The 72,089-nt window shown below is 36.6% G+C and overlaps 1 pseudogene; it reads left to right on the top strand.

Annotated features, from left to right (window-relative positions):
• Positions 1-42,846: 42,846 nt before the first annotated feature.
• On the top strand, positions 42,847-61,999 carry LOC141686030 (uncharacterized; annotated as a pseudogene).
• Positions 62,000-72,089: the final 10,090 nt, after the last annotated feature.

The raw sequence follows: 72,089 nt of genomic DNA, 5'->3' as shown, positions 1-72,089 counted from the left end.
TCCTTTAAAAGGGGATTTAAATACTCGCTCAAAACCTGGGGGATCCAGCTCTGTGGTGCATTTTACATTCGCAACGTGGTTGCTGTTTTGAGAAAACAAATGAATTGATTATTTACCCAACGTTCGGGAAGTAAGCCCATCTAATTAAGTCGGCATAAGCGACAGGCCGGGGTACGGTCTATCAAAGTGTAAGTGGCTGGGTGGCAGTCCATCAACGCGTAAGAGGCCGGGTGGCGGTCCAGCACAAGGTCCTTATGTGGCCAGGGTGATGACCGGTGGGGGATTCATCCATCTACTAGTAGAAAAGGTTACTTATTGGTATCTTTGCCTGATCAGCAAGATATCTGGTTTATGCCAAAATTCTTTTCCTTTCCAAAATTCATTGGATGTTTCAAACTCTGTTCATACTTTACATAACAGAGGTTCCAAGAAATGTTTAAGAGATATATATGTGGATATATATCAGGACTAAATAAAGTATCTCGTAACTTTATTTCATTCAATAATATTTTAAAGATTGAATTTATTCAAGTCTTAACTTGTGGTCTCATCTATGGGATGACTTTTTTTAAAACCTATAATACTTTGAACAGTGGTAGTTCAAGTAGCCTTATAAATGATATAAGTATAGTGAAGTATTTGGTAACTTCATCTTCCTTTAAGCTTATATCCAGTAAGTAATTATCTTACTTTTGATAAAGGTTTTCAGTAAGTTATCTATTAGATACTTGCATTATTGATTACACTATATATTATCTTGCGAGCTGTAAGGCTCACTCTTGCTTTATTTTTTCATCACACAACAACAGTTAGGAAGGATGGCCAGACTCCAGCAGACCCAGCGCAAGCACGTGGGAAGCGTCCCGCGTCTTCCCGTTGATGTCATAGCTGCTATAGCTGCAGAGGTAGACCTATCTGTAGATAAGACCATCTACTTTTGAGAATCAATTATGTATAATTATAACTTGTGGCAGATAATGGCAATTAATTGTAAACTTATTAAGTAATCATTTTGGGTTGTAATAACTTTTAAATTGTGGATTCAAAGACTTGTACTTATTTCAATTTCATCTCTGAGACTATAACGGGTTGTGGTGTGTGTTAGTGTGGGGTCACAGCATGAGGTTAATTATTATTAATTAAGTAAAGTGATATTGTGGAAAGAAAGACCGTGACGACCCGGATCCCTGACCCCGGATCTGGGGGTGTTACAGAAATGGTATCAGAGCTAAGCGTTATAAACCTCAGAGATGATGCGACGATATAATAACAAACTCACAAAGATAATAAGAACTCTTGCCAAGTTCATGGTCGGACTAATTAAAGTAGTACTGACAGTTAAAACCCTTACGGGAACCCTTATAAGTATCATGATAGTAACTTAGCTCGTTTAATGTGTAGGCGCCTGAGATAGAGGACCCTGAGATGTTCGAGCGTGAGCATGATGAGGCACTGCTAGATGTTGAGGATCAGGAGGAGCCTGAGATGGAGGAGGATGAGGAGGACCCCTCAGAGGAATCAGAGACGGAGGTCATTGCAATTTCAGATGAGGAGGACCCCTCAGAGGAGTCAGACACAGAGGTCATTGCTATTCCAGATGAGGAGGACCCGGATGAGGTCCCAGTAGCTGAGGAGCGTGTCGGACCTATGGTAGTGTATGCTGGTACCCCTTTACCCACACTTCCGGTGGTCAGAGCTCCTACCCCTCCACCACTATCTTGGATCCCGTATGATGACAACTCAGAGACCCATACTTCCGAGCCTAGGCAGACCGAGGAGGCACCCCCAGCGGCTCCGGATTCACCACCTCTTGACCCTGCCCACAGGCAGTCTTCGTTAGCCCATGGCTATGTGCAGGATGTACTGAGGACCCGATTGGCTGTTGCTGAGGCCCGACTGGATGAGGCCAGGAGGGAGTTGGATGCGGAGAGGGCGGGTAGGCGTACCCGAGCTTATGAGACTAGGGCTTCTATACCCCGATCCTTGCGGAGGGAGCTTACGGGGATAGAGCTCACGTCCCGAGCGAGACTCAGATCTCTCCAGGGGGACAGGCATGGTAGGATCTCCAGGCGGCAGGCCGACTATATCTTCCGTCGTGCGATGGAAAGGGTATGGGAGCTGACCCGCTCCGGTGTGTGATTCAGGACTGACGATGGAATAGTCTAGTTGTCTAGTTAGCCGAGGCCTTAGTAAGAGCCAATTTTCCGGGATAGTTGACTTGTGTATAGCATCCCTTTTTCTGACTAGACAGATAGACTCTTGTGTATCACTTTTGGGACAGATGGCTGTAGCATTTTTGTACTTTTGACCAGATCAAACTATGTATTTCTCGCATTATGTATATATTTGTTTCCTTCGGTTCAGTTCCTTAGTGACGAGATCACTGTTCTTATCATTATTATTACTGCACTTCTTATTAGAACTTTCATAAAATAATAGAATTACGATATACGTTCTCCCCATTATAAGAGCTGTGCAAGGCACAATGTTGTATATGATTGTGACCTAACGTTGGATTTCCTAATAATTTTTTTTTATTATCAGAATCATGCCGCCAAGAAAGATTGGAACTAGGGTGAACCCTGGATCTGAGGACCAGGGAAGCCATAACCAGGATGATAGGAACCAGAAACACAGTGAAGAGGAAGATGAGGATTATGTGGAACAGGATGACTCCCTGTATGAAGAGGAAGAGGAAACATATGATGTTGAGGGATTTGAGATAGAGGCTGAAGAAGGAGAAACTGAGGTTGAGCAACCAGTACCAAACCCAGGCATGGATCCTATGGGCCAGTTCATGCAACTCCTAAGGCAGAATTTGGAACGTCAACCCAACCCACCCCCTCAAGGAAATAACAATGCTGTGGCAAACTCTTTCAGGGCTTTTAAGTCCCTTAAGCCCCCTGAGTTCCACGGATCAGCCGACCCAGTTGAGGCAAGGGCATGGTTAAAGGAAATGGAGAAATCCTTTGAGATTCTGAGTACCGATGAGGCATAGAAGACTGTATTTGCTACCTACCTTATGAAAGGAGAAGCTAACTACTGGTGGGAGGCCAAGAAAAACATGGAGACAGATGCTATTATAACCTGGGAGAGATTTAGTCAGTTGTTTCTGGGAAAGTATTTCCCGAGGTTTATGGAAAACCAGATGGAGCTCAAGAACTTAGAGTTAAAGCAGAATAACTTGTCTGTAGCAGAGTACGAAGCGAAATTTACTGAGTTATCAAGGTTTGTGCCGGAGTTTGTGAGCACCGAGGAAAAGAAAGCTAGGAGGTTTCAGCAGGGACTGAAACCGTGGATTCAGAATAGGGTGGCAATCCTTGAGCTTACGGATTATGCCACTCTGGTGCAAAAGGCAACAATTGTAGAAGCTGGAAGTGAACAGATGCAGAAGGAAAGAGAAAAGAAGGGAATAAAGAGGAAAAGTATGAGCATGGGTGGAGGTTCCGCAGGAAGGAGCTTCCCAACTAGATTTAATCGAGGAGCAGTGTCCCTACCGGGAAGGAACACTGGGTTTAAGCGGCCCATGAGCGTGAATGTGAGCCAGAGTGGCCAGAAGTCAAGAATGTCCTATTCCAACCAGTCTCGACCCCCATTTCCAGCCTGTAACATTTGTGGAAGGATGCATTCTAGGGAATGTAAAGGAAAGCCGGTAATCTGCTTCAAGTGTGGTCGAGAGGGTCACTATTCGGACAAGTGCACTTCGCCAACCCCCATTACCCGCCCAACCACCACTTGTCATCAGTGTGGACGCCCGGGTCATTGGAAGAGGGAATGCCCAATGAACAAACCAGTAGCTTCGGGAGCAAGCAGGGCTGCTTCCAATAAGCCACCTACTGCAAGGACTTTCAACATGACAGTCCAGGATGTTATGAAAGATTCAGATGTGATAGCAGGTACCCTTTCTCTAAATTCAGTCAGTGCAAACATTTTATTTGATTCAGGAGCAACTAAATCTTTTATATCAAGGGACTTCGCGCGTAAATTAAGACTTAAAGCTGAACCCTTGATAGAACCCTTACAAGTAGAAATAGCCAATCATGAAATTATTCCTGTTAACCAGATTCACCCCGCCTGTGAGATAGGCATAGGGGAGCAATCTTTTAGTGTTGATCTGATTCCTTTTAAATTAGGGGAGTTTGATGTAATTTTGGGAATGGACTGGCTATCTAGTAATGATGCTCAGATAGACTGTAAAGGGAAGAAAGTTAAGTTAAATATCCCAGGGAAGAAAGAAGTTATATTTAGAGGAAAGAGGCAGACGCAGAAATTTTTGACTATGGCCCAGGCCAGAAGGATGCTACGAAAAGGAAATGAGGCCTACCTAGCCTATGTGGTGGACACACAGAAGGAGGTGCCCAACTTACAAGATATTCCAGTAGTCAACGAATTTGAAGATGTATTCCCACAAGACCTTCCGGGATTACCACCCGATAGAGTGATTGAATTTGCTATTGAATTGGCCCCCGGGATGACGCCAGTTTCAAAAGCACCTTACCGGTTAGCCCCATTAGAAATGAAGGAATTAGCTATCCAATTGCAGGAACTCTTGGATAAGGGTATGATAAGACCTAGTGTGTCTCCGTGGGGAGCACCAGTTTTATTTGTTAAGAAGAAAGATGGGAGCATGAGGTTGTGCATCGACTATCGAGAGTTGAACAAGCTAACCATAAAGAACAGGTACCCATTACCTAGAATAGACGATCTGTTCGACCAGCTAAAGGATGCTGTTTATTTTTCCAAGATCGACCTGAGAACTGGATATCACCAACTAAAGATTAAACCCAAAGATATTTCCAAGACAGCGTTCCGTACCAGGTATGGGCATTATGAGTTCTTGGTAATGTCCTTTGGATTAACCAACGCCCTAGCGGCTTTCATGGACTTAATGAATAGAGTATTTAAGAAGTACTTGGACAAGTGTGTGATAGTTTTTATCGATGATATTTTGATCTACTCAAGGACTGAGGCAGAACATGCAGATTATTTGAGAATAGCTCTAGGAATACTCAGAGAGGAACAGTTGTATGCCAAATTCTTGAAGTGTGAATTCTGGCGGAATGAAGTACAATTTTTAGGACATGTGATCAATAAAGAAGGAGTATTGGTCGACCCCTCCAAGATAGAGGCGGTCTCGAATTGGGAAAGGCCAACCACACCCACAGAGGTAAGGAGTTTCATAGGATTGGCCGGCTACTATCGTAGATTTGTACAGGACTTTGCGAAGATCGCAGCCCCTTTGACACGACTTACTCGTAAGACTGAGAAGTTTGAATGGACGGAGAAATGCAAGAACAGTTTTCAAGAATTAAAGAAAAGGTTGGTAACGGCCCCGGTGTTGGCATTGCCGGACGGAAAAGGAGATTTTGTGATATATAGTGACGCGTCGCACAAAGGTTTAGGGTGTGTGCTTATGCAGCACGGTAAAGTGATTGCGTATGCATCGAGACAACTGAAGGAATACGAGATTAGATATCCTACTCATGACCTTGAGCTCGCGGTAATAGTATTTGCCTTAAAAATTTGGAGGCACTACTTGTATGGAGAGAAGTGCGAGATTTTCACAGACCATAAGAGCCTCAAGTACATATTTACGTAGAAAGAGCTCAACATGCGCCAGAGGAGATGGTTAGAACTAATCAAGGACTATGATTGTGAGATTCTCTATCATCCAGGGAAAGCCAATGTGGTGGCTGATGCCCTTAGTAGAAAGGAAAGACTCAGAATGATAATGACTTCAGAAGAATTGATAAGGGATTTTGAGAGAATGGAAATAGAAGTAAAGGTAACCGGAACCGGACCTGAAAAGCTTTTTGAGATCTCAATGCATCCAGAGTTATTGGAAAAGATCAGATTGTGCCAAGAGAAAGTAATGAATGAAGGCAGAGAGTCAATGACTGGAGAGGAGATCCATACTGAGAAAGATGATAGAGGGATAATGAGGTACTCCTACCGGATTTGGGTTCCGAATATTTAAGAGCTTAAAGATGAGATTTTGGATGAAAGCCATAGTTCAAGGTATTCCATTCACCCGGGAAGTACCAAGATGTATAGGGATTTGAAGGAATATTACTGATGGCCCAACATGAAGAGGGACGTAGCAGAATGGGTAAACAAATGTTTGACTTGCCAAAGGGTAAAGGCAGAGCACCAGAGACCCAGTGGACTTTTACGACCCCTGGAGATTCCCGAGTGGAAATGGGAACAGATAGCGATGGATTTATTGTAGGCTTGCCAAGGATGAAAGCCAATCATGACGCCATATGGGTAATTATAGACCGACTGACAAAGTCAGCTCATTTCATTCCTATCAATGAGAGATACACAGTCGATAGACTGGTGGACATTTACCTTAAGGAAATAGTGACGCGACATGGAGTCCCAGCGTCCATTGTCTCAGACCGAGACCCCAGGTTCAACTCCAGATTTTGGAGGAGCTTTCAGGAATGTGCGGGGACCAAGTTAAATATGAGTACCGCGTACCATCCCCAGACGGATGGGCAGAGTGAAAGGACCATCCAGACACTAGAGGATATGTTGAGAGTCTGTGCAATAGACCTTAAAGGAAGTTGGGATGATCACTTGCCGTTGATCGAGTTTTCTTATAACAATAGCTTCCATGCTAGCATCGGAATGCCGCCTTATGAGGCCCTGTACGGAAGAAGGTGTCGATCTCCCTTATACTGGGATGAAGTGGGGGAGCGGAAGATGCTCGGACCCAAAGTGGCCCAAAGGACCAAAGATATAGTGGATCTTATCAGAGGGTGACTTGTAGCAGCCCAAGACAGACATAAGAAATATGCAGACCTAGCCCAAAAAGACAAGGAATATGAAGTTGGGGACTTAGTACTGCTGAAAGTATCCCCTTGGAAGGGATTAATGAGGTTCGGAAAGAAAGGAAAACTAAGCCCAAGATACATTGGACCTTTTGAGATATTAAGACGGATTGGAAAGTTAGCTTACGAGCTAGCCTTACCCCCTAACTTGCAACAAGTTCATAATGTGTTCCATGTGTCAATGCTAAGGAAGTATCATCGGGATGCCAGACACGTAGTGGAGTACGAGCACGTGGATATGCAACCAGATCTGACTTACGTGGAGAAGCCAGTAAGGATTATAGATAAGAAGGAGCAGGTGCTTCGGAACAAAGTGATCAAGCTAGTCAGAGTACTATGGCAGAATCATAATGTGGAAGAATCAACTTGGGAACTAGAGAGCGCAATGCTAGAAAAGTACCCCCATTTATTTTCTATTTGATTCCGGGACGGAATCCTTTTAAGGAGGGGAGACTGTAATAACCCCCAAAATTTTGAACTTTTTGTAACCCTTGTGAATAGTATTTTAGCTGAATGAGAAAACTTTTCATGCCACACTATGTAGGGGTTCTGTTATGGATATTCTGAGATTTTATTAGTACTCTATATGGTATATAAGTGTATGTAAAGATCGCCAGAACCCAATTCCGAACACTTTGATTTTTTCCGGAAATCCACTAGATACGGAAAGATTTGAGTATAAGGTAACAGGATAAAAAGGATTTAAATTAAAGGATTATAAGAGAGGATCATAAAAGGAATATGATATATTGAGAAAGGTTAAGGGAACCTAAGTAATAAGATCCCGGGTATGATCCCTCAAACGATAAACGAAAATGAAAGTTAAGCGAAACGTATAACAGATCAGCGGTCATTAGGCAAACAATTAGGAAGTTAATCAAAGAGATTAGTGGGAATGATGTCACCCAACCAATGAGAAGAGGACAAGGAGGGAAAGATGACATCATAGCATGACACAAGCATGACATGTGAAGGAAGGAGGTGTGGTTGAATGAGAACCACACAAAGTCCAAGGTTAAATAGGTAATTAACTAAAACAAAAACAAAACCAACCAACCAAGCCAAATAATTCATTCTTCATCAAAACAAAAAGGAACCAAGGCATTATTTCTTCATTTGCTCTCGGCTTTTTCCCTTTTTAAAGGCAAGAATTTTTGAAAATCCAAGATCCAAGCTTCCTAAATTGGTGAGTTAATTCCCTAATCATCCTTATGCATAGTTATGGCTATATCATGAGTTTAAGCCTTCAATTCTTTCTCAATCTTCTTCAATAAATCAATGAAGAAGACAATGAATAGTGTTTTCAAGGTTTTAACTTGAATTTTTTCTTGTTTTCCTTTAAGATCCAAGCATCCATAAGACTTCTCAAAGCTTCTTAAGGCTTCCTAGCTACTCCCACCACTTCAAGGAAGGTATATCATCTCCAAACCCTAGATTCCTATGTATAATAAGATGATTTTGATTATTATGGTGATATAGTAGCTTAATGCTTGTGGTTTAGAGTGTGGGTTGGAATGGTAGTGAAATGGAATGGTGAATCTTGTTGTTTTGGTTAAAAGAACTTAAGTATAGTTAAATTCAAGCTTAGGCATAAGTATAAATGTTAATAGTGAATTGATTGGGGCTGTTATGATGTGATAAGGATGGACTTTGGTTGTATGAATGGGTTGAGGTTGAATTGTGATGGTTTTTGAATGGTTTAAATTTGGGAAATCGCGTAAACATAGCCGTCGTAATGTCCGATTTACTTTAGACTGCTTTTGTTCATAACATTAGGACCCGAGAACCCCTGCTAGATTTTGACCATTGCCATGTTTAGATAGCTCATGTTACGAGCTTTGTTTTGATATGTAGTTCGTTCGATTCCGATGCACAGTTTAGGAGAAACGACCGTTTCAAGTAACGGCGTTTCGCGAACGAAACTTTTCCCCTCGCCTTACTTTGAAACATAGGTTAAAGACCAAAAAGGGTTAATTAATGTATGAAACAATTATGGTAAGTGTGTTAGGCAGTTGATAAGCAACTCGCGAAAGAATCGCCTTAAAACTCGTAATGGTTAATTTATTAAAAATGGTGGAGCCGAGGGTACTCGAGTGACTTAAGAGAATCAGTAAGCGCAAAACAAGCGTTGGAGTCTAAGTTAGTTAAAGTATAGATTTACAAGTGACTTTGGTTTAATTCCAATTTACTTGTTGTTTATAGGTTACCAGACTCGTCCCGAGCCTTTTATCACCCCCAGTCGCTCAGGCAAGTTTTCTATCCGTTATACTGTTGTTGTGATGTATATATGTATATGCATTATCTTGCGATAGATGCATGTTAGTTAATTAGCAAATGTTGCGATATATTGAAGCATGCTGATATGGTATATATATGCATGCCTGTTTCGTATTCTTGCCATATATATCTGTTGGTTCAGTTGATAATACCTATGCTAGAGAATAGCAGTAATTTGCATATACCCTTAGTATAGGGACCCAAAGGTGAAAATATTTTCTAAAACCGGGAGTCGAGGATCCCGAGTAGATTTTATATATTTATATATTTATATATATATGGTTATAGTTTTCACAACTAGTAATCGAATAAAGTTTATTCGATAACTTTATATTATTTAATGAATATTACTTGAATATTCATCCGAGGACTTATGACTCCTTTTATTTTATTAATTGAAGATTATTTCGAATATTCATTCGAGGGCTTATGACTCAGTTATATTATTTAATGAATATTATTTGAATATTCATTTGAGGATCTATGACTCCGATTATTTGCTGAGAAATATTCTTTATGTTATTAAAGAATAATGTTTCGATAATCAAACTTATTTTTGATTATTCAAATAAAGATAGTACTTTTGTATAAGTATATCTTTGATTATTTAATTTTCATTCAAGTAAGAGTTTTAAAACTTCTACTTCAATTATTTTTATAAAGATTATTCTTTATGGAAATATTATTTAAATAATAATATTAAGATATTTTCTAATATATCGGGACTGATTTATTTTAATAAATCAGCAATACTCCAAACATTCTTAAAAAGGTTTTCGAGTCTTCAAAATGATTTTTAAAGATAGAGTGGACCCCAAAACTCATTTTTTATATTTAAGATCTTCCTTTAAAAGGGGATTTAAATACTCGCTCAAAACCTGGGGGATTCAGCTCTGTGGTGCAATTTACATTCGCAACATGGTTGCTGTTTTGAGAAAACAAATGAATTGATTACTTACCCAACGTTCGGGAAGTAAGCCCATCTAATTGAGTCGGCATAAGCGACAGGCCGGGGTACGGTCTATCAAAGTGTAAGTGGCTGGGTGGCAGTCCATCAACGCGTAAGAGGCCGGGTGGCGGTCCAGCACAAGGTCCTTATGTGGCCAGGGTGATGACCGGTGGGGGATTCATCCATCTACTAGTAGAAAAGGTTACTTATTGGTATCTTTGCCTGATCAGCAAGATATCTGGTTTATGCCAAAATTCTTTTCCTTTCCAAAATTCATTGGATGTTTCAAACTCTGTTCATACTTTACATAACAGAGGTTCCAGGAAATGTTTAAGAGATATATATGTGGATATATATCGGGACTAAATAAAGTATCTCGTAACTTTATTTCATTCAATAATATTTCAAAGATTGAATCTATTCAAGTCTTAACTTGTGGTCTCATCTATGGGATGACTTTTTTTAAAACCTATAATACTTTGAACAGTGGTAGTTCAAGTAGCCTTATAAATGATATAAGTATAGTGAAGTATTTGGTAACTTCATCTTCCTTTAAGCTTATATCCAGTAAGTAATTATCTTACTTTTGATAAAGGTTTTCAGTAAGTTATCTATTAGATACTTGCATTATTGATTACACTATATATTATCTTGCGAGCTGTAAGGCTCACTCTTGCTTTATTTCTTCATCACACAACAACAGTTAGGAAGGATGGCCAGACTCCAGCAGACCCAGCGCAAGCGCGTGGGAAGCGTCCCGCGTCTTCCCGTTGATGTCATAGCTGCTATAGCTGTAGAGGTAGACCTATCTGTAGATCAGACCATCTACTTTTGAGAATCAATTATGTATAATTATAACTTGTGGCAGATAATGGCAATTAATTGTAAACTTATTAAGTAATCATTTTGGGTTGTAATAACTTTTAAATTGTGGATTCAAAGACTTGTACTTATTTCAATTTCATCTCTGAGACTATAACGGGTTGTGGTGTGTGTTAGTGTGGGGTCACAGCATGAGGTTAATTATTATTAATTAAGTGAAGTGATATTGTGGAAAGAAAGACCGTGACGACCCGGATCCCTGACCGCGGATCTGGGGGTGTTACAATTACACTCAGCTTTAAATAAATGTGCAAGGTTTGTAGTAATTACCTGATTGCTTGAGGAACTTGTTTCTGTCTCATCAGACTTGGCCATTAGGGCTAGATTGACATAGCTGACATCTTCATCTTCATTCAGACCATCTGCTGCCCAGTCATTTTCTTGTGTAATAAAAGCCCTTTCCTTTTGCTTGAGTAGATCAAAGTATTTTTGCTTATAATCCACATACTCAAACTTTTTCTTACTGGAATCTGACTTCCTACACTCACTGGAAAAATGCCCTGCCAAGCCACATTTGAAACATTTGAATTTTGATTTATCCACCATGTTTCTATTTGGCTTGGCTGCTCCAAAGTTCTTCTTGAACTTGAGCTTGGAAAATATCCTGGAAAGAAAAGCTAGGTGCTCATCAATGTCCTCCATGTCATCTTGGCTCAATGAATCTTCACTTTCTACTGCAAGCCCATTTCCCTTGTTCTCACAGACCCTTGAAGTTGATTGAACAGCTTCCATCTTCACTTCCTTCTCCTTTTCCAACTCAGCAACTAGTGCAATGGATCCTCCTTTCTTCTTTCCTCTCTCCATCCTTTCATCCTGCTCTATTTCAAGCTCATAGGTTTTCAGGATGCCATACAGTATCTCCAAAGTAAACTCCTTATAATCCTGTGAGTTTCTTAATGAGACTGTCATTGGTTTCCATTCCTTTGGAAGAGATCTAAGGAATTTCATATTGGAGTTTTTTGTCTGATAGAATCTTCCATGCAACTTTAGAGCATTTAGTAGTTCTGAAACCTACTAAAGATGTCAGTGAGAGACTCACTTTCTTCATTATGAAAATGCTCATATTGCTGAATCAGGAGCTGCATCTTGTTTTTTCTAACTTGCTCAGTGCCATCACAGATGATCTGTATTGTATCCCAAACTTCCTTGGCAGTTTTGCAGTTGATAATGTTGTCAAACATATTTCCATCAACTCCATTAAACAGGATATTCATGGCCTTTTTATCCTTCCTGACTTGTTCAATGTCAGGATCAGACCATTCATGCCTTGGCTTGGGGACTGATGGCTCGTTTCCTGTTACAGCTCTCATTGGAACATGAGGGCCTCTTTCTATGCAGTCCTCATAGGCCTCATCTTGAGAAAGCATGTGAAGATGTATCTTTACCTTCTAATGATGGTAATTATCTTTATCCAGAAAAGGGATCTTGACTCCAACATCCTTCTTATTCATCTTGCTGTATTGTTTTAATCTTTAAACTCTTTGTAAGTTAAGAGCTTGCTCTGATACCAATTGTTAGTCCCTTAACAATATGACAAGAATTACAGAAGGGGGTTGAATGGAATTCTTGAAACTTTTTCTTGAAATAAAATGTTCTAACTCAAATATAAATATAAGTGTATTGATTAGCACAATGCGGAATAAAAACTTAAGTGAATCAAAACACAAGTAATTAAAAACAAGAGTCTTTAAAAACTTTCTGGTGGATTTGAATGATTCCACCAGATATATATATATATATATATATATATATATTATATATCGAGAGAACCCTGTGTGCAAATATGCTCACAGCTGCTTACAAATATTGAACTACTGAGAATACAGAGAAATGCTAATAATTCTGCTTACAAATGTATCTCTTGTTATGTTCCCAGATATATGTTTATCTATTTGCTACTTCTTGGTTTATATATTACCAAGATTACAAAGTCAAAATACAGGATCATCATAAAAACCATCGAGTCTAATACTTTGCTACTTTGTTCTCTATTACCCAGTTAATAGGCTTCCTCATTCTATTTGCATACACTTCGACGCATGTGACTATGTTGTCACTATCAACGGATATTTGAATTCTTTATCCATTGAGTACATGATCATCCATCGAGTTTATGATCATCCGTTGATGCCTTTGTTGATCATCTGTCGACTGCTATATTGATCATCCGTTGATAGCCATTTGAGAATCCGACGTTGGCTTTGTTAATCATCCGTCGGTAGCTATTTTGGCACTTGACATCATTTCATTTATGCAGAATTACAAGACATCATCTATGCACAATTAATCAACCTATTCTGTATATCTAGTTAAAGTCAACATGACTTATATGCTACTGCAGAATCTATACAAAGGTGTATGCAGAAATGTGCTACAGACTCATTATTACATAAGCTACTCACTCGATGGATAATAGGTCATCATCCGTCGGGACTATAATGAGTTATCCGTCGGGACTATAATTCTTATCCGTCGAGTGCTACATTATTTCACCAAGTAAAATCTACTTAGGTGTTTTGTTCATGTAATCATCAAGTACACAACATATGGACAACACTTCTCTTGAAGCAATCTACCCTTAAAAACATTTGTTGAAGTCTTCATAGGTTGAGCAGATTGTTGAGCTTTAGTAAACCCAGGTAGTAGAATTTTTAAAGGTTTAACATGAGCAATGTGAGAGGTTTCCTTTCCTTTATCTTCTTATATCAAGACAACTTGAGCTCTGTCAGAGGTTACTTGCTTCATTATCATATCAGAACTTACTATATCTTGACTTTGAACAACTTGAGCCATGTCAGAGGTTGATTGAGAAATCTTCTTTTTCTTCAGAGTAAGACTAGTATCTTCTTCAGCAATTATTTCTTCATCCATGGTTGGCAGATAGATTTTTACAGAATCATTAACTTTAGCTTTGCCCTTGAACCTTGGATCTACCTCTACTTGTGATTTGGCTTTGGATTCGGATTTGGTTGCCTCAGAGTTTGTCTTCTCTTTAATCACAATGCCCTTAGGCTTTGGAGGTTTCTTTGCAGTAATAGAAGCTTTAGATTTGGATTTGTCATTTTATGCTTTAAGTCTGGCTTCTTCTTCCTTCAGACTTTCAAAGTACATTCCTGGATTGTCTTTGAGAAATAGTCTTTTTGAAATTTCTTCATCCAGCTTTTATATCTTGGGGTCTTGATAGTAGACTGTTGTTTCCTTCCCCTTGAGCTTCAGTGTCTGCATAAACTTTTATGATTCTTGACTTTCACCTTTTATCAGAACATCAGGCTTAGTCAGAACTTGTTTATCAGAACTTATTCTTCTATCAGCATCAGAGCTTGATCTCTGTGTAGAAGTTCATGCTTTCCTAGATGAAGAGCCTTTGCCTTGACCATGACCTCTACCCTTTTAAGTGTTTCCCTGGTCATCATTTCCATCATCCTTTTTCTTCAGTGTTAAATCAGTAGAGCATTTGGACTTAACCACCTTCTCCCCCTTTTTGGCATCATCAGGTAGTAGGAGAGAGAAAAGTAGTTCCAATGAAGATTGGATTTCATTTAGTTGAACTTGTTGAGAAGCTTGATTCTTTAGTACTTCAGCAATCTGAGCTTGCTGTTTCTCCTGAGCTTTCTCAATAGCCTCAATTCTGTTAAAGGTAGGCTTGAAAAATATGTTCTTATCCAGTTTAAAGTTCATGTCTTGCTGAATCAGTGTTTCTTGAATTTTGTTCACCTTGGCTTGAGTTATTAAGTGTTGACCTTGAAGGTTACTGGTACTCAATGCAGTAACTCTGAGCTGTGCTTTGAAGTCATCATTCACTAGCATCTCATCAGCTTTAGCCAGGTGCTCAGCAAGAATATTTATAGTAGGAACAAAATCAACTTTGTTCCACTCCTTGATCCATTCCCTTCCCCTGTTAGTTTCACTCCAAGGTACTGGTGCATTCTCTCTCACAAACTTTTTAATCAAATCAGCTTTATTAACTGTTTATAGAGGTGCATGTCCTGAAGGACCAGTTGCATCAGCATTTTCATTTGTAGCAGCTTCACCAGTATTTTCAGCATTTATTTTAACAGAACTTGCAGAATCTTCAGTATCAGCATCTTGTGATAGAATAACTGTATGTGAAGCAATAGAAGATTCATCTACATTGACATCAACATCTAGCAGTGGAGTTGCTGGTGGAGTGTGTTGAGAAATGGTTGGAGCTTCCAAGTACAGAACCTTAGGCATATTCAAGTTGTGAATATCTATTTCAGCACTTGTACCTGGATTGTCAGCATGTACTGGAGAGTGAATAGGAGACACAGGAGGTGTAGGCATTGGTGATGTAGCAGTCTCTGGCTCTTGAATTGGAGATTGTGGAGCTTCAGTAAATTCTGGTTCAGTAGTGGGAAGAGATTCAATCACAATTGGGTCTTTTGAGATCAGAGATTCCTGACCTCCTTCCTCAGCTGCTGCTTCCATTCCTTCATCAGAGATTGATGATTCTACAGCCCTCCTTGCTCTTTGCTTTTTAAGTCTCTTAGCTGATGGAGAGACTCTGGGAGCTTCATCATCAGAGTTTAGCTTTCTAAGCCTTTTTAGGGGCCTAGAACTCCCAGTTTCTTGAGCTTTCTGAGAAGAGACCTTCTCAGCTGCTTCAACAACAGGTTCTGATGGTTGAACCTGTACCTCATCATCAGACTCATCTCTTAAAATCATCTTCCTTCTTTTCTGCTATGACTGAGGTACTGTCTTAGTCCTCTTTGCTCTAGAAGAAGAAGGCTTCATTTAATTATGTGCTGATGGTTGGTTGGCATGTTCAGATGTGAGTGTTTGTTGAGTGACAGTAGTAGGTGATGATGGCTGTTGTGTGTTGGTGGGTTGGACATCAGGATATAGCAATTAATAGGTAGTTGCATCAGCATTTACAAGGGCTTGCTTTACTGATAAAGGAATTCTAAGGGGTCTTAAAACTCCCTTCTTGTTGTCAGCAGTTAAAAGATCAATAAAAGCCCTCTTAGCTAATCTAAACAGTTCTATCTGTTCACTTGCTAATTGTGGTTCTTCTGAAGTACAATGACTGTAGATTAACTGACAGAACCTAGAAAAGTAAACTATATTCCTCTCTCTTTCATTCTATCACCTATAAAACATAACACAGTCTTTGCATAATCAAAATGAGACTGGTTTAAGAGTGCATACCCAATTGTTGTGTCAGAATAGGAATGACATCAAAATTTGAGCACTTGTTGGCAAACATCTTCGTGATGCAATCGAAGAAGAAGCTCCATTCCTTTCAAATATATGAGCGTTTAAGTTGACCCAACTTAGCCAAACTCTGTTCATACCCAAGATTAGCCATCATTTGCTGTAGCAATGGCTCCTCAACAGCAGAACTGTATTCACAGTTTTAAGGTAGGTGTAGAGCTTTTCGAACTATTACCGGAGTAACAACATACTCAACCTCCTTTGTAACACCCCCAGATTCGGGGTCGGGGATCCGGGTCGTCGCGGTCTTTCTTTTCACAATATCACTTAACTTAATTAATAATAAATAACCTCATACTGTGACCCCACACTAACACACACCACAACCCGTTATAATCTCAGAGATGAAATTGAAATAAGTACAAGTCCTTGAATCCACAATTTAAATGTTATTACAATCCAAAATGATTACTTGATAAGTTTATAATTAATTGCCATTATCTGCCACAAGTTATAATTATACATAATTGATTCCCAAAAGTAGAAGGTCTGATCTACAGATAGATCTACCTCTGCAGCTATAACAGCTATGATCTCAACGGGTAGGAGCGGGGCGCTTCCCACGCTCTTGCGCTGGGTCTGCTTGAGTCTGGCCATCTTTCCTAACTGTTGTTGTGTGATGAAGAAATGAAGCAAGAGTGAGCATTACAGCTCGCAAGATAATATATAGTGTAAACAATAATGCAAGTATCTAAATGGATAACTTACTGGAAACCTTTATCAAGTGTAAGATAATTACTTACTGGATATAAGCAAAAACAAGGGATGAAGTTACCAAATACTTCACTATACTTATATCATTTATAAAACTACATGAACTACCACTGTTCAAAGTATTATAGGTTTCAAAAGGTCATCCCATAGATGAGACCACAAGTTAAGACTTGAATAGATTCAATCTTTGATATATTATTGAATGAAATGAAGTTTCGAGATACTTTATTTAGTCCCGATATATATATCCATATATATATATATATATATATATATATATATATCTCTTATACATTTCCTGGAACCCTCTGTTATGTAAAGTATGAACAGAGTTTGTAATATCCAATGAATTTTGGAAAGGACAAGAATTTTGGCATAAACCCGATATCTTGCTGATCAGGCAAAGATACCAATAAGTAACCTTTTCTACTAGTAGATGGACGAATTCCCCACTGGTCATCACCCTGGCCGCAATAGGACCTTATGCTGGACTGCCACTCAGCCACTTACGCATTTGATGGACTCCCACTGAGCCACTTACACTTTCATGGACGCCCACTGAGCCCATGTTGCTTATGCCGACTCAAATAGATGGACTTACTTCCCGAACGTTGGGTAAGTAATCAATTCATTTATCAAAATAGCAACCTCGTTGCGTATATAAAATACACCATAGAGCCGGATCCTTTAGATTTTTTAGCGAGTATTTAAGTCCCCTTCAAAAAGGAAGATCTTAAATTTGAAAACGAGTTTTGGGATCCGTTCTAAACTTTAAAAATCATTTTGAAGACTCGAAAATATTTTTAAGAATGTTTGGAGTAATGCTGATTTAATTAAATAAATCATTCCCGATATATTAGAAAATATCTGAATATTATTATTTAAATAATATTCCCATAAGGATAATCTTTATAAAAATAATTAAAGTAGAAGTTTTAAAACTCATACTTGAAACGAATAATAAATAACCAAAGATATACTTATACGAAAGTACCATCTTTATTTAAATAATCGAAAATAAGTTTGATTATCGAAACATTATTCTTTAATAAAATAAAGAATATTATTTAATAAAATAAGCAGAGTCATAATTCCTTGAATGAATATTCAAAATAATATTCATTAAATAAAACAAAGGGAGTCATAAGTCCTCGAATGAATATTCAAACTAATATTCATTAATTAAAATAAAGTTATCGAATAAACCTTATTTGATTAATAGTTTTGAAAACTATATCTATATATATATATATAATATACTCGGGAATATCGACTCCCGGTTTAGAAAATGTTCACCTTTGGGTCCCCTACACTAAGGGTATACGCAACTACTGATTATCTCTAGCATAGGTATTATGCAACTTATAAGCATTTGAATCAACAGTTAGATATCAATATTATGAAACAGGCATGCATATAAACCATATCAACATGCTCCAATATATCCCAAGATTTGCTAATAACAATCATGCACTTATCACAAGATAATGCATATATATATATATATATATCACAACAACAGTATAACCGGCAGAAAACTTGCCTGAGCAACTGGGGGTGACAAATGGCTTGGGACGAGTCTGGTAACCTATAAAAAATATATAAGTTGGAATTAAACCAAAGTCGCTTATGAATCTATACTTTAACCAATAAGACTCTAACACTCGCTTTGCGCTCAACGATTCCCTTAAGTCGCTCGAGTACCCTCGGCTCCACCATTTTTAATAAATTAACCATTAAGGGTTTTAAGGCAATTCTTTCGCGAGTGTCTTACCAACTGCCTAATACACTTTACATAGATGATTCACACTTCAATTAGTCCTTTAAGGTCTTTAACCTATGTTTCAAAGTAAGGCGAGGGGTAATGGTTCGTTCGAGAAACGCCGTTACTTAAAATGGTCGTTTCTCCTAAACCGTACATCAGATTCAAACAAACCACATATCAAAACGAAGCTTGTAACATGAAATATCTAATTATGGCAATGGTAAAATCCTAACAGTGAGTTCTCGGGTTCTGATGTTAAGAGCAAAAATAGTTTAAGTAGATCGGACATTACGACGACTATGTTTACGCGATTACCAATTTTTATTCTACTCCAAACCAACCACCAATCAATCACAATTCATTCATACAACCAAAATCCATCCATATCATACTACAACAGCCCCAACACCTCAAGTTCTCCAATTTATATTATTCCCAAACATGAATTAAAACTATACTTAAGTTCATTAATCAATAATCCAAGAATTACAACTCCAACTCATTACAAAACCAACCACACTCTAAGTCTACAAGAATCATGCTTCTCATGAACCATAACAACAAAACTAAACCTAATACTCAAAGTAAAGTTAGGGTTTGGAGGGGTTATACCTTCCTTGGAGAGTGGAGAATCAAGTAATTAGCTTGGAATCCCCCTTAAAAGTCCTTATCCAAGCTTAATCTAAACAAAAACTCAAGAACAAAAATTTAAGTTCTTGAAAAACACTATTCACCCTCTTCTTCCATGATTTTTAGGAAGAGATTGTGAATGAATTTGAAGCTCAAACTTATAGGATAGCTATATCCATGCATAAGGAGTATTAGATAATTACCTCACTAATTAACAAGGCTTGGATCTTAGATTTTGAATTTTCCTTCTTGAAATAAAGAGAAAAGCCGAGAGCTTCCTTGAAGAAATGAAGTCAACTTTGTGTTTTTTTGGTGAAATGAATTGTTTTGGCTTGGTTGATGTTGTTTTGTTTTGATTTATTACTTTTAACCATGGTAACTTTTGCATGGCCAAGAATCAACCAACAACACACTTCCTTTTTGTCATGCTTATGTCACCTTGTTATGTCATCCTCCCACACTTGTCCTCTTCTTATTGGTTTGATGACATCATCCTCACTAACCTCTTTGATTAGCTTCTAATTACTTGGCTAATAACCGCTGATCTCTTATACGGTTCGCTTAACTTTCGTTTTCGTTTATCGTTTGAGGGATCATACCCGGGATCTTATTACTTGGGTTTCCTTAACCTTTCTCAATATATTATATTCCTTTTATGATCCTCTCTTATAATCCTTGAATTTAAATCATTTTTATCCTGTTACCTTATACTCAATTCTTTCGGTATCTGGTAGATTTTCGGGAAAAATCAAAGTGTTTGAATTTGGATTCTGACGATCTTTACATACACTTATATATCATATAGAGTGCTAATAAGATCTCAGAATAACAATAAAAGAACCCCTACATAGTGTGGCATGAAAAGTTTTCTTATTCAGCAATATCAGCAAAAACACTATTCATAAGGGTTACAAAAAAAGTTCAAAATTTTGGGGTTATTACAGTCTCCCCTCCTTAAAAGGATTCCGTCCCGGAATCAAATAGAAAACAAATGGGGGTACTTTTCTAGCATTGCGCTCTCTAGTTCCCAAGTTGATTCTTCCACATTATGATTCTGCCATAGCACTCTGACTAGCTTGATCACTTTGTTCCGAAGCACTTGCTCCTTCTTATCCATAATCTTTACTGGTTTTTCCACGTAAGTCAGATCTGGTTGCATATCCACATGCTCGTACTCCACTATGTGTCTGGCATCCCGATGATACTTCCTTAGCATTGACACATGGAACACATTATGAACTTGTTGTAGGTTCGGGGGTAAGGCTAGCTCGTAAGCCAACTTCCCAATCCGTCTTAGTATCTCAAAAGGTCCAATGTATCTTGGGCTTAGTTTTCCTTTCTTTCCGAACCTCATTAACCCCTTCCAAGGGGATACTTTTAGTAGTACTAAGTCCCCTACTTCATACTCCTTGTCCTTTCGGGCTAGGTCTGCATATTTCTTCTGTCTGTCTTGGGCTGCTACCAGCCGTCCTCTGATGAGATCCACTATATCTTTGGTCCTTTGGACCACTTCGGGTCCGAGCATCTTCCGCTCTCCTACTTCATCCCAGTATAAGGGAGATCGACACCTTCTTCCGTACAGGGCCTCATAAGGCGGCATTCCGATGCTAGCATGAAAGCTATTATTATAAGAAAACTCGATCAACGACAAGTGATCATCCCAACTTCCTTTAAAGTCTATTGCGTAGACTCTCAACATATCCTCTAGTGTCTGGATGGTCCTTTCACTCTGCCCATCCGTCTGGGAATGGTAAGCGGTACTCATATTTAACTTGGTCCCCGCACATTCTTGAAAGCTCCTCCAAAATCTGGAGTTGAACCTGGGGTCTCGGTCTGAGACAATGGACGATGGGACTCCATGTCGCGTCACTATTTCCTTAAGGTAAATGTCCACCAGTCTATCGACTGTGTATCTCTCATTGATAGGAATGAAATAGGCTGACTTTGTCAGTCGGTCTATAATCACCCATATGGCATCATGGTTGGCTTTCGTCCTTGGTAAACCGACAACAAAATCCATGGCTATCTATTCCCATTTCCATTCGGGAATCTCCAGGGGTCGTAAAAGTCCACTGGGTCTCTGGTGCTCTGCCTTTACTCTTTGGCAAGTCAAACATTTGCTTACCCATTCTGCTACGTCCCTCTTCATGTTGGGCCACCAGTAATACTCATTCAAATCCCTATACATCTTGGTGCTTCCCGGGTGAATGGAATACCTTGAAATATGGCTTTCATCCAAAATCTCGTCTTTAAGCTCTTGAACGTTCGGAACCCAAATCCGGTAGGAGTACCTCATTATCCCTTTATCATCTCTCTCAGTATGGATCTCTTCTCCAGTCATTGACTCTCTGCCTTCATTCATTACTTTCTCTTGGCACAATCTGATCTTTTCCAATAACTCTGGCTGCATCGAGATCTCAAACAGCTTTTCAGTTCCGGTTCCGATTACCTTTACTTCTATTTCCATTCTCTCGAAATCCTTTATCAATTCTTCCAAGTCATTATCATTCTGAGTCTTTCCTTTCTACTAAGGGCATCAGCCACCACATTGGCTTTCCCCGGATGATAGAGAATCTCACAATCATAGTCCTTGATTAGCTCTAACCATCTCCTCTGGCGCATGTTGAGCTCTTTCTGCGTAAATATGTACTTAAGGCTCTTATGGTCTGTGAAAATCTCGCACTTCTCTCCATACAAGTAGTGCCTCCAAATCTTTAAGGCAAAAACTATTGCCGCGAGCTCAAGGTCATGAGTAGGATATCTAATCTCGTATTCCTTCAGTTGTCTCGACGCATTCGCAATCACCTTACCATGATGCATAAGCACACACCCTAATCCTTTGTGCGACGCGTCACTATATATCACAAAATCTCCTTTTCCGTCTGGCAATGCCAACACCGGGGCCGTTACCAACCTTTTCTTTAATTATTGAAAACTGTTCTCGCATTTTTCCGTCCATTCAAACTTCTCTGTCTTACGAGTAAGTCGTGTCAAAGGGGCTGTGATCTTCGCAAAGTCCTGTACAAATCTACGATAGTAGCCGGCCAATCCTATGAAACTCCTTACCTCTGTGGGTGTGGTTGGCCTTTCCCAATTTGAGACCGCCTCTATCTTGGAGGAGTCGACCAATACTCCTTCTTTATTGATCACATGTCCTAAAAACTGTACTTCATTCCGCCAGAGTTCACACTTCGAGAATTTGGCATATAACTGTTCCTCTCTGAGTATTCCTAGAGCTATCCTCAAATGCTCTGCATGTTCTGCCTCAGTCCTTGAGTAGATTAAAATATCATCGATAAAAACTATCACACACTTGTCCAAGTACTTCTTAAATACTCTGTTCATTAAATCCATGAAAGCCGCTGGGGCGTTGGTTAATCCAAAGGACATTACCAAGAACTCATAGTGCTCATACCTGGTACGGAACGCGGTCTTGGGAATATCTTCGGGTTTAATCTTTAGCTGGTGATATCCAGTTCTCAGGTCAATCTTGGAAAAATAAATAGCATCCTTTAGTTGGTCGAACAGATCGTCTATTCTAGGTAACGGGTACTTGTTCTTTATGGTTAGCTTGTTCAACTCTCGGTAGTCGATGCACAGCCTCATGCTCCCATCCTTCTTCTTAACAAATAACACTGGTGCTCCCCACGGAGACACACTGGGTCTTATCATACCCTTATCCAAGAGTTCCTACAATTGAGTAGCTAATTCCTTCATTTCTAACGGGGCTAACCAGTAAGGTACTTTTGAAACTGGCGCCGTCCCTGGGGCCAACTCAATAGCAAATTCAATCACTCTATCGGGTGGTAATCCCGGAAGGTCTTGTGGGAATACATCTTCAAATTCATTGACTACCGAAATATCTTGTAAGTTGGGCACCTCCTTCTGCGTGTCCACCGCATAGGCTAGGTAAGCCTCATTTCCTTTTCATAGCATCCTTTTGGCCTGGGCCATGGTCAAAAATTTTTGCGTCTGCCTCTTTCCCCTAAATATGACTTCTTTCTTTCCTGGGATATTCAACTTAACTTTCTTCCCCGGGTAGCCAGTCCATTCCCAAAATTACATCAAACTCCCCTAATTTAAAAGGAATCAGATCAACACTAAAAGATTGTTCCCATATGCCTAACTCACAGGCGGGGTGAATCTGGTTAAGAGGAATAACTTCATGATTGGCTATTTCTACTTGTAAGGTATCTATTAAGGGTTCAGCCTTAAGTCTTAATTTACGCGCAAAGTCCTTTGATATAAAAGATTTAGTTGCTCCCGAATCAAATAAAATGTTTGTACTGACTGAATTTAGAGAAAGGGTACCTGCTATCACATCTGAGTCTTTCATAGCATCCTGGACTGTCATGTTGAAAGTCCTCGCAGTAGGTGGCTTATTGGAGGCAGCCCTGCTGGCTCCTGAAGCTGCTGGTTTGTTCATTGGGCATTCCCTCTTCCAATGACCCGGGCGTCCACACTGATGACAACTGGTGGTTGGAATGACAGCAGGGGTTGATGAAGGGCACTTAGTTGAATAGTGACCCTCTCGACCGCACTTAAAGCAGGTTACTGGCTTTCCTTTACACTCCCCAGTATGCATCCTTCCACAAGTGTTACAGGCTGGCAATGGGGGTCGAGATTGGTTGGAATAGGACATTCTTGATTTCTGGCCGCTCTGGCTCACATTCACACTCATTGGCCGCTTAAACCCGGTGTTCTTTCCCGGTAGGGACACTGCTCCTCAATTAAATCTAGTTGGGAAGCTCCCTCCTGCGGAACCTCCACCCATGCTCATACTTTTCCTCTTTATTCCCTTCTTCTCCCTTTCCTTCTGCATCTGTTCACTTCCGGCTTCTACAATTATTGCCTTTTGCACCAGAGTGGCATAATCCATAAGCTCAAGGATTGCCACCCTATTCTGAATCCACGGTTTCAGTCCCTGCTGAAACCTCCTAGCTTTCTTTTCCTCGGTGCTCACAAACTCCGGCACAAACCTTGATAACTCGGTAAATTTTGCTTCGTACTCTGCTATAGATAAGTTATTCTGCTTTAGCTCCAAGAAGTTGAGCTCCATCTGGTTCTCCATAAACCTCGGGAAATACTTTCCCAAAAACAACTGATTGAACCTCTCCCAGGTTATAATAGTATCTGTCTCCATGTTTTTCTTGGCCTCCCACCAGTAGTTGGCCTCTCCTTTCAGAAGTTAGGTAGCAAATACAGTCTTCTGTGCCTCATCGGTACTCAGAATTTTAAAGGATTTCTCCATTTCCTTCAGCCATGCCTTTGCCTCAACTGGGTCGACTGATCCGTGGAACTCAGGGGGCTTAAGGGACTTAAAAGCCCTGAAAGAGTTTGCCACAGCATTGTTATTTCCTTGAGGGGGTGGGTTGGGTTGGCGTTCCAAGTTCTGCCTTAGTAGTTGCATGAACTAGCCCATGGGATCCATGCCTGGGTTTGGTAATGGTTGCTCAACCTCAGTTTCTCCTTCTTCAGTCTCTATCTCAAATCCCTCAACATCATATGTTTCCTCCTCCTCTTCATACAGGGAGTCATCCTGTTCAACATAATCCTCGTCTTCCTCTTCACTGTGTTCCTGGTTCCTATCGTCCTGGTTATGGCTTCCCTGGTCCTCAGATCCAGGGTTCGCCCTAGTTTCAATCTTTCTTGGCGGCATGATACTGATAAAAAAAAATTTGGGAAATTCAACGTTAGGTCACAATCATACACAACATTATGCCTTGCACAGTTCTATAATGGGGAGAATATATCTCGCAGTTCTATTATATTATGACAGTTCTAGAAGAAGTGCAGTAATAATAATGATAAAAACAGTGATCTCGTCACTAAGGAACTGAACTGAAAGGAAACAAATATATACATAATGCGAGAAATACATAGTTTGATCTGGTCAAAAGTACAACAGTGCTACAGCCATCTGCCCAAAAGTGATACACAAGAGTCTATCTATCTAGTCAGAAAAAGGGATGCTATATACAAGTCAACTATCCCGAAAAATTGGCTCTTACTATGGCCTCGACTAACTAGACAACTAGACTATCCCATCGTCGGTCCTGAATCACACACCAGAGCGGGTCAGCTCCCATACCCTTTCCATCGCATGACGGAAGATATAGTCGGTCTGCCGCCTGGAGATCCTACCATGCATGTCCCCCTGGAGCGATCGGAGTCTCGCTCGGGATGTGAGCTCTATCGCCGTCAGCTCCCTCCTCAAGGATCGGGGTATAGTAGCCCTAGTCTCATAAGCTCGGGCACGCCTACCCGCCCTCTCCGCATCCAACTCCCTCCTGACCTCATCCAGCCGGGCCTCAGCAACAGCCACTCGGGTCCTCAGTACATCCTGAACATAGTCGTGAGCTAACAAAGACTGCCTATGGGCAGGGTCGAGAGGTGGTGAATCCGGAGCCGCTGGGGGTGCCTCATCGGTCTGCTTAGGCTCGGGAGTATGGGTCTCTGAGCTGTCATCATAGGAGCTCCAAGATAGGGGTGGAGGGGTAGGAGCTGACCACCGGGAGTGTGGGTAAAGGGGTACCAGTGTACTCCACTATAGCTCCGACATGCTCCTCAGCTACTGGGACCTCATCCGGGTCCTCCTCATCGGAAATAGCAATAACCTCTGTCTCTGACTCCTCTGAGGGGTCCTCCTCATCCTCCTCCATCTCAGGCTCCTCCTGATCCTCGGCATCTAGCAGTGCCTCATCATGCTCACGCTCGAACATCTCAGGGTCCTCTATCTCATATGCCTACACATTAAACGAGCTAAGTTACTATCATGATACTTATAAGGGTTCCCGTAAGGGTTTTAACTGTCAGCGCTACTTTAAGTAGTCCGACCATGAACTTGGCAAGAGTTCTTATTATCTTTGTGAGTTTATTATTATATCGTCGTATCATCTCTGAGGTTTATAACGCTTAGCTATGATACCATTTCTGTAACACCCCCAGATCCGGGGTCGGGGATCCGGGTCGTCACGGTCTTTCTTTCCACAATATCACTTAACTTAATTAATAATAAATAACCTCATGCTGTGACCCCACACTAACACACACCACAACCCGTTATAGTCTCAGAGATGAAATTGAAATAAGTACAAGTCCTTGAATCCACAATTTAAATGTTATTACAACCCAAAATGATTACTTGATAAGTTTACAATTAATTGGCATTATCTGCCACAAGTTATAATTATACATAATTGATTCCCAAAAGTAGAAGGTCTGATCTACAGATAGATCTACCTCTGCAGCTATAGCAGCTATGATCTCAACGGGAAGGCGCGGGGCGCTTCCCACGCACTTGCGTTGGGTCTGCTTGAGTCTGGCCATCTTTCCTAACTGTTGTTGTGTGATGAAGAAATGAAGCAAGAGTGAGCATTACAGCTCGCAAGATAATATATAGTGTAAACAATAATGCAAGTATCTAAATGGATAACTTACTGGAAACCTTTATCAAGTGTAAGATAATTACTTACTGGATATAAGCAAAAACAAGGGATGAAGTTACCAAATACTTCACTATACTTATATCACTTATAAAACTACATGAACTACCACTGTTCAAAGTATTATAGGTTTCAAAAGGTCATCCCATAGATGAGACCACAAGTTAAGACTTGAATAGATTCAATCTTTGATATATTATTGAATGAAATGAAGTTTCGAGATACTTTATTTAGTCCCGATATATATATATCCATATATATATCTCTTATACATTTCCTGGAACCCTCTGTTATGTAAAGTATGAACAGAGTTTGTAATATCCAATGAATTTTGGAAAGGAAAAGAATTTTGGCATAAACCCGATATCTTGCTGATCGGGCAAAGATACCAATAAGTAACCTTTTCTACTAGTAGATGGACGAATTCCCCACTGGTCATCACTCTGGCCGCAATAGGACCTTATGTTGGACCGCCACTCAGCCACTTACGCATTTGATGGACTCTCACTGAGCCATTTACACTTTCATGGACACCCACTGAGCCCATGTTGCTTATGCCGACTCAAATAGATGGACTTACTTCCCGAACGTTGGGTAAGTAATCAATTCATTTATCAAAACAGCAACCTCGTTGCGAATATAAAATACACCACAGAGCCGGATCCTTTAGATTTTTGAGCGAGTATTTAAGTCCCCTTCAAAAAGGAAGATCTTAAATTTGAAAACGAGTTTTGGGATCCGCTCTAAACTTTAAAAATCATTTTGAAGACTCGAAAACATTTTTAAGAATGTTTGGAGTAATGCTGATTTAATTAAATAAATCAGTCCCGATATATTAGAAAATATCTGACTATTATTATTTAAATAATATTCCCATAAGGATAATCTTTATAAAAATAATTGAAGTAGAAGTTTTAAAACTCATACTTGAAACGAATAATAAATAACCAAAGATATACTTATACGAAAGTACCATCTTTATTTGAATAATCGAAAATAAGTTTGATTATCGAAACATTATTCTTTAATAAAATAAAGAATATTATTTAATAAAATAAGCAGAGTCATAATTCCTCGAATGAATATTCAAAATAATATTCATTAAATAAAACAAAGGGAGTCATAAGTCCTCGAATGAATATTCAAACTAATATTCATTAATTAAAATAAAGTTATCGAATAAACCTTATTAGATTAATAGTTTTGAAAACTATATCTATATATACATATAAATATATATATAATATACTCGGGAACATCGACTCCCGGTTTAGAAAATGTTCACCTTTGGGTCCCCTACACTAAGGGTATACGCAACTACTACTTATCTCTAGCATAGGTATTATGCAACTTATAAGCATTTGAATCAACAGTTAGATATCAATATTATAAAACAGGCATGCATATAAACCATATCAACATGCTCCAATATATCGCAAGATTTGCTAATAACAATCATGCACTTATCACAAGATAATGCATATACATATATACATCACAACAACAGTATAACGGGTAGAAAACTTGCCTGAGCAACTGGGGGTGACAAATGGCTTGGGACGAGTCTGGTAACCTATAAACAACATATAAGTTGGAATTAAACCAAAGTCGCTTATGAATATATACTTTAACCAATTAGACTCTAACACTCGCTTTGCGCTCAACGATTCCCTTAAGTCGCTCGAGTACCCTCGGCTCCACCATTTTTAATAAATTAACCATTAAGGATTTTAAGGAGATTCTTTTGCGAGTGCCTTACCAACTGCCTAATACACTTTACATAAATGATTCATACTCCAATTAGTCCTTTAAGGTATTTAACCTATGTTTCAAAGTAAGGCGAGGGGTAATGGTTCATTCGAGAAACGCCGTTACTTAAAATGGTCGTTTCTCCTAAACCGTACATCAGATTCAAACAAACCACATATCAAAACGAAGCTCGTAACATGAAATATCTAATCATGGCAATGGTAAAATCCTAAAAGTGAGTTCTCGGGTTCTGATGTTAAGAGCAAAAACAGTTTAAGTAGATCGGACATTACGACGGCTATGTTTACGCGATTACCAATTTTTATTCTACTCCAAACCAACCACCAATCAATCACAATTCATTCATACAACCAAAATCCATCCATATCATACTACAACAGCCCCAACACCTCAAGTTTTCCAATTTATATTATTCCCAAACATGAATTAAAACTATACTTAAGTTCATTAATCAATAATCCAAGAATTACAACTCCAACTCATTACAAAACCAACCACACTCTAAGTCTACAAGAATCATGCTTCTCATGAACCATAACAACAAAACTAAACCTAATACTCAAAGTAAAGTTAGGGTTTGGAGGGGTTATACCTTCCTTGGAGAGTGGAGAATCAAGTAATTAGCTTGGAATCCCCCTTAAAAGTCCTTAACCAAGCTTAATCTAAACAAAAACTCAAGAACAAAAATTTAAGTTCTTGAAAAACACTATTCACCCTCTTCTTCCATGATTTTTAGGAAGAGATTGTGAATGAATTTGAAGCTCAAACTTAGAGGATAGCTATATCTATGCATAAGGAGTATTAGATAATTACCTCACTAATTAACAAGGCTTGTATCTTAGATTTTGAATTTTCCTTCTTGAAATAAAGAGAAAAGCCGAGAGCTTCCTTGAAGAAATGAAGTCAACTTTGTGTTTTTTTGGTGAAATGAATTGTTTTGGCTTGGTTGATGTTGTTTTGTTTTGATTCATTACTTTTAACCATGGTAACTTTTGCATGGCCAAGAATCAACCAACACACTTCCTTTTTGTCATGCTTATGTCACCTTGTTATGTCATCCTCCCACACTTGTCCTCTTCTTATTAGTTTGATGACATCATCCTCACTAACCTCTTTGATTAGCTTCTAATTACTTGGCTAATGACCGCTGATCTGTTATACGGTTCGCTTAACTTTCGTTTTCATTTATCGTTTGAGGGATCATACCCGGGATCTTATTACTTGGGTTTCCTTAACCTTTCTCAATACATTATATTCCTTTTATGATCCTCTCTTATAATCCTTGAATTTAAATCATTTTTATCCTGTTACCTTATACTTAATTCTTTCGGTATCTGGTGGATTTTCGGAAAAAATCCAAGTGTTTGAATTTGGATTCTGACGATCTTTACATACACTTATATATCATATAGAGTGCTAATAAGATCTCAGAATAACAATAAAAGAACCCCTACATAGTGTGGCATGAAAAGTTTTCTTATTCAGCAATATCAGCAAAAACACTATTCATAAGGGTTACAAAAAAAGTTCAAAATTTTGGGGTTATTACATCCTTTGCTGTAAACACGATACTTGGAGTCCCATTCTTACCACCATCATCATAAAGTCCTGTACGCCAAAATGTCATAACTTGAGTTCCAGATAAATAGGATGGTTGCGTCAAAGCGAACCCAATTATACTATGAGATAAGAAATCCTGTATAAAATGAAGTTCCGAAGGAGCTTCACTCTTAGTGAGAATGGCAGCATAGTTGTTGGAGATGAACTTTGCTCCATTAAAGATTATATCCTTGGGTTCCGTTGAAAAAGAAGTGAGAAATAAGAGTGCTTGAAAGGTGTTTGATAAAATGTCTGTATAGAAAACCGTTAGAGAATATGAGAAAATAAGAAAAAGAGAGAGAGTATAAAAAGAAATGTAAATAAAAGATTTAAAATCTTTTCTCTCTTTTACTTATACACGCCACTTGACAGCAGTTATTGAGAAGTGGAACAGACTTTACACCTGTCAGCCATGCAGTAGTTAAGACAAAAGTTAATGGGCACGGGAAATAAGTAATGATTACTATGCACATGAAGTTTTTCAAAAAAAATTGTTCCCACTAAACAACTGATTATTACTGTCTTAATCTCACTTAAACCAATATTCTGATAAAATATAACCGTTAAAGTATTGACCCAAAAATAAATCAAGGAAATAAATACTGCCACGTCAGCATCAGAACTTGATTATTATAAGAATTAAAAGACATCAGAATATTTCTGTAATTCTTCACACAAATACTGATATGGTTTTAACATAACTTAATCATCAGAACTTCCATTAGAACTTGTCCTCGGAATTTATGCAACTGACACTTAAACTGTTCATCTAAAACAACATTGATCACCACAGTAATTTTCATCATTCATATGGAGTGTAGGTGTCTGCTTTAAGCTAAATATCAGACAAAGTGTAAAGTCTGATTCACTTCAGTACATCTTAGAAATAAGGCATAACTAAGAACTTTGCTCAAAATCTGTCATTAATCTGAAGTCTACTATAGAATGAGTTCATGCATGAGTCCACCTCAACTATTTTGTGCTCATTTTATGCATCTTTTGAAATTCCTTTTTACAGTGGCTTCTCAGTGTAAATGAGTCACGACTGCTTATCAGAATTTATGCTGTTATCAGAGTATTTCTCCAGTAATCAGAGAATGTGAAAAATCACCAAGAAAATTTTATTTTGCTTTTCTAATGCATATTACTTAATACCAGCAATGCACTTGGGTCTTCCCTTCCACATATATTTTTCTCTAAATCTCAAAGGAGTAACTAATATTTATTTTCTTTACTTTTTCTTTTGATAAGTGAGGTTTATCGGCACTTAGTACATCCAAAAGATTTACCAACATCAGAACTTAACAGATAAGAAGCATTATTCTAGTTTTTGACTTAGTAATAAGATACACAAAGTAAACCTAACCATGTTCAATATCAGAATTTGCTTGTGTTAAAAGATTTCCACATAAAAAATTACTTCAAACATGGGATCTTTAGTATATTAGAGACTACTAGGTCAACATCTAGCACAGTTATCCTCATTGGATTGAATAGTCATAGAAACATTCATATCACTATCAGAGTTTAGAAATTCACATCAGACAACAATCAGCACTTAGGTAAATTTCAATTTAAGCACAGATTACATAAAGATAGTAATATCTGTAAATACTGATCATAAAGTCTGATGTATCAGAACATAAACTAAGTAGATTTAGAGAAAGAACCTGAAACCATTCCAAGTTCATTTACCAATCTTGTAAAAGTAGCTTCACACAGTGGTTTTGTGAAGATATCTGTTAGTTGTTGATCTGTTGGAACAAAGTGCAATTCCACTGTACCTTCATCCACATGTTCCCTTATGAAGTGGTACCTAATGCTGATGTGCTTTGTCATTGAGTGTTGAACTGGATTACCTGTCATAGCAATAGCACTTTGATTATCACAGTAAATAGGGATTTTAAAGTATGTTAACCCATAATCCAGTAACTGATTCTTCATCAAAAGAATCTATGCACAACAGCTTCCTGCAGCAATATACTCTGCTTCTGCAGTTGATGTGGAAATTGACTTTTGTTTCTTGCTAAACCAAAAAACCAATCTGCCTCCAAGAAATTGGCAGCTTCCACTTGTGCTTTTCATGTCAATTTTGCATCCTGCAAAATCTGCATCTGAGTAACTTATTAGTTTAAAATCTGATTCTCTGGGATACCACAATCCCAGATCAGCTTTTCCCTTAAGATACTTGAAAATTCTTTTCACAGCTGTTAAGTGAGGTTCTCTTGGATCTGCTTGAAATCTTGCACAAAGACAGGTAGCATACATGATATCAGGTCTACTAGCAGTTAGATAGAGTAGTGAGCCAATCATGCCTCTATAATCAGTAATATCTACTGATATACCAGTATCCTTATCCAATTTTGTTACAGTGGCCATGGGAGTGGATGCACTTGAACAATCTTGTATTCCAAATTTCTTCAGCAAATTTCTAGTGTACTTGGATTGACAAATAAAAGTGCCTTCTTCATTCTGCTTGACTTGAAGGCCCAGAAAATAGCTAAGTTCCCCCATCATACTCATTTGATATCTTGACTGCATCAGTTTGGCAAACTTCTTGCAAAGTCTGTCATTTGTAGAACCAAAAATGATATCATCAACATATATCTGCACCAAAAGTAAGTCCTTTCCATGGTTGAGGTAGAACAGAGTTTTGTCAATACTTCCTCTGTTAACTCTTCCTGCATTGCTTGCACCCAATCAGCATCTTAAAGAACTTCTTCCACTTCTTTGGTTCAGTCTGAGAAAGAAAAGAATTATAGAGACATTCACTTGAAGTAGCTGTTCTAGTTCTGACACCTGCGTTAGGATTTCCAATTATTAAATCAAGTGTATGTGATTTAGTCCACTTCCTTGCAGATGGAAGATTTTCTTTAGAACTGGATGCTCCCCCATGATCCATGTTGTCTTCATCAATATTTTCTGATGCTCCCCCTGAAATTATGCTCTCTGAGTTGGATCCTTCAGAATTTGAGTTTCCAGAATTATCAGAACTTGGCTCATCAGAACTTGATGAATCAGAACTTGAAGAGCCAGTTGTAGGTTCTGATGTTTCTTGAGATGTGGTTGTATCTTCAGTATGCTCCCCCTGCACATGTGCATCTTCCTTTGGCGTAGTCACCACAATTTCAATAACATCAGAGTTTAATCCATCAGAGTTTGCAGTATCAGTATTTAGACTGTCAGGATTTTCAGTATCAGAATTTAAGTCTTCATTTTCAAATCTCAGCTGATCATGATCATTGAAATCTTCAAGTCCAGTAATCTTCTTGTCATCAAAGGAGACATTGATAGATTCCATGACAACCCTTGTTCTTAAATTGTAGACTTTGAAGGCTTTTATGGAAAGTGGATATCCAACAAAAATTCCTTCATCAGCTTTTAAATCAAATTTGGATAGCTGTTCAGGATGAGTCTTAAGAACAAAACACTTGCATCCAAATATATGAAAATACTTCAGATTGGGCTTCTTTTTATTCACCATCTCATATGGTGTCTTTCCATGCTTGTTAATGAGTGTAGCATTCTGAGTAAAACAAGCAGTTTGCACAGCTTCAGCCCAAAAATAGGTTGGTAGCTTTGCTTCATCAAGCATTATTCGTGCAGCTTCAATAAGAGTTCTATTCTTTCTTTCAACAACTCCATTTTGCTGTGGAGTTCCAGGAGCAGAAAATTCCTGCTTGATTCCATGGTCTTTGCAGAACTCTTCCATGATCAAATTCTTGAACTCAGTGTCATTATCACTTCTTATGATTTTCACAGAATCTTTGACCAATTTATCCAGTTATTTGACATGATCAATCAAGATAGATGTAGTTTCACTTTTTGTGTGCAAGAAATACACCCATGTGTATCTAGTAAACTCATCTACTATGACCATAGCATATTTCTTCTTTGCAATAGACATGACATTCACTGGACCAAATAGATCTACATGTAGTAGGTGATAAGGCTCAAGAATTGATGATTCAGTCTTGCTCTTGAATGAAGATTTTCTTTATTTTGACTTCTGACATGAATCATAAAGGCCATCAGGAGCAAATACTGATTTTGGTAGTCCTCTCACAAGATCTTTCTTGACTAGTTCATTTATATTGTTAAAATTTAAATGAGAGAGTTTCTTGTGCCAATCCCAGCTTTCTTCAATTGATGCTCTACTTAACAGACAGATTGCAGAACCATCAGAACTTGTTGAAAGCTTGGCTTCATAAATGTTACCATGCCTGTATCCTTTCAGAACAACTTTTCCTGTAGATTTGCTTACAACTTCACAGTGTTCTTCAAAGAAATCCACATGATAACCTCTGTCACAGATTTGACTAACACTCAGCAGATTGTGTTTGAGTCCTGAGACTAGAGCTACTTTTTCAATGATGACATTCCCAAGATTGATATTGCCATATCCCAGAGTTTTTCCCATGTTACTATCTCCATAAGAAACTCCTGGGCCAGTTTTCTCCACAAAGTCTGATAGCAGGGCTTTATTTCCAGTCATATGTCCTGAACATCCACTGTCTAGAACTAGGATGTTTTTCCTGTTGCCCTGCAATCATAAAGACCACTAATGATTAGTTTTAAGAACCCAGACTTGCTTGGATCCTTTGGCCTTATTAAGTTTGTTAACATTTGCAGTGAATTTAACATCAGAGTTTATGTTAACATTTTTCTTATCAGAATTTACAGTATCAAACTTTGCATCAGAACTTACACTAGAAGGAATAATGCTAACTTTCTTTAAAGAAGGTTTTATTTGATAATAATCATAGTAAAAAATATGATATTCCTTACAAGTATAAATGGAATGCCATAAACTACCACAATGAAAACAAGGATTTTATAGTTTAAACCTAACAGAATGAATCTTAACTCCTGATTTAGGAGGTAAAGATTTGTATCCTTATTCTTCCTGCAAAAAGAAGCAAGATGGTTAGAGTTTTCACAGTTATAGCATTTATTTCTAGGAGCATTAGGAACAGACTTATAATTATTGCTTTATTCACACCTTCATTTCCATTCCTATTTTTCCTAGGTGGCTTGACCTTGTTTACATTCTTAATCTCTTTCAGCTTATACTTAAGCTGCTTCTTTGTCATTAAGCCTATGTTAACTTCAGCTGGGTTATCCTGTTTTAACTTATCAGAAGTTGACTCTGCCTTAACTTCTGTCTCAATATCTTTCATCTTTTCAGAATCAGACTTTACAATTTTAGCTACAAACTTAACAGAATTTACCTTTGGCTTATTAGTCTGTTTAACAATAATTGGCTTAATTTGCTCAGTTCCTGTTTCACTTTTATCATCTCCATAACCTAAGCCCTCTTTCCAGTTTCCATTACTTAGTAAATTATGAGTTATTCTTCCAGAGTTAGTCCAAGTCCTGATAATCTCTCTTTCCTTTTCTAACTCAGTTTTCAGAGATTGATTCAATTTTAACACTTCATCTCTAACATAAAAAGCATCATCTCTTTCTTTCTGAGTTTGATGGAACATAACTAACTCCTTTTCTAAATAGTCATTCTTTTTCTTAAAAGCCATATTTTCAGAAGTTAACCTATCACATGTTAAAGTCTGATCTCTATAGCTAATGAATATGGTTTTAAGATAAGATCTCAACTCAGTAATATCATCAGTATAAAAACCATAAGTTGTTTGAGGTACCTTTAACTCAGCAGCATCAGAACTGCTATCAGCATTTGCCATTAAGGCATAGTTCACCTCATCTTCAGAATCTGAAGTGTCTGTCTAGTTTTTCTTCTTTGTGATAAGTGCCTTGCCTTTGTCACCTTTTCCTTTCTTGCAATCAGGGGATATGTGGCCTTTCTCACCACAATTATAGCATTTAACATTTGAGTAATCTCCTCTGTCAGACTTTCCTGCTTTGCCTTCAGATTTTCTGAATCCCTTCTTATCAGAACTTCCACTTTTCCTAGAAAACTTCCTTCCATTTCTGAATTTCCTGTAGGCTATCTTTGTGATGCCCTTCACCATAAGAGCACACAATCTCATCATCTCTTCATCAGCATCCATCTCAGATAGACTTTCAGTTTCTGAATCCTCATCATTATCAGAACTTGATGACTCAGTATCAGACTTTGTGATGAGAGCCTTTCCTTTGCCTTTCTTTGAGACAACCACTTTGGGGGATTCCTCCTTGGCCTTAAGAGCAACTGTTCTTGACTTTCTCCCATGCATCTTGCTTCTTTGATCCATCTCAAGTTCATGAGTTTTGAGCATACCATAAATTTCATCAAGAATAGTTTCATCAAGAGTATAGTTGTCTCTTATAGTAGTTGCCTTCAAATCCCAACTTTCGGGAAGAGCTAAAAGGAATTTAAGATTATTATCTTCAAGATCATATTCCTTATCCACCAGTGACAGATCATTCAAGAGTTTGACAAATCTGTCATATAAACCAGTTAATGACTCATCAGGTTTTGAGTCAAAGTGCTCATACTCTTAAGTGAGTATAGTCCTCCTGTTCTTCTTAATTGCATCAGTTCCATGGCATCTTTTCTCCAAGGCATCCCATATCTCCTTTGCAGTCTTGCAGTTAATTACCCTGTTTGACATGATATTATCAATGACACTATGCAGCAAATGCCTTACCTTTACATCCTTGGCAATAGATGAGATATCTTCAGCTATATATTCACTTTTCTCCTTTGGTATAGTCTTTGCTGGCTGATCTGCAACTACAACAGAGAGCTTGGTTGGCTTATGTGGTCCTTCATTAATTCTGTCAAGGTATTCTGGATCTGTAGCTTCCAGAAACATAGTCATCCTCACTTTCCATATGGAATACTCAGAATGTTTCAGTATGGGAACCCTAATAGTCTCATATCGATTATGGATTTGAGTCTTTGGAGTTTCTTCAGTTTTGGTGGACTTCGTTGGAGTTTGTTCTTCTTCAGATATGATTGTTTTGGATCTTTACTGTATTTGTGTTAACAGATAGGCTCTGATACCACTTGTTAGGCCACACACACTATAGAAGGGGGTTGAATACAGTGTATAGTACAATCAAATCGAATTAAGAACACAAGTATGTAACAAAGAATAATCTTATTAATAAAACAATATTGCAATGGAACCATCCTCTCTCAGTGATGAACAAATATCACGAGAGCTGTTAGGGTTACAATGAATAATATTCTCGATTAAGATAACACATATAGTGTAAACCCTATGCTGTGTTTATATACTACACAGTTACAAGATAATCTTATAATTGATATCGAATATAAGTCTGCATCCTAAAATATATCAGTTAGTTATCTTTTCTTCCAAGTCTTCTATTCTTCATAGAATTCATCTCCATGCATATCTTTTCTTATTTTAGTCTTGATCTTCTTTCCTTTCAATTAGCCGCCTTCCTTATCTGAAAGTCTTCTTAAGTCCTGATATTATCTCCTGATTAATATCTTCTGATATCTTAAGTTCTGACTTCAGTATAAGTACTGATTTCCAGTTAAGTCCTGATTTGTCCTGTTAGTCAAGATCTGAAAACTAAACACAAATCATTATTAGACATGACATCACAAATCTATCTAACATTACTGGTTGATCATCAACTGTAAAAGAAAGCTTGGTAGGCTTATATGGTCCATCATTAATTCTATCAAGGTATTCTAGATCTGTGGCTTCCAGAAACATAGCCATCTTTACCTTTCATATAGGATACTCAGATGCTCTCAGTATGGGAACCCTAATACTTTGATATCGACTGTGGGTTTGATTGTTTTGAGTATCTTGAGTTTTGGTGGGCTTAGGTGGAGTTTGTGTTTCGTTAGACATGATTGTAAACTGGATCTCACTGTTTGTATATCAACAGAGAAGCTCTGATACCACTTTTAAGGTCACACAACACTATTGAAGGGGGTTGAATATAGTGTTTATACAATCAAATCGATTTAGAACACAAAGTATGTAACAGTAATCAAGTTTATTCAATATAATAAGCTCTGTTATAAAGTAGGTTAAACTACTCTCTCAGTGATGAACAATATCACTAAGAGCTGCTAGGGTTACAATGAATAATCTTTCTCGTAAATGATAACACATATAGTGTAAACCCTAAGCTGTGTTTATATAGTACACGGTTACAAGATATCTTCTAATTGATATGAAATATATCTCTTCCTAAAATATATCAATCATATATTATCTTCTACAAGTCTTCTAGTAGTCCAACTCCTAAAGCATATCTTCCTTTGTTTTAGTCCAGATACTCTCCTAGAAATCAGCCGCACTTTACTTCTGAAGCATGTCCTTCCTTAAGTTCTGATATCACAAGTTATGATACCTTAAGTTCTGATATCTTCCTGTCTTCAGTAAATCCTGATTTCATGATAAGTCCTGATATTAAGTTCTGAAACTAAACAAATCAAATTAGACATGACATCACAAATATATCTAACACAGTTATATTAACAAGGAATCACTACCAGCTAATTGGAGCTTATGTGGGATTAGCCCCACTAGGAGATGTTGGTTCGTGGCAACGAGAATGCAAGGTGATTTATCTCAGCTACATTTTATGAACTAATATAACTGGATTGAATTGTGAAATAATTGCTACTATACATTCTTTAAGATATTTGCTTTTAAAATTATTATATTTACCTAAAAAGAAAAATAAATTTGTTGGTGGAAATTTACATTTTAAACTGCAGCATCATCACAATAGATTATTTGATGATACTTTTTAAGTTGAATGAGCCAATAGTACACTTCAGAAATACCTTTTTTCCTTTCAAAATTTTGTTTAGACAATTGTTCTTTTATTGAGATTTGTTGTACCGCGGAGCTTTTAGATTGGTCCAGATAAAATACAAAAAAAACTGATATTCTACAAGATGTCCCAATACAGTTTTTTGATCTTATAAAAAAATGTTTGATAAGATCAAAAAACTGTATTGGGATTTTCTATATATCAGTTTAAGGCTTTGGAAGCAACAAACCAAGAGGCACGAAGGTTAAAAGTCATTGTCATTGGTTAAGAACATGAAGAAGAAGACTAACCTGTATGGAAAGGCTGACTTGAGTACTATGAACATGGTTAATTTTACACAATAAGATTAGTTGTACTTATCACGGAAATAGTTCATTTAGAATGATAGACGTATTTGGGTTAATTATTTAGAATGATAGACGTATTTAATATTAGTTGTACACATTGAGAATTTGCTGATCTTGAATTCAATTAGGTAATAATATATATATATATTGGTTAAGTCTTTAGAATTAATTTTTTTCACTATTGTGGTTAATACATCGTCTAATATTTGATGTTAATATAGAAAAATCAACACATATAAAAAAGGGCAATAACATCGATTCTAGAATAAACAATCGATGTATATTCTTAATATTAACATCAGTTATATTAAAGAAACCGATGTTAAAATAGGTTTTAACAACGGTTACATATAAATAACCGATGTCTAATCTGACATTTTACATCACACTATATAAAAACTAATGTTAATTAAAGTAACATACATCAATTTTTAATCTAGAATCGATGTTAATTCCCATGTGTAGCCTGTGTGTTTGAGATATACGTCCCAAATTGATAATTGCGCAAGACTCACGAATTGTAAATAGCTCAGATTGAATAGGAGATGTAACATTAACCGATGTCTGTGTAAAAAATGACTATTGTCTTTACTACTGATGTTTAAAGGTATTTTTCATAGACATCGGTTTTTACCCGATGTCTAAAGCAGTCTTACACAACGCTCTTGAAAAATTTCTGATGTCTAATTCACATTTTTGTGGTATAATTGAGTAGTGTGAAGTTAAGAATTGTAATATTAGGACGATTAGGCATGTTTAAACCTACCATCATTGAATCTGACTGTAAATTAGCTATTCAACTCTCATAAGAGGATTTATCTCCTTCTTGGGATTGTATGGATATTTTTCAGGATATAAATCCAATGACGGTCTCTTTCAAAATCTCATTCTCCTTCATCCCTCATCTTGATAACAGGACAGCTCATTGGATTGCGAGTCAAGCTGTTCGTAAAAAAAATTACAATGCATAAGACAATTTCCAGCCTACTACTTTTATATATAAGCCGACATTCATGCATGTCTTTCCTTTGAAAAAATTACAAATGCATCAAAGTCAAAATTGGATAGTTCTAATTTAGAATGTTTTATCATTTTCATAAACCATCCACCATTACATTTTGTGTACTTTTTGTTTTACTTTTTTTGTCTTTGGCACCCCAAAATGCCAATGTCACTAGTTTAACAAAAAATGCATAATACAAATGTATTAGAGAAATAATATTTATAACTTATTGTACAAGTTGACACCCTACTTTAGGAGATGATAATTTTTGCCACCATAAATTGGAACCTCATATCAACTCACCAACGACATCAAACAACTCCAACAGTGTGCTAACAATGGTGTCAGGTCATGTCATATGACATTGGCACCTAGATCCAAAATGTTCTTATAAAATAGTGGGCAGTGGCGGATGCAGGAAAAAAAATTCGGAGGGAGGGTGTCCGGATTTTTTATTATAGTAATATATCTTTCATATTTTTTTTTATTTTACAAGAAAAATATAAATTGAGAGGGGTAAAAAAGAAAAAGAGAATAAAATAAGTTGTAGGGTTGGAATTTAGGATAAACTAAGGGACTGCAAACCAACTAAGCTATGGTTGCAATACAAATATAAAGTATACTATAACGGTCATATTAGGAATCTCATAGGGGTCCCAGACCCCCTGGACCGCTAGATTCGTCTCTGCCTGTGGGTAGCCTGCACAGTTTATATTTTAATATTTTTTAATTATATTTTTATTTTAATATATTTTTACCTATTAATAGGAAAATAAATACTATAATATATGTTGATAATATTTTGATCATGTACGTTTTTTTCTATTAGGGAATATCAACTATTATACTTTTTAGAAACTTATCACTCAACTTGCGTTTTGTTTTTGTTTAGAAACTAACATTATTTTTTGTTCGAATCGTACCTCATTCCATTAAGTTTGACTTTTTATCATTAACATAACCGAAAAATAATGAACATGCTGCCGAAATTTGGCCAACCCAGAAACCGGCGATGTTTGGGTTACTGACTGCTCTCCGGCTAAACCCAATTATTGGTCAAATCGACACAATTTTCTATGATTTTAAAGTACAATTACTCTATGCAAACTTAATAACTCGTATCTAGTAGAAACAATCACAACCAAACTTCTTCTCGACAATTCCGTTAAGTTCAACAAAAAATTCGGCGAGTTCGAAATATGCAATACCAAAATTGATATAAATTCAATAAAACCTGATACATAGTAATAATAAAATCCTACAAGACTGTTACATAAACATAAATTTAACAAACAAGCATTCAATCACCTAAAATAATGAAGAACACAAGTGATGGTCACTATTTCGGTGATCATAAAATCGTAACCCAAAAATCACGATAAATATACATGCATGCTCAAAATCGAACGATTTATGCATTCATAACTTCAAAATATGTGAATGACTAACCAGAATGAAACCTTATAAGTTAGGTTGAAATTAAAAATTTACCCAAATTAATATTTGTTCATCAAATCGGGTAGAGAATTTCACAATGATCGATTTGGATACTTAAACTCCGGATTTGAACTCCAAATTAACTTTCAAATTTGAGTTTTGATCTTCAAGAATATCAAGAAAACTTAAAAGTTTTTTTTTTAGAAATATGGGTCGGGTTATATGCTATGAGGTTTGTCCACTTAACAAGTTAATTTAAATGTTTTTAGACAAAAGAAACAGAATGGTTTAAAATGAAAAAGAAATGTAACGTTAGTGACAAAAAAATAAAACATTTAGTTCACTACTAGGTTTTTAGACTGTATAATGGTTGAGTGATAAAATAATTAATTAATTTTCCCTTCTATTTATATACAATAAATTATTAACATGTGCTATTGGCGGAATTCGAAACTTGAGCAACATAAAATAGTTTTATACGAAAATAAGGAATTATTTCAGCTAATTTCATTATATTTTTTTCAATAAATAATTTTATTGTTAGTATATATTAATCAATAAGATAGTAAATAAATTTGGTTCGGATAATACATGGAGTAAAACAAATTAATTGTAATATTAAACTAATAAAAATCATATTAAATTAATAATACTGTAATATGTTAACTACCACGATTACTTCGCAGAGTTGGGTGTGTTTGGTATTGTTGTTGCTGACAGCAACAGTAGCTTTTCGCTGAAAAGTAGTTAAAAAACTGTTTGTTAAAATTCAAAAGTTGTTTTTCAGAAAAGTGCTTTTGGCCTAAAAGCTGCTGTTAGAGAAAGTAAGTCCCCCATGCTTTTAGAAAAAACTGCTTTTCAACATTTGCGAGAAGCATATTTCACCATCAAACCTTACCAGAAACATTATTTTTTTTGCATCAAAACATATACATATAAAAAAAAAATACCAAACAGTCTGATTTGTACGGCCGCATTTTTTTCAACCGCACTTTTTCTAACATCAGAACAATTTTTAACAACAATCTCAAACAGAGTTTTAATCGGTTTGCGGGGATCGGGCGGACAGGCGTATATAATTCTCATCAAACCCTCTTTTTACATAACATCTGCATTAACCCTAAATCTCTCTCTCTTTCTCTATGTTAATCTTATACATATTAAACACCTATCATATTTCCCATGGCTTTCATTAACACACTGATCTCCGAATTTAACAGACCAATGATGGGGTTGACTGAAAACAACTCTGCCACATACTTGTCTTCTGGCAATCCATGCATTGATTTCTTCTGTCATGTTGTCCCTGATACCCCGACCAATAAACTACTTGAACGTCTCGAAACCTCGTGGTCTCATGATCCACTTACCACTTTGAAACTCATCTATAATCTCTGCGTTGTTAGAGGCACTGGCAAGTCTGATAAAAAAGGCTTTTACATGATAAGAACCTCGTTAATATATAACAAATAAATGATAAATTTAGCTCAATCTATACTAGATGAGAGCTGATTGAGTTACTTCTGAGAATTAACCAGGCAATAGAAAGGCAATTCTGAAGAAAGTTACTCATAGATAGCCATTAATGGAACACATAGAGAAGAGTCAGAGAAATAGTGTTTACATCCAGATTACCTCAAAATATGATTTAGGGTGACATATATCCCTTTCACAACTAAAATGAAACTCAAATTAAAATGGAATGCAATGAAATGCAAATGCTGCTTCTAGTGGTCCCTCAGCTAACGGTTTGCAGTCTCATTCCGTGGAGTATCGACCTCGTGTTCCCCAGGGAATGCCAGCTCAGATTGGTCCCCTCCCTTATCTGTCTGTCCCACCAGCTGGTTTGTACCTCCATCTGTATCACTCTTTGGCCCCCTACTGATGATTGTATCAATGCTTCCCCCATCGAGAGATCCTTGACCCCAAGGATCAAATTGAGGAAACCTCTTTACTATGACGAGTGCACTTTCCCATGTGGCTTCTTCAACTGGAGGATCTTTCCATTCTATCAACCACTGGACCTCTGCCACATTCTTCTTCTTGATACTTCTGATTTCCAACACTCGATTAGGTACCTTTGCTTCCGCTGTGCTCTGAGTATCATAAGTAGCAGGTAGACTGTTATCAATTTCCATATATGGTGGTCCAAGGTGTTGATTTAGAAATGATACATGAAATGTAGGGTGGATTTTGGAAGAGGGAGGCAACTTGAGTGTGTATGCTACAGCTCCTATCCTTTTGATCACCAAGTACGGTCCAAAATATTTAGTACTCAACTTCTGAGATTATCTAGAAGCCACGGAGGTTTGTGTTAGGTCACACACACTGTAGAAGAGGGTTGAATACAGTGTTTAGCACAATCAAATCGAATATAAGAACTCAAGTAACAGAAAATAGATTTTATTCAACACAATAAACTCTGTTACAATATGGAACTGTCCTCTCTCAGTGATGAACAAATTATCACGAGAGCTGCTAGAGTTACAAAGAATAATAACTTTGATAATCGTAACACTTATAGTGTAAACTCTATGCCTGTGTTTATATACTACACAGTTACAAGATAATCTTCTAATTGATATGGAATATAATTCTGCTTCCTAAAATATATCAACTAGTTATCTTTTCTTTCAAGTATTCTATTCTTCATAGAATTTCTTCTTCATGCACAATTCTTTCTGTCTTAGTCTCGATCTTCTTTCCTTTCAATCAGCCGCCTGCCTTATCTGAAAGTCATCTTAAGTCCTGATATTATCTCCTGATAAATATCTTCTGAACCTTAAGTTCTGATATCTTAAGTTATGTCTTCAGTATAAGTGTTGATTTCCAATTAAGTGTTGATTTGTCCTGTAAGGTAAGATCTGAAAACTAAACACAAATCATATTACACATGATATTATCAAATATATCTAACAATCTCCCCCAACTTGTAAATTAGCATAATATATAAGTTCAACAGATATTTGATGATGTCAAAAACATTAAGTACAAATGCATGAGAATTTGACTAGATAACTACAACTTACAGTCCCTTCAGCTTTACCATCTATAACTTTTAATAACTGCTTCAGTCTGTATAAACTTCAGAATTTAAGTAGTCGTAGATCTTTGACTTGGCTTCAATTTTCAATTTCTTCTGATCTCTTTGATATCAGGAGTTGTCCTGAGATAGTTCTTCAATTCAGCTGTATCTTCTCCAGTTTGAAAAATAGCTGCTCTGAGATCATTTATCTTAGCTTTTCTTATCTCCTGATCTAGTCTTATCAGATATGCCTTGTCAGACTCTAGATTGAATTCCACAGTCTTATAACCCAGAAAAGTAGTTATAATTCTAGCAGAGTTAGGCTTCATATCGACAATATCACCCTTGTGATCTCTGTACTTGGGACAGTATGTGTTGTTAGAATTTACAGAATAAAGCTTCTTCTGTCTTTGAATTTGAGACTTTAAATATCCAGCAGCACTATTTGTTAATCTGTCTTTCACTTGAAGTAGGAATAGAACATGTTCCAGTTCTTCAAAATACTTCAGTGGTATAGCATTTTTCTTAATCTGGTATACCCTTCCATCTGTCATAAAATATAACAAGATATGTTCTTTCAAGAAGGTATGGTAAACCATTTGTACAGATTCAAGTCGATTCAATATTTCAGGAGTTGCTCCAACACCTGGTTCACTTAAGGAAGTTGGATCATTGGTAGTGTTATGTACTCTTCTGTCATCAGAACTACCCAACCCCAATTTATCTCTTCCTTCCTTTCCTGTAACAACTCTTGCTTCAAAACCACTTGTTGCAGTCTTCAAAGGTTGCTTGCTTCACTGTCATATCAGAACTTACTAAATCTTGACTCTGAACAACATGAGCCATGTTAGAGGTTGTTTGAAAAATCTTCTTATGCATCAGAGTAAGATTAGCATCTGCTTCTTCATCAATTATTTCTTCATCTATAACTGGCATATAAACATTTACAGGTTCATCAACTTTTTCTTTGCCCTTGGACCTTGGATCAATTTCCATTTGTGATTTGGCCTTGGTTGCCTCGGAACTTGTTTTTTCCTTTATCACAGTAACCTTAGGTTTTGGAAATTTCTTTTCAACAACAGAAGCTTCAGATTTTGTCTTGACACCTTCTTCTTTGAGTCTAGCTTCTTCTTCTTTTAGACTCTCAAAGTCCATTCCTGGATTTTCTTTAAGAAATAACTGCTTTGAAATTTCTTCATCAAATTTTAGATATCCACCAGAACTTATCATTTTACCAGTATCAGAACTTATTCTTCTCCCAGTATCAGAACTTGTTCCTTGACTTATAATTCTAGTTTTACTTGACAAAAGTCCTTTGCCTTGACCTTGACCTCTACCCTTATTAGAGTTTCCCTGGTCATCATTTCCATCATCCTTTCCTTTCAGTGTCTGAATAGATTTGCATTTGGACTTAATCACTTTCTCCCCCTTTTGGCATCAACAGGTAATAGAAGAGAGACAAGCAATTCCATTGAGGATTGGATCTCATTGAGTTGACTATGGTGAGAAGCTTGATTCTTCAGAATATCTTCAATTTGAGCTTGTTACTTCTCCTGAGTTTTCTCAATGTAGGCAATTCTGTCAAAGGCAGGCTTGAAAAATCTGTTCTTTTCAAGTTTCAGATTCATATCTTGTTGGATCAAGTTTTCTTGAATTTTATTCACCTTGTCATGAGTTATTGAGTGTTGACCTTGAAGGTGCCTTGTACTCAATGCAGTAACTCTCAGTTGTGCCTTTAAATCATCATTTATCAGCATTTCATCAGCTTTTGCAAGATGCGTAGCAAGAATCTTTTCAGAAGGAACAAAACTAACTGAGTTCCATTCTTTAGTCCACTCCTTTCCTCTAGGAGTTTCACTCCAAGGTACTGGTACTTCCCTTGTAACAAACTTCTTGACTAAATCAGCTTTATGAACAGTTTGTTGAGGTGCATGTCCTGATGGACCAGCTGCATCAGCATCTAAATTACCAGCAGCTTCACCAGTAGTTTCTTCATTAGCAGCATCAGAACTTGTAGATTCTGCAGTATCAGCATCCTCTGATAAAATAGCAGTATGTGAGGCTATAGAGGCTTCAACATTTTCCTCTAAATTCTGATCTGCAGCCAGGTTCTGATCAACATTCAAAATTGATGTTGGTGATAGAGTGAGGTGAATTGGTTGAGCTTCCAAGTATAAAACCTCAGGCACAATCAGGTTATGAATATCAATTTTAGCACTTGTACCTGGTTCTTCAGTATGTACTGGATCAACTATAGGTGACATAGGAGGTGTAGGCATTTTAGCTTGAGCAGTTTCTGGTTGTGCAGTTTCTATTTGTGCAGAAGGAAGTAATTCAATAATAACTCGTTCTGTTGAGATCAGAGATTCCTGATCCCCTTCATTTGCTACTTCCACTACATCTGAATCTGACTCAACTATGTCCCTATGAGCTCTCTGTTTCTTTAATTTCCTCAAAGGTGGAGACACTGTAGGAGCTTTATCATCAGAATTTAATTTTCTAAGCCTTTTGAGGGGCCTAGAACTCTCAGTTACAGTATCTTTCTTAGAAGAAACCTTCTCAGCTTCTATAATAACAGGTTCTGGTATAGGAACATGTTCCTCAGCATCTGATTTATCTCGCAGAATAATTCTCCTTCTCTTCTGTTTAGTCTGAGGTACTTTCTTAGTCCTCTTGGGTTTGGAAGATGAGGATGCACTGTAGGATCCGAAGGTTGAGAAGTTTGAGGTGTTTGTGTAGATGTGGTAGGTGCTGATGGATGAGGTTCTGATGGTTGGACATCAGGATATACTTCAGTATATTTAACTGGATCATAGGTTATTAAGGCTTGTTTGACAGATAAAGGAACTAGAAGGGGTCTTAACACAGTCTTCTTATTATCAGTAGATAATAAATCATTAAAAGCTCTTTTAGCTAGTCTGAATGATGAAATTAATTCACTAGCAGATTGGGGCTTATTATCACAACAAAAACTATAGATAAGCTGACAGAATCTAGAAAAATAAACAGTATTTCTATCTTCTGTCATTCTATCCCCAATAAAACCTAAGACAACACTTGCATAATCAAAATCAGGTTGATTTATGAGAGCATACCCGATTTGTTGGCTGAATATGGGGATTGCATCAAAATTAGAGCATTAGTTTGCAAAAGCCTTGGTTATATAGTCAAAGAAGAAACTCCATTCCCTCCTTATGAAAGATCTCTTCAACTGACCCAGCTTTGCCAATGTCCTCTCATACCCCAGACTGGCCATCATGTTTTGAAGAACTAGCTCTTCAACAGTAGAATAAACACAGTTCTCAGGAAGCTGCAGTGCTTGTCGGACCGTAGCCAATATCACAACATACTCATCCTCCCCTGATGAAAAAATAATACTTGGGGACCCTTGAGCACCACCATCATCATATACTCCGCTTCTCCAGAACTCCAGTACTTGAGTACCAGAGACTGCTTCAGGTTCGGTCAGAGCGTACCCAATATCAGAACTAACAAGAAAGTCCTGAATGAAGTGAAGTTCTGATGGAGCTTCTGACTTGCTAAGAATAGTGGAGAAGTTATTAGGAACAAACTTAGCTCCATCAAAAATTATGTCTTTTGGTGCCATCTCTGTAAGAAATTAAGTGAATAAGAGAATGTGTGCAAAGTGTTTGTAAAAAGTCCCGAGAGAAAAACAGCTTCAGAAAATAAAAGAGAGAGAGAGAGAGAAAGTAAAAGAGATTTATAATAGAAAAGTAAGTAAAAGAATAAAAAAATCTTTTATCTCTCATATATATATACTCTCTCCACTCAACAGTCATATTTTTGAAGCATAGGATACACTTTACACCCGGCACCATGTGAACAGTCAGTAAAAGGTTAGAATGAGAGTTAATGGGCACGTAAAATGAGCAATAATTACTGTGCACATGCAGTTTTTCAGGACATACACGTTAACCACTAACCCATAATGATTATGACTGTTTTATTACACATTAACCAATATTCTATAAAAATATTATTGTTCAAGTAATGACCAAAAATAAACCAAGTAAATAAATACTGTCAGGACAGCATCAAAACTTGATTATTATCAGGATTTAAAAGTCATCAGAATATGGCTCCTTAACTCGAAAAGTGAATGTGTATTCCTGTAATTCTTCACACAAATACTGATATGGTTTCATCAGAACTTAATCATCAGAACTTGTCCTCAGAATTTATGCAATCTGACACATAGACTGTTCATCTAAAATAACATTGATCACCACAGTAATTTTCATCATTCATATGGAGTGTAAGTGTGTGCATTAAGCTAAATATCAGACAAAGAGTAAAGTCTTATTCACTTCAGTACATCTTAAAAATAAGGCATAACTAAGAACTTTACTTAAAATCTGTCATTATTCTGAAGTCTACTTTAGAATGAGTTCATGCATGAGTCCACCTCAACTGTTTTGTGCTCATTTTATGCATCTTTTGAAATTCTATTTTACAGTGGCTTCTCAGTGCAAGTGAGTCACGACTGCTTATTAGAATTTATGATGTTATCAGAGTATTTCTCCAGTAATCATAGAGTGTGAAAAGTCACCAAGAAAATTTTATTTTGCTTTTCTACTGCATATTACTTAATACCAGCAATGCACTTGGGTCTTCCCTTCCACATTTTTACTCTAGATCTCAAAGGAGTACCTGATTTTTATTTCTTTTCTTTTTCTTTTCATAAGTGAGACTTATCAGCACTTAGTACATTCACCAGATTTACTAACATCAGAACTTAACAGATAAGAAGCACTATTCTAGTTTTTGACTTAGTAATAAGATACACAAAGTAAACTAAACTAAGCTCAATATCAGAATTTGCTTGTGTTAAAAGATTTCCACATAAATAATTACTTCAAACATGGGATCTTTAGTATATTAAAGATTACTAGGTCAACATCTAGCACAGTTATCCTCATTGGATTGAATAGTCACAGATATATTCATATCACTATCAGAGTTTAGAAATTCACATCAGATAAAAATTAGCACTTAAGTAATTTTCAATTTAAGCACAGAATACACAAAAATAGTAATATATGTAAATACTGATCATAAAATCTGATCTATCAGAACATAAACTAAGCAGATTTAGAGAAAGAACCTGAAACCATTCCAAGTTCATTTACCAATCTTGTAAAAGTAGCTTCACACAGTGGTTTTGTGAAGATATCTTCTAGTTATTGATCTGTGGGAACAAAATGCAATTCCGTTGTACCTTCATCCACATGTTCCCTTATGAAGTGGTACCTAATGCTGATGTGCTTTGTCATTGAGTGCTGAACTGGATTACATGTCATAGCAATAGCACTTTGATTATCACAGTAAATAGGGATTTTAGAAAATTTTAACCCATAATCCAGTAACTGATTCTTCATCTAAAGAATATGTGCACAACAGCTTCCTGCAGCAATGTATTCTGCTTCTGCAGTTGATGTGGAAATTGACTTCTGTTTCTTGCTGAAACAAGAAACCAATCTGTCTCCAAGAAATTGGCAGCTTCCATTTGTGCTTTTCCTGTCAATTTTGCATCCGGCAAAATCTGCATCTGAGTAACCTATTAGCTTAAAGTCTGATTCTCTAGGATACCACAATCCCAGATCAGCTGTACCCTTAAGGTACTTGAAAATTCTTTTCACAGCTGTTAAGTGAGGTTCTCTTGGATATGCTTAAAATCTTGCACAAAGACAGGTAGCATACATGATATCAGATTTACTTGTAGTTAGATAGAGTAGTGAGCCAATCATACCTCTGTAATCAGTAATATCTATTGATTTACCAGAATCCTTATCCAACTTAGTTGCAGTGACCATAGGAGTGGATGCACTTGAACAATCCTGCATTCCAAATTTCTTCAACAAGTTTCTGGTGTACTTTGATTGACAAATAAAAGTTCCTTCTTCATTCTGCTTGACTTGAAGGCCCAGAAAATAGTTAAGTTCTCCCATCATACTCATTTTATATCTTGATTGCATCAGTTTGGCAAACTTCTTACAAAGTCTGTCATTTGTAGAACCAAAAATGATATCATCAATATATATTTGCACCAAAAGTAAGTCCTTTCCATGGTTGAGGTAGAACAGTGTTTTGTCAATAGTTCCTCTATTAAATCCACTTTCCAGAAGAAACAGAGCAAAAGTCTCATACCATGCTCTTGGAGCTTGCTTAAGGCCATAAAGTGCTTTATCAAGCCTGTAGACATGATTTGGAAATTTGGGATCTACAAAGCCTAGAGGTTGTTCAATATATACTTCCTCTTCCAATTCTCCATTAAGAAAAGCACTTTTCACATCCATTTGAAAGACTTTAAACTTCTTGTGAGCAGTATAAGCCAAAAATATATTTATGGCTTCCAATCTAGCAACTGGTGCAAATGTTTCATCATAATCAATTCCCTCCTGTTGAGAGTAACCTTTTGCAAACAGCCTTGCTTTGTTCCTTATAATTATGCCGTCACTGTCAGTTTTGTTTCTGAACACCCATTTTGTACCAACAACTGATCTGTTCCTTGGTCTTGGCACTAGGGTCCAGACTTTATTTCTTTCAAATTCATTTAACTCTTCCTGCATTGCTTGCACACAATCAGCATCTTGAAGAGCTTCTTCCACTTTCTTTGGTTCAGTCTGAGAAAGAAAACAATTATAGAGACATTCATTTGATGTAGCTGTTCTAGTTCTGACACTTGTATCAGGATTTCCAATAATTAAGTCAGGTGTATGTGCTTTAGTCCACTTCCTTGCAGATGGAAGGTTTTCTCTAGAACTGGATGTTCCCCCATGATCCATGGTGTCTCCATCAACATTTTCTGATGCTCCCCCTGAAATTATGCTCTCTGAGTTGAATCCTTCATTATTTGAGTTTCCAAAAATATCAGAACATGAGTTTCCAGAATTATCAGAACTTGGCCCATCAGAACTTGAAGAGCCTATTGTAGGTTCTGATGCTTCTTGAGATGTGATTGGTTCTTCAGTATGCTCCCCCTGCACAGGTGCATTTTCCTTAGGCGTAGTCACCACAGTTTCAATAACATCAGAGTTTAATCCATCAGAGTTTGCAGTATCAGGATTTACAGAATCAGAATTTAAAACTTCATTTTCGAATCTCAGCTGATCATGATCATTGAAATCTTCAAGTCCAGTAATCTTCTTATCATCAAAAGAGACATTGATAGATTCCATGACAACCCTTGTTCTTAAATTATAGACTCTGAAGGCTTTTGTAGAAAGTGGATATCCAACAAAAATTCCTTCATCAGCTTTTAGATCAAATTTGGATAGCTGTTCGGGATGAGTCTTAAGAACAAAATAGTTGCATCCCAATACATGAAAGTACATCAGATTTGGCTTCTTTTTCTTCACCATCTCATATGGTGTTTTTCCATGCTTGTTAATGAGTGTTGCATTCTAAGTAAAACAAGCAGTCTGCACAACTTCAGTCCAAAAGTAGGTTGGCAACTTTGCTTCATCAAGCATAGTTCGTGCAGCTTCAATAAGAGTTCTATTCTTTCTTTCAACAACTCCATTTTGTTGTGGAGTTCCAGGAGCAGAAAATTCCTGCTTTATTCCATGGTATTTGCAGAACTCTTCCATAATCAAATTCTTGAACTCAGTGCCATTATCACTTCTTATGATCTTCACGGAATCTTTGACCAATTTATCCAGTTACTTGACATGATCAATCAAGATAGATGCAGTTTCACTTTTTGTGTGCAAGAAATACACCCATGTGTATCTGGTGAACTCATCCACTATGACCATAGCATATTTCTTCTTTGTAATAGACATGACATTAACTGGACCAAATAGATCAACATGTAGTAGGTGATAAGGCTCAAGAATTGATGATTCGATCTTGCTCTTGAATGAAGATTTTCTTTGTTTTGCCTTCTGACATGAATCACAAAGGCCATCAGGAGCAAATACTGATTTTGGCAGTCCTCTCATTAGATCTTTCTTGACTAGTTCATTTATATTGTTAAAATTTAAATGAAAGAATTTCTTGTGCCAATCCCAGCTTTCTTCAATTGATGCTCTACTCAACAGACAGATTGCAGAACCATCAGTACTTGTTGAAAGCTTAGCTTCATAAATGTTACCATGCATGTATCCTTTCAGAACAACTTTGCCTGTAGATTTGCTTACAACTTCACAGTGTTCTTCAAAGAAATCCACATGATAACCTTTGTCACAGATTTGACTCACACTCAGCAGATTGTGTTTAAGTCCTGAGACCAGAGCTACTTTTTCAATGATGACATTCCCAAGATTGATATTGTCATATCCCAGAGTTTTTTCAATGTTGTCATCTCCATAAGAAACACCTGGGCCAGCTTTCTCCACAAAGTCTGATAGCAGGGCTTTATTTCCAGTCATATGTCCTAAACATCCACTGTCCAGAACTAGGATATTCATTCTGTTGCCCTTTAAGTTAGCAGTATCAGAACTGCTATCAGCATTTGCCATCAAGGCATAGTTTTCCTCATCCTCAGAATCTGAAGCATTTGACCAGCTTTTCTTCTTTGTGACAAGAGCCTTTCCTTTGTCACTTTTCCCTTTTCTGCAATCTGGAGATATGTGGCCTTTCTCACCAAAGTTGTAGCATTTAACATTTGAATAATCTCCCCAGTCAGACTTTCTTCCTTTGCCTTCAGATTTTCTGAAACTTTTCTTTTCAGAACTTGCACCTTTCCTGGAAAACTTCTTTCCTCTCCTGAATTTTCTGTACTCAATATTTGTGATCCCTTTCACCATAAGAGCACACAGCTTCATCATCTCCTCATCATGGTCCATCTCAGGTATACTTTCAGTTTCTGAGTCATCATCACTATCAGAACTTGATGACTCAGTATCAGACTTTATGATGAGAGCTTTTTCCTTGCCTTTTCTTAAGGCAGCTACTTTGGGACTTTCCTCCTCAGCCACAAAGGCAACTGTTCTTGACTTTCTTCCATTCCTCTTGCTTCTTTGTTCCATCTCAAGTTAATGAGTCTTGAGCATCCCATAAATTTCATCAAGAGTTGTTTCATCAAGATTATAGTTGTCTCTTATTATTGTGGCCTTCAAATCCCATCTTTCAGGAAGAGCTAACATGAACTTAAGATTTGAATCTTCAATATCATACTCTTTGTCAACTAGTGACAAATCATTCAAGAGTTTGACAAAATTATCATATAAATCAGTCAATGACTCATCAGGCTTTAAGTTAAAGTGCTCATACTCTTGAGTGAGTATTGTCTTCATGTTCTTCTTGATTGAATCAGTTCCCTGACACCTTGTTTCCAAAGCATCCCATATCTCTTTTGCAGTCTTGCAGTTAATTACCCTGTTTGACATTACATTATCTATGGCACTAAGCAACAAGTGTCTTACCTTTGCATCCTTTGCAATTGATGAGATATCTTCAGCAGTGTGATCACTTTTCTCCTTTGGTACAGACTTTGCTGGCTGACCTGCAACTTTTAAGGAGAGTTTGGTTGGCATATGTTGTCCTTCATAAATCCTGTCGAGATATTCTGGATCTGTAGCTTCCAGAAACATAGCCATCTTCACTTTCCATATGGAATACTCAGAAGGTTCCAACATGGGAACTCTTATAGTCTCATATCGACCATAAGTTACAGTTTTTGGAGGTTCTTCAGTTTTGGTGTGCTTGGTTGGAGTTTCTTCTTCAGACATGATTGATTTTGGATCTTAAACTGTTTGTGTGTTAATAGAAGGCTCTGATACCACTTGTTAGGTCACACACACTATAGAATGGGGTTGAATACAGTGTTTAGCACAATCAAATCGAATATAAGAACTCAAGTAACAGAAAACAGATTTTATTCAACACAATAAACGTTGTTACAATATGGAACTGTCCTCTCTCAGTGATGAACAAATTATCACGAGAGCTGCTAGAGTTACAAAGAATAATAACTTCGATAATCGTAACACTTATAGTGTAAACTCTATGCCTGTGTTTATATACTACACAGTTACAAGATAATCTTCTAATTGATATGGAATATAATTCTGCTTCCTAAAATATATCAACTAGTTATCTTTTCTTCCAAGTATTCTATTCTTCATAGAATTCCTTCTTCATGCACAATTCTTTCTGTCTTAGTCTCGATCTTCTTTCCTTTCAATCAGCCACCTGCCTTATCTGAAAGTCATCTTAAGTCCTGATATTATCTCCTGATAAATATCTTCTGAACCTTAAATTCTGATATCTTAAGTTCTGTCTTTAGTATAAGTGCTGATTTCCAGTTAAGTGTTGATTTGTCCTGTAAGGTAAGATCTGAAACCTAAACACAAATCATATTACACATGACATTATCAAATATATCTAACAGTTTGTCAGTAGGGTTGTAGTTTGAGGTACACCCAGCTTCTCACTTCAAATTTTCGCTCAGATCTTCTCCTGTTTGCCAATTGCTTCATTTTGTTTTGAGCTTTGTGTAGATTGTACTTCAGCATTTCCAGCATCTTGTCTCTGATAAGCAAGCTTCTGTCTACGGCATCAACATGGCTAGCTCCAGCTATGTATGACTTATGTATTGGAGGGGGTTGATTATACATGATCTCAAAGGGTGTCTTCTTGATGGCAAAGTGAAAGCTGGTATTGTACCAATATTCTGCTAGAGTTAACCATTTAGACCACTCCTGAGGGTGTTCATGACATATACACCTTAGGTAAGTCTTAACACATCTATTAAGAACTCCAGATTGGCCATCCGTCTGAGGATGGTAGGATGTTGATAGTTTTTGAGTAATACCCTGCAATTTCACGAATTCGGTCCAGAATTTGTTCAAAAATATCTTGTCTCTGTCTGATATCATTGCCTTCGGGAAACCATATAGTTTATAGACATTGTCTAAATAACATTGGGCTACTTGCAATGCTGAGAAAGGATGAGAAAGAGCCATAAAGTGGTTGTATTTACTCAACTGATCCACTACAACCATAATGACTTCCTTACCATTGGACTTCGTAAGTCCCTCGATAAAATCCATTGTAACTTCTTCCCAAGTTGCAGAAGGTATAGGGATGGGTTGTAAGAGACCAGGGTAGGCATTGTGGTCGTACTTACACCTTTGGCATACGGAGCACTACCTTATAAATTCAGGGACAAATTTTTTAAGGCCATGCCAAAAGAATAATTCCTGGACCCGTTTCAATGTAACAGTTATACCTGCATGCCCACCTTGTGCAGAGGTATGCATCCATTGTAAGACTGTGTTCTTAATCGTGTTGTCGTCCCTTATCACCAGTTTCCCTCTTCGTGTTAACTTGACCTGATCCCAGGTATATAAAGGATGGGAGTTGGGATCTTTCAGAAGTTCTGCAATAATTTTTCTCAAGTTGACTTCCTCTTTCCAGTGTTTCTTCAAGTCCTCCATTAAAGTAGAACTGACAGATGATATGGTCATAGCCCACAACTGTGCCACTGGAATCCTGGATAGGGCGTCAGCGGCTCTATTTTCAGCACCTATTTTATATTCAATTGAAAAATCAAAACCCGCCAATTTTGAGAGCCACTTTTGTTGGAAAGGAGTGCCCATTCTCTGTTCTAGGATATACTTTAGGCTTCTTTGGTCAGTTCTGATAACAAAAGGAAGGATTCCCAGGTAGTGCTGCCACTTTTTCACTGCAAAAACAACAACAAGGAATTCTTTTTCGTATGCCGAGAGCATAGCATCCTTGTCTGAAAAGACTTTGCTGACATATGATATAGGATGAGAGTCTTGCATCAGCACCGCCCCCATGCTGGTGCCTGAAGCATCAGTTTCAATGCAAAATGGTTTATCAAAATCCGGTAATGCAAGTACTGGAGGGTTGGTCATTTTCTGTTTGAGTAACTCGAAAGCTGCTTGGCTTTCTTCAGTCCAGCAGAAGGCATCTTTCTTGAAAAGATTAGTTAAAGGCTTGCATATTTGCCCATAGCTCTGTATGAAACGTTTATAATACCCCATAAGCCCCAAGAATCCTCCTAACTGTTTTATATTTCTGGGCACTGGCCATTCTACTACAGCCTGTATCTTGTCCATTTCTGTCTGCACGCCCTCCCTAGAGATGACATGTCCCAAGTAATGGATTTTTTCTACTCCAAATAGGCATTTCTTGTAGTTAGCATGGAGAGAATTAATTGTCATGAGCTGCAAGACCTTACTGAGATGTTGTAGATGAGTTTCCTTGTCAGGGCTGTAAATCAAGATGTCGTCAAAGAAAATAAGGACCCCTTTCCTCAGCAATGGCTTGAAAACGTGATTCATGAGTGATTGAAAGGTCGAAGGTGCGTTAGTAAGACCAAACGGCATGACCAAGTACTCAAAATGCCCAAAGTAAGTTTTGAATGTCGTTTTGTGCACGTCAAGTGGGTTCATTCGAATTTGATGGTATCCCGATTTTAGATCGATCTTCGAAAAGAATCGAGTTCCATGTAACTCATCAAGGAGTTCCTCGATGAAAGGAATGAGAAACTTATCCTTAATGGTGACTTTATTTAAACTTCTGTAGTCTACACACATACGCCAACTGCCATCTTTTTTCTTTACTAACACAACCGGGGCTGCAAATGGACTATTGTTGGGTCTAATAACTCCTTGCTCCAATAATTCATGCACCATCTCTTTTATCACATTCTTCTGCAGATTTGGATACCTATAAGCCCTCATGTTAATAGCGTTCGTTCCCTCCTTCAGCGGTATCCTACGATCAAATGTCTCCCTCACAGGTGGAAGTCCTGTAATATCTTTAAACACTCTTTTGTGTTTTCTCAGTATCTCTTGTATTGCAGAGTCTATTTCTGCAGGTGCTTGCTCTTCCATAATTAGTATTTGTGGATTTACTCCTGCATTCACGGGTATGATCTGCAGCATTGACAGCTCCCCAGTTGCTTAAAACAGTTTATTGAGTTTCTGGGAGTGTATATTTTTCATTTTCTTCTCTTGTATTCCCCTCAAGTGTACCTTTTTGTCGTGATACGTAAACTGCATAGTCAATTTGGAAAAGTCCCAGACTGAACCTAGCTGTGAGAACCAGTGAATTCCTAGAACCAAGTCACTCTCACTCAAGGGAAGCAACATCACATCAGCACTAAACTCCACTCCCTGTATTCTCCAGCAAAAGTTTCTGATGAACTTGTCGCAAACCAACTGCCCCCCATCGGCTACCTTTACTGTCCTTGGAGGTAATTCTTCTACTCGGCATCCCATCTTCAAAGCCTTACTAGCATCTATAAAATTGTGAGTACTCTCACTATCCAATAATAGTTAAAGCACCTTCTTCCCATGATGACCACTAACTCTCATTGTTTGATATGTTGATGCCTCGTCTAATGCTTGCACTGATATTTGAGCATATTGGTTCCCCTCATTCTCCATAATTTCATCCAGCACATCTGATTCCTCTTCCCTAGGCTCTTCACTTTCCACCTCCAAATGAAACAGCTGGGGTTTCTTTCCTCTACAATTATGATTAGGTGTATATTTCTCATCACACCAGAAGCATATATTCTTGGCTCTTTTCTCGTTAAATTCCTCAGGGGTTAAAGTCTTTCTGTTGGTATTTGTGGTGGTGGTATAGGTGGTGTTTGGCTTTGTGAAGTTAGTTTTGGTGAAGGCACTGTAAGATTTAGTGTGAGTAGGGGTGGGAAGCAAAGGGGTTTTGTTAGGAAATTTAGCTTTCTTGGCCTTTCCTGCTGCTTCTTGAAGCTTGGTTAAACATAAAGCTTGTTGAATGGACCCGGGAGAGAACATTCTCACCGAAAGTTGTATATCATCCTCCAAACCTCATAAATAGCAACTCAATAAGTACTCCTCGGGAAGATTCAACCTACTAGTCAAAGCATCAAAGGTATCATGGTAATCTTGTACTGATCCAGTTTGTTTTAAAGCCTTGAGGTCAGCCATGGGATCATCATATATCTCTCCAAACCTTACCGTAACCGCCTCAATATATTTATCCCAAGGGGGTGCTATATTGTTGCATCTTTTCATATACGTTTGATGCCATAACAAAGCCTTTCCCTCTAGATGTATTGCAGCTAGTCTCACCCTTTGAGGGTCCTTAATGTCATCTAGTTGAAAGAATTGGTTACATCTATACACCCATGACCTCAAATCAGTACCACTGAATTTAGGAAATTCAACCTTAGTCATCCTAGATATGAAATTAGGTTGCTGAAAATTAGTGTTGTTATTATGGTTGCCATTCTCATGTTCTCCTTCCTGCTCTATAGTTTCAGACTCCTTACCATCACTAGAAACTAGCTTAGCTACTTGCATAGAAAGACCTAGCACCAGCTCATTCAATTCTGCTATCGATTTCACGTTTTGCTCAATATTAACATTATTATTATTACAGGTCTGTACCAACCGTTGGTTTTGAGTTTCAAACAGAGATCTGAGGCTTACCTCAATACGATTCAGATATGTATGTACCCCACCTTCATCATCTGACGTTCCTGTCTTTGTATTTCTTCCTGGACCCATCATCGCCGAGAACCGAGTGCTCTGATACCACTGAGAAGAACCTCATTAATATATATAAAAAATGAACGATAACTTCAGCTCAATCTATACTCGATGAGAGTTGATTGAGTTACTCCTGAGAATCAACCAGGCAATAGAAAGGCAATTCTGAAGAAAGTTACTCATAGATAGCCATTAATGGAACACATAGAGAAGTGTCAGAGAAATAGTTTTTACATCCAGATAACCTCAAAATATGATTTAAGGTGACATATATCCCTTTCACAACTGAAATGAAACTCAAATTAAAATGGAATGCAATGAAATGCAAATGCTTGCTTCTAGTGGTCCCTCAGCTAACAGTTTGCAGTCTCATTCTGTGGAGTATCCACCTCGTGTTCCCCAGGGAATGCCAGCTCAGCTTGGTCCCCTCCCTTATCTGTCTGTCCCACCAGCTGATCTATACCTCCATCTGTATCACTCTCTGTCCCTCTACTGATGATTGTATCATTACACTGCTACATTATGGCTACACCAAAACCACCCCAAAACCCTAGCATGCAATGCACATGTTTACGTGTCGTTTGGTTACTTTAAGTATTTGATGGAGATCTTGTTTCGGTTAATCCAAGGCCCTAATGCAAGAGCTATTCTTAAAATTTAAAAATGAATGGAAATTGAAGCAGTCATTTGAAGGTAGACGTGTTAAAGGTGTGCGCAGGGATGTGAAGTTTAAGCAGGATTCGAAAAAGAAGAAGCTGAAGGCTGTGATTCCAAAAGAAGTAAGGATTGAAGCGAATAAGGCCAAAGTGATTGAAGAGATACAGAGGGCTAGTAAGTTGAGGAAGGAGAAGAAGGCTGAAAGAGTTAAGAAAGCTATGGATATGTACAATAATGATGTGAATTATCCACTACAACAAATCTGGCCATTTACGACGGTTTTTTTAACTGAAATCGTCGTAATTGAGCCATTTACGACGGAAAAAATTGTCGTTTTTGGTCGAGTAGTAAGTTTATTTTTTCGTCATAAGATAAAATTGCGTTGCAAGTTAGGAAGAAAGGGCCAACATACTCAAGAAAATAATAAATTTACTTACAACAGAAATATCGTCGTATGTTAGTTACTTACGACGGAGGAATCGTCGGATATTTTCTTGTCGGTCCCACCTTGATAAAATATAACATAAATGTACGACGCAAATTTACATCGTAAATTAGTAACTTCCGACAGAAAAAATTGTCGTATGTTAGGAACTGGGGCCAAATTACGACGGAATATGTGATGAACAACCGTCGTATGTTTGTATTTCCAGAATAGCCAAATTCTGATTTTTCAGTTTCCAGCCATTTTCGGCTTCCAATTTAAATTCTAAACCTGTCAAAGTCTAATGCAATCACAAACTCTAAACCAAAGACATTTGTCCTAGCATAATTCCAACAACGTATACATTTCTGGTTTTATTAAATCAAACCCAGTAGCAAATACAGGTTTAAAGTGGTAAGTGAAACACTCCCGAATGAGAAAACAAGGATCTTTAGTGATCCATGTTACATGATGCCTAAGTATCTAAAGTTACATAATTATTTCAATTTTCAAAATCCAAATGCGAGCACCCCTATACTCTTGTCCTCCTGATTCTTGCTGCATTTTTCAAAACAATCAAAAAGTTACTGATATGTGCATGAAAGTGTTTCGACTCTTTTTGCGGATTTACTCAAGGCAGATTTGGAGTTTTTGAATTTGAAACAGGGTAAGAGTATTAGTTTGTCTGGGAAGTGGTGTCCCACTATTGATTCGTCCTGTGATAAGTACACACTGAAATGTGCTAGCATTGACAAGAAACTTTTTCCAAGAGAAATTTATCCCGAGTATGAAGGTATGGTGGATGATCAGTATGTCATGGCAGTCAAAAATAGATTGAGGAAGCAAGTCCTTTTTCCACTTCACGAGGCGCTTAAGTTGCCTGAGGTTTATATGAGTGCAAATAAGTGGGACTCTCTTCCTTACAGAAGAGTTGCTTCTGTTGCTATGAAGACCTACACTGATATATTTATGGATCATGATAAAGAAAGGTTTAGCAAGTATCTTGAGGATGTAAAACAGGGAAAAAAAAAGATTGCGTCTGGGGCATTGTTTCCGCATGACATAATCAGGTCTTGTTTGGCCAGTGATAGTGATGGACAGCAGATGGTTGCAGAGCTGCAATGGAATGGAATGGTGGATGATATGTTGAACAAAGGCAAACTTACAAATTCTATTGCAATCTGCGATGTCTCAGGAAGTATGTACTATCGCCAGTCAAAAAATATGGAAGGAGTGCCATTGGAAGTTTCTGTTTCCCTTGGTTTATTAGTTTCTGAGCTCAGTGACGAGCCTTGGAAAGGACAGCTAATTACATTTAGCCCTAACCCAGAACTTCACATAGTTAAAGGGGACAATCTTCGGGAAAAGTGTGCGTTTATTAAGCAAATGCAATGGGATTTGAACACAGATTTTCAGAAGGTATTTGATAAAATACTGCAGGTTGCTGTTGATGCAAAGTTGAGTCAAGAGCAGATGGTAAAGAGGTTGTTTGTTTTCAGCGATATGGAATTTGATCAGGCATCACTGCATCCGTGGGAGACTGATTACATGGTGATTCAGAGGAAATTCAGGGAAAAAGGGTATGAAAAAATGCCTGACATTGTATTTTGGAACCTCAGGGACTCTTCTGCAACACCTGTTAAAGCTACGGACAAAGGGGTGGCTCTGCTTAGTGGTTTCTCAAAAAATTTGTTAACTCTCTTCTTGGAGGAAGAGGAGGATATGAATCCTTAAGCTGTGATGAAGGCTGCTATATCTGGCGACGACTATCAGAATCTAGTTTTATACGATTGATTGATTAATGAGGATAGATGTGTGTTTCCCAGTTCATAATTAACTATAAATTTATAAATCTCTGTTATTTGAATCTTAAGATTTTTCTTAATATATAAAAGCATTTGGTTTTGGCCTAAATCGAACCTCCTATATCATTTCTATGTTATGACATTAACTGTTTGAGTTTGTGCATCTTACTCTTGAAGAACTGACTAAATTTAGTTCTGATCCATCCTTTAAAGTTATCACCCTTCACGTTTTAAATACTTGGAACTATTTTGATATACTTTGAGTTGATATGTTTTTTATACTGTAATCCTTTGTAATTTACCAGAGAGTTTTATTTCAGTATAGTCTACACTTATATTTCAGTACATAGTCTACTACCTCTCCTACAACATAAACAACTTGCAGAAACAGTATAAGCCATAATCTATAGTACGTCTCACTGAAACAGAACAAGAGAAAACTTACTGTCCCGTTTTTTTCAAAAAATAAATCTAATCGTCTTTCATTCGTTAGTCTTGAGAGTGGAAAGTCATAAAAATGACATTGTTTTTTGAATATATACCCGACTGAAGGCAGTCGGTCGATTTTATTCATGGCAATCCTATAATTGCAAAACAACATTAAATAAATTGAAAAAAAATGAGGACGTCATGTAGCATATCAATTTTTTCAATAATACACACTTATTACCAATGTGATACGTATCATAAGCTACCATAATTACCATACATAAATTTAAAAACCAATCATAAAGACACATAAACGATCGTGTGTACCATTCAAAATACAAGAAAATCGATTACATTCATACAAAACGGTCGATTATAAAACAGTCTCTTAAACTTGTTTTTCAAGACCATTATTACAAACCCGGCCAAAGAGTTTAATCAACGAAGGCTGATGGCTGGTTAAGCCCTTTTTTTGCATCACATATGACGCATACTTTGAGATGTAAGACCAACCCAGTTATTGATGTGACGCGTTTTGCCACGTCTGTCGAGTTGTTGTCACACATTTTAACTATAGCCACACTTGCCAAAATTTCTAATGTGTATAACCAATAACTGTCACATCGGTGATGACTCTTAAACCAAACAAGTCTTCGAGAACTCGTCAATTTTTAACCTATCACGTTCCTACATTGATTATGAAAATATAAACCCAATCGATTTTTTTCTCAATCGACCATTTTTGATAATCGGTTTTGCCTTTATTTATTTTAGTGTCCGCATAATTTTTTTTTAGGCTGGCATAATTTTATTTATTGTTTCGATAAACTAATAAATTTTGAAAGAATTTTTAATGGTCAAACTTTCAAATATAGTGGTAATATAAAAGAGGGAAATCCAACTGCGAGCTTAATTATATATTTTTATGTGCGTCTTAGTCATTTGTAGAGAGGGTGTGCAACTGGTGTCACCGCACAGGGCCCTCAAAATATGATTGACACATTTTTTTTCTATATACATATGTATATATATGTTTACTAAAATAGGAAAAAGAATGTTTAGTAAAAAAATATAATTTTTTTAATGTTAAAAATTTGTAAATGAAAAATAATTAAAAAAATATTATACATTTAAATAATATTAAATTATTATATTGAATCAGTCATATTAATTCTAAAAATACTTATATAAAAATTATTTAAAAACGAAAGTTGCATTGTAAATCACCATTAATGCTCCAGTTTTACTAGGAAAGCTACTACTTTTAATGAAAAGTTTATAGTTAACTAATATAATTATATATAATTATTTTTTATTGGTAACAATATATATATATATTATTATGCATTCAAATAATGATTCAAATTTTAGGTATATTATTCATCTTAAAATATCCAATTTTAATGTATATATTTTATGAAACAAGTCAATTTAATATAAAATAAAATAAATAATGGGTTGAAGAGATCTAAATTACAAGTTTATGTATAAATTAATTTTTATTTGAATATTTTTTGTTTATCAATATTATATCTTACTTTTTTATAAATTAATATATCATAAGTCACATGTATAACTTATCTTTTAAACATAAATATTTAATTTCTAAAATATAGTATAACATATTAAAATTTTGCATGTATAACTGTTTTTTATTTAATTTTGATTATGTAATAAAATTACTTTTTGTATTTTAATTATTATATTTTGTTTATAAAACTTCAGATTTTATTATTTCATGTAATTTTTTTAGAAAAAAATTAGTAGGACACTTTTTTAGATTTTGAACAGGGCACTTAAAATCTTAGGTACGGCTCTGGTCATTTGTCTCCTGATAACAATTTTATTATCAAAAGTCTTAAGATTATATTCTTAATTACGTTTTAATTATATACTAATCATTTGCAGCTTATATTTATCTGGGGATCATGCAAATCAGCTAATCTTTCAGCATATGTACGTACAGTGCAAGGATGGAATTAGATTAGGTAAGATTAATCCACACACATACATATTTTTAATCAAGTGTCAACTAAAGATATATATAGATATATATATCCTGAAAATGTCCAGTGTCAACTTTTGGTTTTTTACTGTCATTCCATTATATGAACAGTTCTACCGGCGAGTATAATGGGAGACGCGTTCCGGTCATAAATCATAATACAGTTTCTCCGGAACTTAATATATGTATATCTGATCTGGCTGCATGTAGGACTACACACGATCGAGTTGAAGTTTAGAATTATCCATCTATATGCATATCTGCTGGGGGGGCCATTTCTCCGGTTTTGCATGCCTCAGAACTGTGTGCATGTTCATATTAGTTTCAACAATTATTCTGAATAATTTTCGTAGAAAACGCAGTACATGCATTATATGTGTTTGCTGACTGAAAGTTTTATATTTTTCTGTTGAGGGTATAATTCAAAGTCAATAAAAAAACACAAATCAAAACAAGGTCGGCGGTTTGTAAATCAAAATCATTAAGAATAAAGTATTGTGGAAGACCCAAATCTTGATTTTAAACATTTGTTCCTCGATCTCTCACTCAGCACGTCATGATTTCTCCCCCTTTGCGACAAAGTAAACGATCCCAGCTGTACAATAAGATAGTCTTGATCTCGACCATCCCATCTCACTTGTGATATGTACTTTAAGCCGTTGGATTGGGACTCAGGGTCTCGGATTCTACTTAATTACCGTACGCGCATGGATTTTCTGTGGAGTGAAAGAGTATACACAAACAATTCAGACCCGTAATGTTAAAGCTACACAAGGTTCTACCCCGGTTAAACCTAGAGAGAAAAGTTTTCATAATCGTCCAAATTAATAGTTTAAAATTGTTCAAATTGAAATTTTATGATTTGTAATAATTTGGATCGATTATGAATTGGTTTGTATTTACCTTTTATATGGCCCGTTATATCGAAAATATCCGAATATATTAATAAAATATTTTGATAATATATTTTGAGTATACATATATTACATGCATGAATTAGTGATATACATAAGTAGTTGAATTCGTGTTATGTTAAATACACTTGATGTTAAATATTACCGTTAAAAAATTCAAATTATTACATAATGAACATGTTTAATTGATTATTTATGAAGTTATCAGTTTTTTCTCCTTCTTAATGGTTTGAACGAAAATGGCCAAAATCGAATTGTTATAATTTGGGTGGTTATAATTTTGAACTAACAGTTACGGTTATGATTATGATTAGAAGAATTGAATATCGATATATTTGGATTTGATGATTTACCCATCCAACCCGCCCAATACTTGCCCCTAGACTTAAATCTTACAGAAACTTGTATTTATGAGGAACCAATATATAAATTAATGTGACATTACCTTGCCGTAAATGATGGTAATGGCAAATAAAATAACAATCAATCTCAGCACATTAAGTACCCTCATGAAATACTGAATTAAATGTAATATAAATTGCACTTTTACTATCACAATATAACGGATGATGACAAGAAAAACTAACACCCAAGTCTGTAGGTAACTGACATAACCAAACAATCTCACAAAATAATGAAAGTTATCACACGATACTCAACTTGTGAATTCGATCTGGAAATAACATTTTATTTTAATTTTCCATAAAATAAGATAATTATCAAGAAAAATACAAAAATCGGTCGTGTATTTATGATCAACGGGATTGTCGGTCCAATCAGTATCACTATAAGCTCGCAACTCTAAAATTAAGGTAAACAGAAATAAAAGATAAATATGAGTTCTACAAATATACCTGATAATATGAATAAATGCAGCTCAAATTCAACATATGGTGGTAGAAAATGTGACAAATTGACTAAATACACAAACAACATGTGTAATATCCATACGAGTAACTAGGGGTGAGTATCGGTCGGTTTGGGCGGTTTGGAGGATCCAAACCGAACCAAACCAAAATTAGCGGTTTTCCTAAAATTCAATCTGAAACGAAACCGTTATATGAAAAAACCAAACCAAACCAATCCGTTTAAAACGGTTCGGTTTGGTTTCGGTTTAAATCATTTTTCCTATAAAACAAAGTTAGAAACTAAATTAAACTTGAATTTGTGAATAAGAGTCGAAATTTTGTATCATATTATAGAATTATATTTTCTATTATAATCATATTCAAAAATAATATATAAAAATAATGACTTTGAAAAATAAAAAAGGCAAGAAGATGAAGAAGATGCGACCAATTCTTATACTTTTATTAAATAAAAATAAAAATAGTGAAAACATAACACATACATAAATATTTATATTTTAGAATAAAATATATTATGATTAGTTATTTTATATATTTTAGTTTACACATATGTCGAACATTATAATTTTATTATTAATATATGTATATTAATGTTTTAATTTAAATATTCGGTTATATCGGTCGGTTTGGAGGTAAAAACCAAAACCAAACCGAAAAAATTCAGTTTTTAAAATGTCAATCCGTAACCGAACCAAACCGTTAGTAAACTGTCAAATTCGGTTTGGTAGGTTTGGATCGGGCGGTTTCGGTCGGTTTGGCTAATTTATGCTCAGCTCTACGAGTAACACTGAGATAACAAGACTATTTATAATTATGCGATATATATAAGATTCGACAGAGAAATATAGAAAGGAGAATATCTACCATATATCTCTAAAGAAGTTTTCAATGCCTTGTTATCACAAAGGCGTGCAACAAATCAGCATATTCATCACACTCGAAATTTAACTCTAATATCATGATAATTTTATAGATATAAAAGAAATATAAAACTTTATTATAATTAACGTGAAATTCATTATATATGTCTCAATACTTGTAAAACAAATTATGTAACCTAAATTTTCGCAAATACCCTTACTACTAATAATAATAATATAAAATATTAATTATAAAAATAAAAATAAATATTGTGATACATGAAATACCATGACACGTATTACAAATATAATTTAGTTATTATATATATTAAGATTAATATAATCAAACACACATCTTAAAAAGCCACCACGTCAGAGGGATGGCAAAATTTTCTGAACTGATGGTTATCCAATTGAACCGACCCAAATGATTCTTACCAAACCCTGATTTTTATGGCTTGGTTACGGGTTTGATTTTTATTTTCAAACCATTCTCCCGTTTAATCTTTTTCATAATAAAAATATTAATTATTTTCTTATATATATATATATTTAGCAATTTATTAAAAAATGTTAATATGAAATTAAGTAGTTTAAAATGTTATTTAATATTTTACACTTATAAATATATAATGGCTAGCGCTCAAAAGAGAATACTTTAAAAGGGAACGAGGCCCGCAAGGGTTAGCTTAGTGGGTTAAAGAGGGGATAATTATCCTCTTGGTCACAGTTTCGAATCCCATGTGAGGAGAATTTATGATTATGTATCATGAACCAGTCGCTTAAGTGTGATTTATCTTGGTTCACGTGTCGCTTAAGTGCGGTTTATTTTGGTTCACGTGATTTACAGGCTATTGCGTGATCCCGTGGGGTTTACCCAGTGTGCACCCGAATAGTAGCGGCTGCGGGTTCCCTACGATAAAAAAATGAATGAGAGAATCTTTTTTAAAAATTAATTTTAAAATTCAAAAAAGTTGTAAATGTTTTTTTATTTTCATAGTGATTCCATTAAGTTGATTACAAAAAAAATTATTTGAAATTTTAACAAAAAATCATGAAAAAAATTTTAGAATCTACATTTGAATCTCATAAAATTTAAGAATCTGTTTTTGAATTTTTTTTTGAATCTCATGAATATTGAGTGATTCACATCTTGATTTTAAAAATTATGGAATGATTATTATAATATTAATAAATAGTTATTTTTTAAAATAAGTTAAAAACTAAAAAGGTTTATTTTAGATCAAAGGTTCCCTTTTCTCTAATAAACTTACTTATATATAGTTGTGAAATATAACTATACTAAACACGCTAAATTAATTTGATTAAAATTTACAATACATAATATATAAAATAAAGATTACAGTCGACAAAATTTAATTACAAATATAACTTATACTACTGTTGAGAGAAATTCGTAACAACACGAATTCGGAGGTTGCTGAAATCACGGAGCAAATCATGTTAATTTGGGGCTATTTTCATGAAGAACGCGAAGAACACGAGATGAAAATTGATGGATGTTATAGCTGATCTTGTTCGATGATTCTTAGAATGCTAGAGGAATGATGTTTATTCTCTGTTCTTTCAAACTGTTGATCATCCGTAAACAAGAGGCCTACGTACCCTTTTATAGGGGTTCAAGATACACGTAGTTTTTGGAGGACAAGTTACCTAGACGAGCTAGGGTTTGGCCCGGTAAATCAAAGCCCAGGTTCGTTGACTATTGGATAGTTCGTAATAAGCCCATATTATTCCATGGCCCAAGCCCAATTAGGCTGTAATAGGCTATCATGACATTAGGCGAAGATATCTCGTTGGTGAGGCACGAGAACACCTAGAGCCCTCACATGCGACCCCTTAAAATATGACCATGTGATGTGGACTCAGAAATATGTAAGTAGTGTTGACCTCGATGAGGTCCTTCCAAGCGTAATATAGTCCCGCTAGATTTCCATGATATGCCCCAATAGGGTCATGTAGTCATAAAGTATTGTAATAATATTCCTTGTGCAGTTGACATATGATCGTGGACTCTCACTTGTCTCTTCAAGTCTCTTAAAAATATGAGGTAAGGACTCCCTCTTATTAATATGGGGACATGCTACCCCTCATAGTGATATGGTGGTAGGCCACCCTTCCTAGTAATATGGAGTCATGCATGATATGAGGAAAGGACTCCCCTTTTAGTGATATGAGGAGAGGACTCTCATCTTAGTAGTATGAGGAGAGGAATCCCCTCTTAGTAGTATGAGGAGAGGACTCCCCTCTTGTTGAGAGGTGGACTTGATACATATCTTGTTGAGAGGTGGACATGACTCCCTTCCCGATTGAGAGGTGGACAGGACTCCAGTCTTGTTGAGAGGTGCACATGACTCCCTTCCCGATTGAGAGGCGGATAAGACTCACCTCCTAGTAAGAGGAGGGCAGGACTCACTTTCTTGTAAGAGGAGGGCAGGACTCACCTCCTAGTAAGAGGTGGACATGCCCCCATCCTGTTGGAGAGGCAGACATGACTCACCTCCTAGTAAGAGATGGGCAGGCATCACCTCCTAGTTAGAGGTGGACATGTGTCATCTCCTAGTAAGAGGTGAACATGACTATCCTTCTTTACATATTCCCACGTGTCATCATGCGAAGTCTTGGTCAACAGGCGGTATATGGTCCCGATCCATATATAAATTAGGAGAGCTCTTCCATATTCTTGAGCTTGTTTATTAAGTCCAATATTATTAATAATTCTTGTAGTGGGCCTGTTTAGAGCTCATGTCCATATTTAGGCATAACATATACCAAATGGAATTTTAAATTTTCTTATTTTCTTTGTTTAAATGTAATATTTTTCTAATTTAACAAATTTAATAATTGTAATGTTTTATAGCCTTATTTATTATTGTAAAAATATTGAAGAGAATAGTATATTACAATTAGTAGAATATATTGTTAAGATGTAAATTTGTATCAAATTTTAAACCCAAATTTTGAAATAATAATAAGTCTCAATCACGACCAGGACTGCCCAGAAAAGAAGTGGATGTTGCAGATAGTTGTCCTATGATTAATTTTTTTTTACTAGTACCAAAGGAGCTGTGCTAGACAGGTACCTGTTGGAATCTAGTTTAGAAATTAGTGAAAGGAAACCTTGCATTTTCTTCACTATTCAAAAACAATCCCAACTTATTTTCCTATTTTCCTTAAAATTGTAACAATTTATTTTATACTAGGCGATATGACATTTAAAAACCCAATTGAAACAATATATAACCCGGAACTTTTTCATTAAAATTATAATATATTTTTTTGCCATAAAAACCAAATTCTTATAAACCACTCAAATCATTAGACAATATATTATGGAATCGGGGTGGACATCTTCCATCCTCTGAATACAATCGGCTATAGAACTATTTTAGAATTATAATTATTGATTGATTAAACTAGGTTAATAAGTCACGCTTCGCATTAGTCTTATAATATTTTTTATATTTCTAATTTTTTTTACAAAACGAATAAATATATAACTCTAGAAAAACCGCCCTCTCGTTTATTTAGAAGAAATTTTAGGACTTACAATTTTGAAAAAAATTAATCTAATAATATTAACTTGAAAAGAAAACTTTATTGGATATTATTATGGTAATTTAACTTGGAAATAAATTCTAGGAGAAGATTAAAATATTTCTTTTTTAATGAATAGAAGAATAATAATAGATAATTTGAGTAGAGGGGAAATACTATAAGGCAGACAATATTTTTTTCTATATAACAGTTCAAAAATTTGAAAAAATTCGAAAAATAAATTAAAACAAGTTTATATCAACCAAACATACCCCGGAGTATTTGGAGGATATATGTACACAGTTTTACCCTTATTCAAAAAGAAATTAAGAATCGAAAAGACCCCGACTTATGTGTGCACACCGTCATTCAAAAAAAATAAAAAACCCAAAAATAACTTGTTAGATATATTTGATAATTTCATGGCTAATATGTTTTATGTTTAGCTTTCAGATCTTACTTGAACAGGATAAATCAGTACTTAACTGTTGATCAGTACTTATACTGGAAGTCAGGACTTAAGGATATCAGTACATATGTTATCAGGAGATAATTGTCAGAAGATAGATATCAGAACTTAAGTGCTGAAGGACAATCAGATAAGGACAGTAGCTGATTAAAGGAAAGAAGATCAAGATAAACATAAGAAGAGATATGCATGAAGAAGGAATTCTGTAAAGAATGGAATACTTGGAAGAAAAGATATCTGATTGATATATTTTAGGAAGCAAAATTATATTCCATATCAATTAGCGATTATCTTGTAACTGTGTAGTATATAAACACAGATATAGGGTTTACACTAGAAGTGTTATCATTATAAGAGAAGATTATTTATTGTAACCCTAGCAGCTCTCGTGATATTTGTTCATCACTGAGAGGTAACAGTTCCATACTGTAACAGAGTTTATTGTTCCAATAAAGTTTGTTTTCTGTTACTTAAGTTCTTAAAGTTCGATTTGAGTGTACTATACACTGTATTCACCCCCTCTACAGTGTGTGTGTGACCTAACAATTGGTATCAGAGCCTATCTGTTAACATACATACAGTTAAAGATCCGAACACAATCATGTCGGACACAGAAACTCCAACTAAGCCTACCAAAACTGAGGAACCACCAAAGACACAAATTCAGAGTCGGTATGAGACCATCAGAGTTCCCATACTGAGACCATCTGAATATCCCATATGGAAGGTAAGGATGACCATGTTCCTGGAAGCAACAGATCCAGAATACCTTGATAGAATCAAGGAAGGCCCTCACAAACCAACCAAACTCGCTGTTGCAGTTGCAGGTGAAGCAACAAAGACTGTACCAAAGGAGAAGAGTGATTATACTGCTGAAGACATAGCATCAATTGCTAAGGATGCTAAGGTACGACACTTACTGCATAGTGTCATTGATAATGTAATGTCAAATAGGGTAATCAACTGCAAGACTGC

Source organism: Apium graveolens, chromosome 9 (genome assembly GCF_009905375.1).
Source record: "Apium graveolens cultivar Ventura chromosome 9, ASM990537v1, whole genome shotgun sequence".
NCBI lineage: Eukaryota > Viridiplantae > Streptophyta > Magnoliopsida > Apiales > Apiaceae > Apium > Apium graveolens.
Note: the sequence above shows the minus strand (reverse complement) of the source record. Positions and strands in the feature narration are given on the sequence as shown.